Raw genomic sequence first — 72,089 nt, 5'->3', positions numbered from 1 at the left:
GGACTGTTTAGTAAACGTTTGCTTGTTGAAATGAACTGTGTGTCCCCTGATTTATGTGCGATGGCCCATGAAGATGGAGGCCTGCGGCCTACCAATGAGTGTGCTGCACCCCGCACTTGGTAGCACATTGGGACTGGGACACAATTTTCCTGTAAAGTGCCAGGGCGTTATGGAGCTGCAGCTCGTCCACGGCTACCGCCCTCGGTCACTTTACACACTCACTGACAATTCTGCTGAGTATAACGGTTATTAAATGTCCCACTTACTAGTTTAGTAGTCTGAATGCAGAATATCTCAACACATTCACTGACAATCCTGCTGTTGTTGCTGGTATCCATGCAAATGGTCTGGAATGGACAGGGCGATTGGATTAGAATGTATCTGCTACTCCCTATAGAAAACTTTCAGTGTAGCTTGGAAAGTGTCTGTGAAACTTGAGAAAAATAGCCCTACAGCTACAAGTATCTGAGCGGCGCTCCGGCTGGCAGCACCGTAAGAAACTGAAGTTGCTGAGCAAACTGCTCCGTGATTCATGATGTCACCAATCTATGGAAGGTTCAAAGAACAAAACCAGTGATCCTGCGTGTTATGAAGGGATCGTCCTTCTTCTAACATTTATTTAAAGCCTGACATATCAAGAGACAAAAACCTCAGCGTCAATAGCGTTATAAAAAAGCATGTAAAAAAACACTCAAAATGCAATGAAGAAAACGCAAGTAACTTAACTAATTAAATTAATAAGTGCAGAAAATCTGCAACATCAAAAACCCTCCAAACCAGGGTCAGCTCCAGGTTTTCGTGAGCTCCAGGCGAAAGAGTTTCAGTGGCCCCTTTAAGACATACCACAATTCATGATGCACAGATAAGAAATATAGGTATAGTACAAGGCCAAAGATTTCACTTCTTACATTACAAGAGTGATATTTATTGTAAATTCTACAATAGATGAGAATCTGGCGAATCCTCGCAGTGCAGAGGATATAGTCCTCCATACAGTATAATGAGCCTCATATATTGCTCCATACAGAACAATGGGCCTCATATGTTTCCTACAGAATAATGGACTCCATATAATGCTCCATACAGAACAATGGGCCCCATATAATTCTCCATATAGTATAATGAGCCGCATATAGAATAATGGGCCCCATATAATGCTCCATACAGAATAATGGGCCCCATATGATGCTCCATACAGAATAATGGGCCCCATATGATGCTCCATACAGAATAATGGGCCCCATATGATGCTCCATACAGAATAATGGGCCCCATATAATGCTCCATACAGAATAATGGACCCCATATAATGCTCCATACAGAATAATGGACCCCATATAATGCTCCATACAGAATAATGGACCCCATATAATGCTCCATACATAATAGACCCCATATAATGCTCCATATAAAAAAAAAAAATCAAATACTTACCTCTCCTCGTTTCTCGCTGGCTGCAGCTCAGGACTCCTCAGCTTCGCCGTCTTCCCGCTCTCTGCCCTGTGATGCTCATAGCAGAGGGCTTGCTGTAGTGACGTCATCGCACCCTCTGCCCTGAGATGTCACAAGTCAGAAGACGCAGAAGAAGCTGGAGCTGCGGGTAATGGGGAGCGATAAGTATTCCAAGTGCCGGGCTCTGAGCAAGCGGAGGGGGGGCCCACTAGCGGACGCTGGCACCGCGCTCCCCCGACTCACTGGCCCCATAGCGCGACTGTGTCCCTGACGGCGAGTGGGCCCCCCCCACTGGCTTAGGGCCCTGGCACTTGCTCGGGTGCGCTGGGTGTTGACGCCGGCCCTGCTCAAAACACTCATCATGAGATCGTAGCCGAAGACATAAGCTGTCACAAGAGATGTGTAGGAGCGGCTCTCATAGAGAACATAGCAGCCCTCAACAGAGTGAGGACTAGTGTATGGGAGAGCCGGGTAAGATAGCTAGTGACCGAATGTTACATATATAATATGTGCGTAGCCCCTAAGTGTCTACAAACGTTCATCGTTTAGCTGAAAGCTATCTTAAATGGAATTTGTCACCAGGTTTTTGCTATTTGCATTGAGCAAGTGTATAGAGCGAGATCAGGCACGTCTAGTCAGAATGTGGTCGTAAGTATGCAAATCACATACTTACGGTCACACGCCTGCCGCTCCTGGCGCCGACACTGGAGAATGCGCACAGTGAGCAGTACACGTGATATGGCCCCTACAGAGTCCTGATCTCAACATCATTAAGTCTGTCTGGGATTACATGAAGAGACAGAAGGATTTGTTCAAGCCTCATACACAGAAGATCTGTGGTGAGTTATCCAAGATGTTTGGAGCATGCTGCATCTATGCAAATCACATTCTTGCGGTCATACGCCTGCCACTCCTGGCACCAGAAAATGCTCACAGTGAGCAGTTCGCGTGAGGTGTGGGTTCACAAGTCTGTAGTCACATAGAGAGACTGCAGACTTGTACCGTAAGGCCGGAGAGCCCCTTTAACCCTTAAAACAAACCAGTAACTTATTCAAATCAGTACAAAGTTGCAATTTGATGTCAATTTGATGGCAGCTTTTTTGATCAGTAACCACTCCGTCAGCCTTAAAAAAAAACTGATTTTGATGTGGGTCTTCCTGTTTTGTGATGGTGCTGTATGACCAGTGGCCCAAAATCATTTAGCCACATACTGTATAAACGCCAGTTAATTATTCAAATCTGTGAATATTGGCTACTTGCCCACTTTGATGCCAGTTCTGATGCTCAGAACCTGTTTGGACCAGGCTGCAGTGACCTGAGTTTGATGTGGGGCCTTTATTCACTATGGTGTATGGTAAGGTTTTAATACTAGATGTTAGGACCATCCCGAATCTGGGTACATCTTCATGCTGGTGGGATGGCTTTTTCGCTTTTTTGATCAAAAACAGTGTTACTAAGTACCCAATATTATTTATAGGCACTATTGCTTTAAATCGTTTACTTACTGCAGGGTATATGTTCATTGTGTTTCATCACTATGTAATGGTTGTGTGATATGAGTGGCTCAAAGTCATTTAACCCCCAAAAAAAGTCACTTGTTCAAATCTCAAAAAAAAAAGCTATTTGCCCACTTTGATGCCAGTTCTGATGCCCAGAACCTGTTGGGGCCTTTAATGCGGGTTGGGCTTACCTAGGAGGGGGCATAACTAAGTGACTACCGAGTGTTCACTTCAGCCTCTGATAGTGAGGATAGGCTTGGCCACCTGTAGTCGCCAGGTACCACTCCAAGGCAGTCCCGGGTCTGCAGCAGCTGACTGGGAGGTCAGAGGTACAGAGGAGCAAAACAGACATAGTCAGGCAATCTGACTTCGGGGCAGGCAGCACAGGATCAATATATGATGCCGAGGCCAGGAGCAGAGAGGTCCAGTAGGACTGGAAAACTAGTTGGGTCTGTAACGGGAAGCGGAATACTGATGCAAGCATAACCGTAGACTAATAGGGTAGGCGCCAACGTTTGAGCAGGGAGTTTTAGGCGGAGTTGCCTAATAAAGGCCCTGCTAGTATGGGATAAACCAGGGAACATAATCTCTGCAGGTCTAAGCAGCAGAGTTGCCAACTTGACTTTTTATTTTCTCTGGACAACTTATCAAAAATTCACAGACAGAAAATATTTTTGACCGATGCATTGTAAAACCGTAATAAATCATTATGCTTATAAGTAATCCATGTCTACAGCCCATAATTCTGATATGAAGATATCAGCTGCATTCACTGTAAACTGTAAAATGATAATTACAGTCAAAATAATTTGTAGAAGTTTCTTTAGTTTCATAAAAATCATGGACACTTTTTTTTTTTTTTTTTTTTTTTACGAAAAGGGGAAAAAAGCCTTAGTTACTTACCGGTAACGGGATTTTTCGGAGCCCATGACAGCACCACGAGAGAGAGAGGATCCACCCATCAAGGACAGGAAACCTACAGGTTAAAAAGGGCGGCACCTCCCGCCTCAGTTTAGTTAACAGAGCATGAGAGGACCGCCAAGGTTAATTACAACAAACAAATTCATTTTAAGCCAATTACTTTAAGTAACTTCCCCCGAGGGTGCAAAAAAGGAAATTAATTCTACGGGAGTGCGAAAAACACCAGTGTAGGGAGGGAATATAAGGGTGCTGTCATGGGCTCCAAAAAATCCCGTTACCGGTAAGTAACTAAGGCTTTATTCGTACTCCCATGACAGCACCATGAGAGAATTACAGAGACGAAAGGAGACTAGGGAGTGACCACAGCTTGAAGCACCCTTCTCCCAAAGGTGAGATCAGAAGAGTCACCCAAATCCAATCTATAATGCCTATAGAAGGTGGAGGGAGAAGACCAGGTGTCAGCCTTACATATGTCTTCAATGGAAACCCCTGTCTTCTCCGCCCAGGAGGTTGCTGCTGCTCTGGTGGAATGAGCTCTCAACCCTTCTGGTACTTCCTTCTCCTCTGAAGAGTAGGCGAGGACCATGGCCTCTCTAATCCATCTCACAATTGTAGATTTTGAGGCTTTATAACCTTTCCTCGCCCCCTGATGGCATATGAATAGGAAACCATCTTTCCTAAAACCGTGTGAAACCTCCAGGTATTTAAGTACAAACCTCCTAACTAGTGTTGAGCCACCCCCGTAGTGTTCGAGTTCGGTTCGTCGAACACCCGTGTGTTCGCCGAACTGTTCGTCGAACTGTTCGTCGAACACCTTCGAACACCGTTAAAACCAATGGCAGGCAAACAAAAACACATAGAAACACATAGAAAACACCTTCAAAGGTGTCCAAAAGCTGACAAACTGCTCAGAAGACAAAACTAACACATGGAAAAGTGACAAGTACATATAGTCATGCGAAAATAAAAGAGGTGGAGGAGTAAAAGGAGGGGGAGACACAGATATAGGCATGTCATGCCCTTCTAAAATCCAAAAAGTGAGAAGCCGACACGGCCAGTCTGCTCCTGCCCGTGCCACCTCCGTGTCGCCGGGTTTGTGCCAGAGCCGCGGTGAACCCTGACGGCCAGCCCCCCTCTCCCAATACTGGTGCCTGTCCGCTGGTGGGTCGAGCGAGCCCCCCTGTGGTGGAGGCAGCTCTAAGCTTTTTAATTTAAATTGTCTCTCTAATTTGAATGAATACACTTTAAATCCATTTACAAGGATCTATTGGAGGGCAAGTCTCATGCCAGCAGCCGCGGTAATTCCAGCTCCAGTAGCGTCCACTAAAGCTGCTGCAGTTAAAAAGCTTTTATAAGGATCGAGCTCGGCTGTCCACCGCAAGGCATCCTACTGCCAGTCCCAGCCCCTATGCCTTGGGGTGCCTCCTGATGCTCTTCACTAAGTATCCCATGGTCCCGAAGCATTTCCTTTGAAAAAATTAAGTGTCTAAACTACAGGTGGTGCAGCTTGCTTAACAGCCGGGATAATCCGCTGACTAGCAGACACTGCTACTAGGCACAAAGTATTTCCTGGGCTAGATGCAGTTAAAAATTTGTAATTAGATACTCTCGTTGGATGCTGAGAAAGCATTCCATAGAGTCTCCTGGCACGCCATATATGATTCTCTTAAAAAGCTTGGGGTAGGGGTCTAGGGGACCCTTTTATAGCCAAAATCACGGCCCTGTATCGCAATACGTCACCTAGGCTGAAGATAAATGGAACTGTAGCACCCTGAGGGCTCGGTTGCTACAGACGTATTGCACCTCACCCAGAGGTGTGATATCTCACTCTCAGGTAAGGATGGAGTGTGGATCAGGACCCGACACCTGCATGCATTACACCACATTGCCGTGGGGCAGGGCGACCAATATGCCCCTGAGATGGGCACGACAGTCCCTGTCCCTGGCTGGAGTGGGGGGAGGGAACACTGAGGAAGGGGAACCCTGTAGTGCAGGAGCAGGGAGGAAGCAGTTCCTGGGTGCATTGAGAAGGGAGTATAAAAGGTAGGCACCATCTTAGTTCAGTGCAGAGAAGTCTGAGCAGAAGTGGCAGGGAGCAGGGGCTCTGCATGAGCTCTGCTCCGGAGGCGGGCCTAGTAACAGAGGCCCAGGCCTGGAAGAGGGAGAAGGAAGGAAGAGGAGCGGAGAAGGCTCCAGGAACGAGGAATGAAGGGATCCCAGGGGTGCGGACGGGCGAGTCGCCACCGCACGCCCGAATCCACCTGCGTGGAGGGGTCAGGCCAAAGGGGGAGACCGGTCCCCGAACTAGTGGAGGCAGGAAACGACCCTCAGCTAGAAACCGGAGGCTCTGACATTTTATGTGGCGCAGCCCCTCGCTACACCCGCTAGGAAGGCACCACATAGGGTCAGGGAAACTGGCGCCAAGTTTACCAAGAGGAGGCCCGAGGCAGCCGGACAGAAGTGTTGGTAAGAAAGGCCAGACAAAGGACACACAAAGGGGGTCCTGTGAAGTGCTCCAAAGTTATCTGGGAGTTGTCTGAGCCCCTCACCTGGTGAGCACAGTACGACGTGGGCAGCCGTTACCTGCAGACGTGGTCTGGATAATAAGAACTGTGAGTAAAGGCCCTGAACTGCATCACTGACTCCGTGTCGTTACTGCTGCTGCCCTGCACCATCACCCCCATCCTCCGCATACACTGCCCTGAGGCTATACTCCTCCCGTGGGGAGTTATGCTACGCTCTGCTGCACCCACAACACCAGCCTCAGCGGTCTGCCCTGTAGCGGCGGTTCACTCTGACCGCAATCCACGGGTGGCGTAGTCGGACATTTAAACATCAAAACCACATAAATAGTTCCGCCACTGGTTTGACTGCCCTGAGCCACGGAACCGGGTCGCCGCCACGAAGACTACAACCACCAGCATCCACCAAAAAGGGGCCGGCTCCGGGTGTCCCAAGGCCCAGGGGATGCGTCAGAACATTTTCATCACCTTTCACAATCACCAATGGGACAAGGCAGTGATGTCCTCTGTCCCCTCTCTTATACATCCTAGTGACGGAGCACCTGCTCTCATCAATTCGCCATAACCCCAATATTAGGTGGATTGAGGTGGGAGGCACCGAGTACAAGTGCTCTCTATTTGCTGATGATGTCCTAGTATATATCACTCAATCACATATATCCATCCATGCTGTTATGGCTGAAATAGATCACTTTGTTACATGGTAAAATTTTAAAATCAATGCAGCGAAGTCTGAGGCCCTCGATGTCTCCCTCCCCAAATCCATATAGGATTCCATCCAGTCCAACTTTCCCTTTGCCTGGCCCTCACAGGGTATCAAATACTTAGGAATTCCTATTCATAGAGACCTCTCCCATCTATGTTATCTTAATTTTGGGCCCTTTATTGAACAACTCCATACAGACCACGGTTGGCAAGTTAGAACTGTGAGATTCACTACGTGAACCACTGGTGTTTTGTGGAAAAGCACATGTACACTGCGTTCCAAATTATTATGCAAAAAGTGTTTAGGAGTGATAAGGGAAGAATTTGTTTGTTTGTCAGTTAAACTCATTGATGGTGATGTGTGTCAGAGCTCTTTATATCACTGTAAGCAATTGCAGACACCTGTGCTAATTAGTTTGGCAGGTGTGTCCAATGAAAGGCAAGACTACTTAAGAAGGCTCTCTCACATTATTAAGCAGCCTACATTTTCTGCCAAAATGGGAAAGAAAAAGGATGTGTCGGCTGCTGAGAAGCAACAAATTGTGGAGTGTTTAGGTCAAGGCATGACTACAATCAACATTGTGCGATGATCAGGATGAAGTGTCTTGGCAATCAAGAAGTATGTAGCTGATTCACAGTACACACGTGTGCGTGCTGATAAGGGCAAATTGAGGACTCTTTCCTACAGGCAATTACGTCAGGTTGAAAGAGCAGCGGCAAAAAAGCCTTGTCATAGCAGCAGACAAGTTTTTGAAGCTGCTTGTGCCTCCAACGTCCCCCGAACAACAAGATGCAGGGTCCTTCAGAGGTTTGTAGCTGTGCATGCGCCATCCTGTCGACCTCCTCTATCCACTTCACACAAGCAGAAACGGCTCCAGTGGGACAAACATTACATGAAGACTGATTTCAAAACTGTTTTGTTCACGGATGAGTGCCGTGCAGCGCTCGATGGTCCAGATGGATGGAGTGGAGGATGGCTGGTTGATGGACACCCCACGCAAACACGGCTACAGCGCCAACAAGGAGGAGGTGGAGTAATGTTTTGGGCTGGAATCATGGGGAGAGAGATTGTCGGCCCCTTTAGGATCCCTGAAGGCGCTAAAGATGAACTCCATAATGTATGTGGATTTTCTCAAACAGCACTTCCTGCCATGGTTCAAGAAGAAGAACCGTGTATTTCACAGCAAGATCATTTTTCTGCATGATAATGCACCATCTCATGCTGCACATAAAACATCTGCATCTCTGGCTGATATGGGCATAAAAGGGGACAAACTTATGGTGTGACCCCCATGCTCCCCTGACCTCTACCCCATTCAGAACCTTTGGAGCATCATTAAAAGGAGTGTCTATGATGGCGGGAGGCAGTTCACATCTAAGCAACAGCTCTGGGAGGGTATTCTGTCCTCATGCAAAACAATTGAAGCAGAAACCATCCAAAACCTGACAAATTCAATGGACGAGAGAGTTCAGAAGCTCCTTTCGAACAAGGGGTCCTATGTGAAAATGTAACATCACCTAGAATAAAGTTTTGAGTTGAAAACTGTTTGATTTCAGTTTCTAACAACCTGCTAATGCTTATAATTTCAAAAATGACCATTTTTTTGGTCTTTATTAAAATGAAAAGGTTGATCGAAAAGTTTGGGGGATCTAAGAGTGTGGCAACCCAGTAGTCATGATTACTTCGAATTCTGACAATATGAGGGTCATGCTGCAGGTAGTGCAGCAAGAAGGCACTTATGTGCCTTGCGCATCTCGGAGCCCCAAAATTATTTTCCGGGCTAGATGCAGCTAAAAATTATTTTTAATTTTAAATCTGGTGAAGCTTTAGTATAGATGGCCTAATAGGATCAGTGCTGCACACTGCTACAAAGCCCAAATTATTTTCCAGTCAAGATACAGATAAACATGATTAGTAATTTGAAAGCTTAAAACGTTTGGTAGGGTGATTTTAACCAATCATCAAGCTTTTACTTTCCCCAGGATGACACAGGGGTAGAAAAGTCGTTTCGGATCCATGATTTGTTCATCTTTATGAACGTGAGTCTGTCTACATTATCAGTGGAGAGCCGCGTGCGCTTATCTGTCAGCACACCACCAGCAGCGCTGAACACACGTTCAGACAGAACGCTGGCTGCGGGGCATGACAAGATCTCCAAGGCGTAAGTGGCTAGCTCCGGCCATTTATCCAGATTGGAAGCCCAAAAAGAGCAAGGGTCCAGTGACACAGTCGTGGCTTCAATGTTTACTTGGAGATACTCCTGTACCATCGTCTCTAGGCGTTGACTATGTGTCAGACTTCTTGTCTCCTGTGGCCTTGCAAAGGATGGGCTAAAAAAGTGGTGAAATGATTCCGCAAAATTGATGTTGTTACCAGCAGATACTGTGGTTCTGTTACGGTTTGAGTGCTGAACACTTGACGGTCCCACGGTTGGCAAGTTGGAACTGTGAGATTCACTACGTGCACCACTGGTATTTTGTGGAAAAGCACATGTAAGATTCTGCAACAGTCTCTGCTGATACTCCTGCATGCGTGCATCCCTTTCTATGGCAGGAATAATTTCTGCAAATTTACTTTTGTACCGGGGATCTAACAGTGTGGCAACCCAGTAGTCAGGATTATTTCTAATTCTCACAATTCGAGGGTCATGTTGCAGGTAGTGCAGCAAGAAGGCACTCATGTGTGTTGCGCATCCAGGAGCACCAAGTCCCTGTTGTGTTGGTGGCGAGGTAACAATCATGCTTCCTTCCTCTGTCCTCTCCCCCCAACCTCGCACAACAGAAATGTGATCAAGGTCTCCCTCATCTGATGAGTCTTCCATCAGTTCGTCCTCCACTTCTTCCTGGGCTCCTGCACCTTCCTCACTAGTTTGGCTGCTACCATGCGCCCTGGTAAAACCATCTCCCCCACCCTCACATGCCTGCCGCCTTGGTGCTGCCGACCGTCTGGACCTTGCAGATGTTAGCCCTTCCGCATACAACTCCTCCTCCTCTACTTCCTCTACCTCCTCTTGTGCCACCACCTGACTCCGAATTCTGTTTAGCATGTGCTCCAGCATGTAAATCACCGGAATAGTCATGCTGATAATGGCATCGTCAGCACTAAACATCTTCGTCGCCATTTCAAAACTGTGCAGAAGGGTGCATAGGTCCCTGATCTGAGACCACTCCTCCAGCGTGATTTGCCCCACCTCTGAATCTCGTTGGCCCAGGCTATACGTCAGAACGTATTGCACCAGGGCTTGTCGGTGCTGCCACAGTCGCTGCAACATGTGCAGAGTTGAATTCCACCGGGTAGGCACATCGCATTTTAGCCGGTGAAGTGGCAGGCCCAACGACTTCTGTAGAGATGTAAGTCGCTGAGCTGCGGGATGCGAACGGCGGAAGTGAGCACACAGCGACCGTGCCCTCTGCAGAAGGCCATCTAGTCTGGGATAGTGGGCTAAAAATTGCTGGACAACCAGGTTCAACACGTGAGCCATACAAGGCACGTGTGTGACATTGCCCCGGCGAAGGGCCGCACCCAGGTTTGCAGCATTGTCGCACACGGCCTTCCCTGGTTTCAGGTCCAGTGGAGACAACCATTCATGAAATTGGTTCTCCAGAGCTGACCACAACTCCTCAGCTGTGTGACTCACATTTCCCAGACATTTCAATGTAAGAACTGCCTGATGACGTTGAGCCCTACTGCCAGCATAGTAAGGAGGTGTGCAGGATCCCTTCTGCGCAGTTAGAAAGCTTGTGGCATGACCAGACAGGCTTTGGGTGCAGGTGGAAGACCGAGAGGAGGTTGAGGAGGCAGAAGCAGTGGAGGAACTTTGACATAAAGAGGATTGACGCACAACTCGTGGGGACGGCAAGACTTGGACAGCAGCCCCTTGTCCTGCTGTCACCATAGTTACCCAGTGCCCAGTCAGCGACATGTAACGCCCCTGTCCATGCCTACTCGTCCAAGTGTCTGTGGTGAAATGCACCCTGTCACACACAGAGTTTCTCAAAGAAGCAGTGATGTTATGTGCGACATGCTGGTGGAGCGCAGGCACACCTTTCTTTGAGAAGTAGTGCCGACTGGGCATCTGGCACTGGGGCACTGCGACGGACATAAGGTCTCGAAAATCCTCTGTGTCCACCAGACGGAAAGGCAGCATTTCTGTAGCCAAGAGCTTGCAGATGGTGAAATTCAACCTCTTAGCTTTCTCATGGCTAGGAGGAAATGGTCTTTTACTTGTCCACATCTGAGGGACCGAGGGCTGGCTATTGTGCTTAGACGGGGTTGATAAGGGTGTCCCCCGCAAACTGCCGGTCTGTGAGGAAGATGCAGGCGGACATGTTAGGTTGCCTTGATCCAAAGGTGGTGCTATCGATGTCGGACAGCGCTCAACACCAGCTGGTGTTACCACCTCCAAAGAAAATGATGACCTGCCAATCACGCTGGCTGTTGCGGGTAAAGAGGTGGCAGGTCTGCGCCCCAAAACAGGTGTGACTGCTGTCCCCCCAGTCACAGAGGATGAAGAGGCCGCGGATGCACAAGATATGGCAGACGGTGGTTGGCCTGGCCGGCTAGGCCGCATTGTAGCACACTGAGCTTCCCACTGCAACTTATGCTTCATGTCCATGTGCCGGTTCATGCATGAAGTACTCAAACTATGTATTTTTTGGCCTCTACTTAGCTTTTGCTGACAAATGTTACAGATAACACGAGTTGGGTCATCTTTATCGATCTGAAAAAATGCCCAGGCTATGCAAGGCTTAGCACCCATGCGACCTGAAGAGCCACCACGACTTGTGGTGAGAGGCAGAGTTGTGTTTGAGGATGCAGTTGTTGACGTGCTTCCAGTACTACGTCTCTGTCCAGGAAGGCGCAACCTGACCTCGTCGTCACTAGCATCTTCCTCCACCTCCTCTGCTGACCTCATCTCTTGGCTGACTGTGGGTTGACAGTAAGTGGGATCTCCGACCTCATCATCATCACCCTGTGCGTTATCACACCCGTCGTCCTCAGAGCCAACCTGTTCCTGCCCTGACAAAAAACTAAAGTTGTCGCTCCAATCAGGTATTTGAGTCTTATCATCGTCTTCCTCATTGTCTCCACCAACAGGAGTTACAGTTTGGGAATGAGGGTCTACATTATGGTCAGAACCTTCTGCGTCTGGTCCTGGATCCGACTCATAAAGATTCTGGGCATCAGTGCAGATCATTTCCTCATCTGGATTCACAGAAGCGCTGGAGTCGACCTCTGATTCCCAGGCTATAGTATGAGTAAACAGCTCTGCAGATTCAACCATCTGTTCTACCTCATACTCAGACGGGCAGCTGGAGATTTGGGAGCTGTGAGGAAGCAAGTGCGATTTGGGTGACACCTTTGAGGACTGGAGTATTTGTGATGTTGAAGTTGATGTGGAGGAGAGCCCACTTAAAGGAGCACTTGATATCCGTTGAAGCACCTGCTGTTTTTGTGCCTCATCTGGAATTTGTAGCGATTGGCGTGGCCGTAAGAAAGGGATCTTATCACATTGTCCGCTAAAAGAAGTAGACATTTTAGTTTGGCTGGAAGATGGTCTTTCTTCTGCAGATGTTACTGTTGCTTTAACACCTACCCCACGGACACAACCTTTTTTCCCCTTCCCAACACGCCTATTCCCCTTTCCACCAGCAGCAGGCCTTTTTCCACTCATTTTGGTGGTTAACTAATTCACAACTCTGGAGTTGTTTGCACAAAAAAACAATGGATGGTAACCGAGCAGAGCTGAGTGGCCAAACTGTGGTATTAGGCCAAAACTATTGGCTGGGTTAGATGCAGAAAAAAATTATTTTGAATTTGCAACCTGATGGAGGTCAGTATAGATGGATTAATAGAACAAGACCCACACACAGCTAGAAGCCCAATATTTTTTCAGAGGTAGATGCAGGAAAAAAATATATTCAGTTTGCAACCTGATGGAGGTCAGTATAGATGGACTAATACAACAAGTCCCACACACAGCTAGAAGCCCAAATATTTTTTCAGAGGTACTGTAGATGCAGATAAAAATTAGTTTTAATTGGCAACCTGATGGAGGTCAGTATAGATGGACTAATAGAGAAAGTCCGACACACTACTAGAAGGCCAAATATTTTTTCAGAGCTAGATGCAGAAAAAAATTATATTCAGTTTGCAACCTGATGGAGGTCAGTATAGATGGATTAATAGAACAAGACCCACACACAGCTAGAAGCCCAATATTTTTTCAGAGGTAGATGCAGGAAAAAAATATATTCAGTTTGCAACCTGATGGAGGTCAGTATAGATGGACTAATACAACAAGTCCCACACACAGCTAGAAGCCCAAATATTTTTTCAGAGGTACTGTAGATGCAGATAAAAATTAGTTTTAATTTGCAACCTGATGGAGGTCAGTATAGATGGACTAATAGAGAAAGTCCGACACACTACTAGAAGGCCAAATATTTTTTCAGAGCTAGATGCAGAAAAAAATTATATTCAGTTTGCAACCTGATGGAGGTCAGTATAGATGGATTAATAGAACAAGACCCACACACAGCTAGAAGCCCAATATTTTTTCAGAGGTAGATGCAGGAAAAAAATATATTCAGTTTGCAACCTGATGGAGGTCAGTATAGATGGACTAATACAACAAGTCCCACACACAGCTAGAAGCCCAAATATTTTTTCAGAGGTACTGTAGATGCAGATAAAAATTAGTTTTAATTTGCAACCTGATGGAGGTCAGTATAGATGGACTAATAGAGAAAGTCCGACACACTACTAGAAGGCCAAATATTTTTTCAGAGGTAGATGCAGAAAAAAATATATTCAGTTTGCAACCTGATGGAGGTCAGTATAGATGGACTAATAGAGAAAGTCCGACACACTACTAGAAGGCCAAATATTTTTTCAGAGCTAGATGCAGAAAAAAATTATATTCAGTTTGCAACCTGATGGAGGTCAGTATAGATGGATTAATAGAACAAGACCCACACACAGCTAGAAGCCCAATATTTTTTCAGAGGTAGATGCAGGAAAAAAATATATTCAGTTTGCAACCTGATGGAGGTCAGTATAGATGGACTAATACAACAAGTCCCACACACAGGTAGAAGCCCAAATATTTTTTCAGAGGTACTGTAGATGCAGATAAAAATTAGTTTTAATTTGCAACCTGATGGAGGTCAGTATAGATGGACTAATAGAATGATGCTATGCCACAAAGATTTTACTTCACTAGGTGCAGTAAAAAAATTGGTATTCTATACACAGGTGGTATATCTTGCAACACAGATAGGCTACTCCACTGACTAACACACTCTGCAATAGGCCAAAAAGGATTAGCTTTGCTAGATTCAGCCAAATGCTGTGAAAAAAACTTGCACAGCACTGGCACAGACCTGCCTGGCAAAAACTGATAGGAACTGATGTAACCTAGTCCTGAAAAGGACTCCAATTACAATTAGTCTTTACTCCCACAACCTATCTATTTAAGAGCACAGACCTCCCTGATAAAAGTCGTAGGAAATGCTGTAACCTAGTCCTTAAAAGAACTGCAATCACAACTATTCCCTACTCCCAAGCTATCTGTATATTTGTGCGAAAATTGGCTTGAAATTAACAAGGTATAGCGCACACAGCAACAGCGGTGCCGTCTAACACGCAGCTGTAGCAGTGAGAAAATGGTGGCGACGGGGAAAATGGCTTGGTCTTATAGGGCAAGGACATGTGACATACACTGCCAATGACACATGCCCTTGCTTGTGTGAAAAAAAGCACTTCGCTCCGTGTGTGCGCTGCTGATAGGCTGACAGATTGCACCTCCCCACTGCAAATGCGGGAAAGAAAAAAAAAAATGGAGATCTTCATTGTTCCTGCAGAGATCCATCCCCTGCCCCTCCCCCCACCCTGCTGTACACTCAAACTGCGTATTAACATTAATTTTCATCATTACTGAGAAAAAAATCCAGTTATGATTTTGGTGCACGAACAGTTATCGAACATAACCTCGAACAGCCGAATTTTTCTCAAATTGTTCGTGTTCGCCGAACGGCTCGAACACCGCCCAAAACAGCTCGAATTTGAGATTGGCGAACAGTTCGAGTAGAACAACGCTCATCTCTACTCCTAACATCCAAAGTGTGTAGTTTCTTCTCTTTTTGATTTTTAGGGGGAAAACAAAAGGTTGGAAGACTAATCTCCTGAGTCGTATGGAACCGAGTGACTACCTTTGGAAGAAAGGCTGGGTCAGGTTTTAATATAATTCTATCGTCTAGAATTTGAGTAAATGGTGGGGATATAGAGAGAGCCTGTATGTCACTTACTCTCCTCGCTGAAGTCAGGGCAACTAACAGGGCTGTTTTGAGAAGAATAATCTTATAGGAGGCTAAATCCAGGGGCTCGAAGGGAGGGTCAGTCAAAGCATTTAGGACTAGGTTTAAATCCCAGGGAGAGGATTTAGTTTTTATAATAGGTCTACACCTAAAGGAAGCTTTTATAAATCGCGCTACCCAATAATTAGCCGCTATATCGGAAGAAAACAAAGCTCCCATGGCCGAAACTTGTACCTTCAATGTACTCGTGGTAAGGCCCTGTTCTAAACCCCACTGCAGAAACTCTAGTATTTTCCCAATAGGGGGCCCCTCCTCTGGTTTAATATTTGAAAAGGAAACTTTCTCCAGGTCCTAGCATAAATACGGGTAGTAACGGGTTTCCTGCTACATAGGAGAGTATTCACTACATCGGAGGAGAAACCTTTGTTGGTTAATAGCTCCCTTTCAAATTCCATGCTGTTAAATGGAGATTTGAGGCAGGAGGATGGGAAACTGGACCCTGAGTGAGAAGGCCCGGAATCTCCGGAAGAACCCAGGGGTCTGTTATGGACATTCTCCGGAGACAAGGGAACCACAGTCTTTTGGGCCAAAAGGGGCATATGAGAATTATTCTGGCTTTGTCTGCCCTGATCTTCCTTATGACTGAGGGAAGCAGGATCATGGGAGGAAATGCATACGCCAAAGGGAATTCCCAGGGAATCATGAAGGCCTCCACTGCCAGGGGATTTTCCCTGGGGTTTAGGGAACAAAATGTTGTCACCTTCCGATTGGATTTTGTTGCAAATAAGTCCACTGTTGGAAGACCCCACAATGCCACAATCCTGGAGAATATCTGAAGGTTCAAGGACCATTCTCCTTCTTTTAAGGAAGTACGACTGAGAAAGTCTGCTGTAACGTTTTCTTTCCCTCTTAGATGAACAGCAGAAAGGGAGAGACAATGATCCTCTGCATTTTGAAGAAGTCTGTCCGCTATTTTCATTAAGTCTCTTGAACGGGTTCCCCCTTGGTGATTTATATAGGCTACTCAGACTTGATTGTCCGAGAGTATACGGACATCCTGGCTCTGTAAATATACAAGGAACTGGTTGAACGTATAATCCACAGCCAAAAGTTCCTTAACATTTGAGGAAAACTGCACCTCCTTCTCTGACCAGGTCCCCTGAACTAAGTTACCTTCAAAATGAGCTCCCCAACCTGTAGCACTTGCATCCGTAGTCAAGACTGCAATAGGCTTACATTCCCAAGGGACCCCCCTAGAAAGATTAGTGTGTACTAACCACCAACGAAGGGATTGTAAGGAGCGACGGGCCAAGGTAAATTCCCAGTCTAGATGTCCATCTAGGATCGAATCGTTATATAATATGTCCCACTGTAGTGCTCTTGAGTGAAGTTGGGACCAACGCACCGCGGAAAAACTTGAGGTCAAGGTCCCTAATAATGACATGGCCTTACGACGTGTCATAGACGGTTTATCCATACAATATCTTACCAAGCCCTGGATTTTTGCAATCTTTTCTTCTGATAAATAGCATAATTGTCTTTCAGAATCTAAAATGACCCCTAGAAACTGTTGAGCTTTTAATGGAGTCAATCTAGATTTCTCCAGATTTAAAAACCAACCTAGTCCTTCCAGGACAGAAATAGTTACCTGAAGGTGGGCCTCGCATTGAACAAAAGAGTTCCCCACTATCAGGAAATCATCAAGGTAAGGGATTATTAAGATGTCTTTTTCTCTTATATGGGCCATAACCTCTGCCACTAGTTTGGTAAAAATTCGCAGGGCTATGGCTAAACCAAAGGGAAGTGCAGTATACTGAAAGTGTTTAACCACTCCACCTATTTTAATGGCCACCCTTAGATACTTTTGATAGTCCTTATGAATGGGAACATGGTAATAAGCATCTTTAAGATCGAGAACCACCATATAACAGTGGGGAAAAAGCAATTTTATTATCGTTTTTAAGGATTCCATTTTAAAGGGGTCAATTTTAAGGAAGCTATTTAAAGATCTTAAATTTATGATTGTCCTGTAACACCCATCTGGTTTGGGAACCAGGAAGAGCGGAGAGTAGAATCCGTGACCCTCTTCTGAATCCGGAACCTCAATCAGGACATTTTTCCTTATTAGGACTTGAACTTCCGATACGAGGGCAGTCTGCCGTTCTGGGGAGGAATTAGAGGGAACAATCAAGAATCTTCTGTAAGGAAGAGCTTGAAATTGAAATTTAAGACCAAATTTAATTAGGCTCAAAATCCAATTACTATGTGAAATTCGCTCCCAAGCTGGGAGGAATAACGACAATCTCCCTCCCACCTGGGCCGATTGTGATTCCCCTGGTTTCTGTTCGTTTTTGGAAGAAGAACCAAAGAGTAGGCCTCTACCTTTGCGACCCCTTTCTTCGAATTTTTCTTGTTCTTTGAAAAATCTCCTTCGGATAAATTTTTTCCGAAACGATTTCTTAAAAGCAGGTAGAGGTACAGATGGAAAACCCTTCTTAGGATCTCTGGCCTTTTCCAACAGCTCGTCCATGGTCTGGCCGAAAAGATATTCTCCTTCGCAAGGGGATTGTACAAAGTCTAGACTTCGACTGTATATCTCCAGGCCAGCATTTAATCCATAGGGCTCGTCGAGCAGCATTTGACAGAGCTGATGATTTAGCTGCCAATCTAACCGAATCGGCAGACGCATCAGCAAGAAAGGCAGCAGCACCCTGGATTCGGGGAAGGGAAGAAATAATCTCCTTCCTAGAGACACCCTCCTTTAGCTGATTGTCTAACTGGTCTAGCCAAACCATTAGGGCTCTTGATGTGCAGGTGGCTGCTACTGCTGGTTTCAGAGCTCCTGCTGCTGTCTCCCACGCACCTTTCAGGAAGGTATCGGCTCGTCTGTCCAGGGGGGGGGGGGGGGTCTCTCAATGCTCCCATGTCGTCAAATGGGAGAGAAGACTTCTTTGATGCCTTAGCGATGGCGACATCCAACCTTGGTGCCTTTGACCAAGAGGAACATGCGGCATCATCAAATGGATACCTCCTTTTAAAAGAGGGATGAACGCTGCCCTTCCTGTCTGGTTTTTTCCACTCTCTGTCAATGAGATCTTTGACTCTCGTATTCACGGGGAAGCATCTTTTCTTCTTTTGTCCTAATCCCCCAAACATTACATCCTCTACAGATTTTTCTGGCCTCGTGTCCATAATGCCCATGGTAGCCCGGACAGCTTTCACCAAGGCATCAACCTCTTGCAGAGGAAAACACTGTCTATCCGACTCGCCATCAGAGGAAGATAAAGAAGAAGAAGAAACATCTGAAACATCAGAATCTGAGCCCGGCAGAGGGTCCCTAGGAACATGACTGGACTCAGATTTCCCCTGCAGAGCCTTGCCTATTTCTTCTTCTTTAATTAAAGACTTTAGGCCCAAGGAAAACCCTGGAGCCTCTTCTGTTACTACCTTGTCAATACAAGGCTGGCATAAGTTCTTAACATATGCATCAGGGTGCGGGCTGCAGCATAAGGCACATTCCTTATGTTTAGTTTTAAATGAACATTTCTTGCTCTGAAAGAAAGTTATAGACAGAGAAGGAGGAAGAATTAGTAGAATTTTCACGAAGATTCCACTTACCCCATGGAATATTTGGTACCGTAGAAGCAGAAGAATCCATCTTAACCGGCGGAGAATCACGCCGAACAACCGGACCTTCTTTTCTGCTTTTTGCGGTGAACTTCCTAGTCGAACGATTGGACCCAGACCGGGAACGTCGATGCACGTTGTGAGGGCTCCCCAGAGGGCTGCTCCTGCAGAAGTTGTTCTTGCTGAGGTGATAGCTGCTCCTGTGAATCTCCCATGTTTACCAAGGCAAAAAACAATGGGCTGGGAAGCACCTCCGTATGATGCCAGGTATCTTTTATACTGGCCATACCTGGTACCTGTGTGTTTTTTTTTTTGGAGGTTCAAGAAGGAGGTCACACATACTCACCCCCCAGGAAGAAGCTAGTCGCAAAACGCGCGTTGGGGCTAGCGTCATCACCCAGTTGTATTTAGTAACCTATCTTACATGCACCTGTCATGTTTTGCCTTTATGCCTTCTGAAATAATGAATTGATGTACTTACTGATACTTACACCATTTGTCTGTGCACACTATTTAAGTGGTATATTTTTCTTGCACCTTATGATGAAATTGTACTACGGCACTTTATTAACTATTTGTGGTAATCACTCTCTATATAAAGCTCATTGTGTCTGTGCACACTATTCAAGCAGTATTTTTTTCTTGCATAGCACTTCATGATGAATTTGCACTATGGCACTTTATTAACTATTTGTGGAAATCTTTTTCCAAAAAAAAAGTTTGATCCCTGGAAAATGGTTTTGCTCTTCCACTTCAGAGTTTATCGAATATAATATTTATTGATATGGCCAAATATGGTTCCACTCCAATATTTTTTTCCAATGAGCTGGTGCATGTGTGTATATACATTTAGGACTAGGATATTGAATAATATACTTATCTCCAGTGTCGGACTGGGGTGCTAAGGGCCAACCAGTAACCAACTCCAGGGCCCCACTTTTCAGCTGACATTATCCTCAATCACAAATGTATATAATAATGAGCTGGGTAGACTGGTAAATGAATACGATGCTGCCTTTGTCTGTACATAGTGATTCCAGTATATTGTGCCAACTACTGCTCATATAAGAAGGTGATGGCCCACCGGAGGATTCTCCTGTGGGCAAGTCCAAGCCTGCTTATCTCCAAGCACTCTCCTGTTCCAGGTGAGGCCTGTTGAATGGGCTATTGTCTATCATCCTGTGGAGTGCCGATTTCTGTATTTCTTCCCCCATTTTTAAGTATTTTATCCTGTATGTTTTTGTGTATTAATAAAGTATTTTTGAATTTATTTTGATTGGGCTTAAACATCTCTCTTTTTGTTTTTTAGTGTTAAAATCCTGCAGTGACCGGCTATTTCCCCTTAGACTAGATGGAAGCCATATGCAAGTGCAGCAATGCTGAGGAGTGCAGGCGGTAACAAACTCAGTGGCGCAGCCTGCCATGAGGAGAAACCACATGGTGAGCGTGGCGGTGTTTTGATCTGCTACAAGAACTAAGGAAAGATAGGGGCAGTTTTCCTACAATAGGACTAAGCTGATTCCCTACGATGCAGCGGGCAACCTGTTCCTTGTGAACAGACCTGCCTTGGTCCTCAGGTAGTCTGAATGCAGACCTATAGATATAAGGGAGGGGTCCCTAAAAGTACTAAGGACTGGGACAAAATTGGACACCTCCTAGCAGAAGTTGTAGCGGAGCAAAAAGACAAACAGACAAAAATACTTAGAGGTCCAAGGACCAAGCAAACTATAGAGATAGGTACAAAGCACCTTGCTAGATTAAGAGTCAAAGTAACACTGAAGTCCAGCAAAGCCAGAAGGGCGGAGCTGGAATAAATATGCAGCAGGTCACATGACCACAAAATAGAAAAACAAAAACTAACAGGAGGGTTCTAACAGTACCCCCTCTTCTATGAGGATCCTCCGGATCCTCCAGGCCCAGGCCTATCAGGAAACCTCCTGTGAAACGCTCTGATAAGTCTAGGAGCAGAGCCATCATCTGCCCTTACCCAGGAGTTATCCTCAGGACCGAAACCTTTCCAAGCGACGAGATACTGCAATCTCCCTCTATGCCTTCTGGAATTCAGGATACGAGAAATTTCATATTCACCGTCTTCCACCACTGGAGGAACTGTGACAGTGGCATCCCTATCCGACACATCATCTTTTTTCAACAAGGAAACATGAAACACCGGATAAATCTTCCAGGAGAAGGGAACCTCCAACCTAACAGCAGACTGGTTAACCACCTGAAGCACCTTAAATGGTCCCACAAACTTCGGACCCAATTTCTTAGAAGGAATCCTCAACCGCAGATTCTTTGAGGACAACCAAACCATGTCACCAACCGTAAACAAAACCTCTTGACGTTTCCTGTTATAATACTTCTTAGACTTTTTGTTAGCCTCTTGAAGGTTACAACGTACATCAGTCCAAACTCTCTCCAAATCACTGGAAAAATTCTCCTCCTCCGGCACAGCCAACACCAATTTGGAGAACGAACCAAATGACGGATGTCTCCCAGTACAACAAAAAAACGGAGAACACCCAGCAGAAGAGGATGTATGGTTAAGAGCAAATTCAGCAAGTGGCAGAAACTCAGACCACCCCTCTTGATTGTCTGCCACAAAACAACGCAAAAACTGCTCAACATCCTGGTTCTTTCTTTCTGTCTGTCCATTAGACTCAGGATGATACCCAGATGAAAATGACAAATAGACTCCCAACCTGTCACAAAAAGCACGCCAAACACGAGCCACAAACTGAGGTCCCCTATCAGAAACAATGTTGGTGGGAACGCCATGGAGTCTGACAATTTCCTTGACAAAAGCCTTAGCGAGTGTCTTAGCGCAGGGTAGTTTAATGAAAGGAACCAAGTGACACATCTTGCTAAAACGGTCCACGACCACCCAGATGACATAGAAACCCTCGGACACAGGAAGGTCAGTAATAAAATCCATTGCAAGATGCGGCCAAGGTGCACTAGGAACCTCCAGAGGGCAAAGCAACCCCGCAGCAGGAGCATGTGAAGCCTTTGATCTAGCACACACCGTACATTGACGCACCCATTTAATGATTTCCTTCTGCCACCCAGGCCACCAAAAACTGCGACCTACCAGTCTTAGTCTCAGAAATTCCTGGATGACCTTCCCACCGAGACTCATGATACTCCACAAACAACTCTCTCCTAAAGGTTCTAGGTACAAAGAACCTCCCATGGGTAGTGTTAGATGGGGCATCCTCCTGGGCTTTCAGAATCCCATCTTCCAAAACGGAGTCCAATGCTGCTATGATAACTCGTTCCTGTAAAATGCTCTCCTCCTCCTCGGTACCAACCATGAGAGAAAAGCTGTGAGATAAAGCATCAGCTTTAACATTCTTAGTACCCGGGATATAAGTAACAGAAAAATTAAACCGCAAAAAAAAAAAAAAAGAGCCCACCTAGCCTGACGGGCATTCAAGCGCTTGGCAGCATCTAGATAGATCAGATTTTTTATGATCAGTGAAAACCTGAATGGGAAATTTAGCACCTTCCAAGAAATGACGCCAATGTTCAAATGCGAGTTTGATAGCCAACAATTCCCGATTACCAACATCGTAATTAAGTTCGGTTTCAGAAAATTTTTTCGAAAAAAAAAAAGCACAGGGATGAACCCCATCTTTGTTCTCCTGAGACAAAACCGCACCGACCCCCACCGAAGAAGCAACAACCTCGACCAAAAAAGGCTTGGTCTCATCAGGCTGCATAAGGATGGTGGCAGAACTGAACCTCTCCTTGAGATACACAAAAGCTTCAATGGCCTTTCTTTCAGGGATAGTAAGATTAAATAAGCGACTCTTGGGAAGAGTAGCTCCAGGAACAAACTCAATGGTACAATCATAGTCCCTATGAGGAGGTAGAATTTGCGACTCCTCCTCTGAAAAAACCTGAATAGATACAGGCAATTCCCCTCTTTCCACAGCAGCAATGCGACCGTTACAACATTTATCATAACACTTAGGACTGCAAGATTTAATCTCATTAGCAGACCAGTCCAGTAAAGGATTGTGCAGTTTTAACCAAGGCAAACCTAAAACTACTGGAGAAGGTAAATTATTTAATACCACCAAATCCAAATTCTCTTGGTGAATACCATTAATAGTGAGGGGAAATTCAAAAAAACTTGTAATACATTTCAAAGGAGTGTTATCAACAGCAACCACAGAAATAGGAGATGACAAAGGTTTGGGTTCCAATTTAAGTTTTTCCAAACATCCCTTATCAATCACATTCAGTGTAGAACCACAATCCACAAATACCAGAAATTCAATCAACTCCTCCTGCAATGAGGTACTCCCAGAAAGAAATACTCCCTTAGAGTTTAAACAAGCAATACGGGCGTAACTGACCTTTTTTTTTTTTTCTTTAACAGAAGCTCACAGTTCTTAACAAAATGGTCAGATTTACCACAATAAAAATACAATCCCTTGGAAAACCTGCGGTCTTTTTCCTGAGAGCGGAGTGACATCGCCCCAATCTTCATCGGTTCTCCGTCATCCGAGCAGACCCTCTGAAAACTAGGAGTTGCCATAGCAGGAGTTTTCTCCTCATTAACCCTGGCACGCAGTCTCCTGTCCACCCGTATACCTAATTGCATGGCTTCTAGCAAGGTTCCAGGTGCTGGGAAAGCAATCAGCAGATCCTTAACCCTTTCACTTAGACCAGCAAGAAACAAACATTTTAACACTGAATCATTCCATCTCACTTCAGAAGACCACCTTCTGAAGTGTGTACAATAATTTTCAACATCACCTGACCCCTGCTTTAAACGTCTCAGTTGTGTCTCAGCAGAAGAGACTCGATCAGAATCGTTATACAACAACCCCATAGCAGAAAAAAAAAAATCTTCCACTGATCTAAAACACGGATCATTAGGTTGGAGAGAAAAGGCCCATCCCTGTGGTTCCTTGCGCAAAAGTGACATGATAAACCCAATGCGCTGTGATTCATTCCCAGAGGACCAGGGTGTCAAACGAAAATATAATAAACAAGCATTTTTAAAAGGAAAAAAAAATCTTGTAGTTTACCATAAAAAAAATCAGGCAGTCCTACCTTCGGTTCAACAAAATGCGCTCCAGGACAGCTACTCACGTGTTGCTGGAGGTCGGCCACCTCAAGAGACAATCCCTGCAAGCGTTGAGCCAATTCCTGAACAGATACCATGCTGATCTCCGGATCTCTTTCCTTAGTATTTTTTTTTTTTATTGATTTTGGGCTGGACTTACTGTTATGATCTGCTACAAGAACTAAGGAAAGATAGGAAAACTGCCCCTACAATAGAACTAAGCTGATTCCCTCCGATGCAGCGGGCAACCTGTTCCTTGTGAACAGACCCGCCTTCATCCTCAGCTAGTCTGAACGCAGACCTATAGATATAAGAGAGGGGTCCCTAAAAGTACTAAGGACTGGGACAAAATTGGACACCTCCTAGCAGAAGTTGTAGCGGAGCAAAAAGACAAACAGACAAAAATACTTAGAGGTCCATGGACCAAGCAAACTATAGAGATAGGTACAAAGCACCTTGCTAGATTAAGAGTCAAAGTAACACTGAAGTCCAGCAAAGCCAGAAGGGCGGAGCTGGAATAAATAGGCAGCAGGGCACGTGACCACAAAATAGAAAAAAACTAACAGGAGGGTTCTAACAGGCGGCGCTGAGAACATGAAAGTTGCCATCGTGACAGGGCCAGACTGGAGTGACCTGAGTTTGATGTGGGGCATCACTATCTGTGTAAGGGTTATGTGATATCAGTGGCGCAAAGTCATTTAACTCTTTCAATAACGCCCTATGGTGCCCACTTTGATGCCCATTTTTGTGACTGGTTTATATTTTTTGTAGCTGCTTTCAAAGGGTATATCTGGGACTTAAAAAAAAAGCACTAGCACTAACAGGGAGATAGGTTGGTAGCAACTGTCTGTTGTATCGGCAAATGATAGCTGCTACTGCACGTGCCGGCGCCATTTTGCTGGAGTTGTGATTTTTAAAAAAAAAAAAAGTAATATGAACTTCACAAGTGTAGTATTTAAGATAGGAGGCAGGACACTAAAGGATCAGTAACCTGTCATGTAAGCCACAATGATGAAGATAATGCCAGAGCACCAAATAGAGTGCCCCCAACAGGCCGCCCCGAAGCACGAGCATATCATTATCTCCAAACAGCAAGTAAAGATTACACAAGAATCACAGGACAGATTTCATCAACCAAGGTATCATTTTAATCAGTGTTATGTCCCCACCTGACAGTGTATGTAGGTTACCGAGCACAATCCTGCTGACAGGCTCCCATAAGTGTATTCACATCTTGGCTCCTCACCACATTGTACTTTATTATTATGATTTTTTTTAATTTTTTTTTTTTATAAACCTGTAAAAAATAAAATTGCCAAAAAAGACACCAAGTTCAGCATGGTGAGAACACTGTGTAATGTCCAGCAGTGGAGGTGACTGTCACACACTGGTCTGGTGCGGATGTGAGGCAGGAGAGGAGCCACACACTGCAGCACCGGCTCCTCCCGCGGTCACCAGACACCCCAGTCACCGGACACCCCAGTCACTGGACACAACAGTCACCGGACACCACAGACACACCAGTCACCGGACACCCCAGTCACCGGACACCACAGACACACCAGTCACCGGACACCACAGTCACACCAGTCACCAGACACCCCAGTCACCGGACACCCCAGTGACTGGACACAACAGTCACAACAGTCACCGGACACCACATTCACACCAGTCACCGGACACCACAGTCACCAGACACAACAGTCACCGGACACCGGTGTCCAGTGACTGCGCAGTCACAGGACACAACAGTCACAGGACACAACAGTTACACCAGTCACCGGACACCACAGTCACCGGACACCACAGACACACCAGTCACCGGACACCACAGTCACCGGACACCGGACACCACAGACACACCAGTCACCGGACACCACAGACACACCAGTCACCGGACATCACAGTCACCGGACACCACAGTCACCGGACACCACAGACACCACAGTCACCGGACACCACAGACACCACAGTCACCGGACACCACAGACACACCAGTCACCGGACACCACAGACACACCAGTCACCGGACACCACAGACACCGGACACCACAGTCACCGGACACCACAGTCACCGGACACCACAGTCACCGGACACCACAGACACACCAGTCACCGGACACCACAGTCACCGGACACCACAGACACACCAGTCACCGGACACCACAGTCACCGGACACCACAGTCACCGGACACCACAGACACCACAGTCACCGGACACCACAGACACACCAGTCACCGGACACCACAGACACACCAGTCACCGGACACCACAGACACCGGACACCACAGTCACCGGACACCACAGTCACCGGACACCACAGACACCACAGTCACCGGACACCACAGACACCACAGTCACCGGACACCACAGACACCGGACACCACAGTCACCGGACACCACAGTCACCGGACACCACAGTCACAGGACACAACAGTTACACCAATCACCGGACACAACAGTCACAGTCACAGGACACACCAGTCACCGCAGTCACCGGACACCGCAGTCAGCGGACACACCAGCCTCTTATCCTCCAGCCGCCTATTCGCCTCAGTCTCCCCGGAGACTCCTCCTCCTGAAACCATGGAACAAAGTTTTGTCCTATCAGCTTCCTACTACAGGCCACGCCTTTTCCAATCCAGACCCCGCCCACTTTCCAGTCCATAAGAAGACTTGCCGTGACGTCATCATTCACGTGACTTCATCTTTGTCAGTGAACAAAATGGCGTCCTACTGCGTCTTAGCTGGCCGGCTACAGGTGAGCGGACTAATAACTAGGAATAGTGGAGCCGCGCAGCAGCGAGCAGTGATATGTAGTGTATGGTGCTCTGGGGCGTGTGCTCCGTCAGCTGTAGATTCATAATAGTTGTGTTAACGTGGTTGCCATGAGCTGCAGCTGTTCGCTGCCAGTAGGTGACCCTGTGCTGTATCCATGGTAACGGTCGTCTCGCGCTCTTACAGCTGCGGGCTGCGCCTGTGTGCTTGTTAGGGCTCATTCCGGGGGGCGCCGTGCGCCCTCTAACGCTGCCTCAAGGTGACCCCAAGGTGACCGCAGCTACATTGTCGGGGCCGCTGTGTGCAGCCGGAGGCCGGGAGGGGGGGCTGTCCTACAGCTGGCAGAGCTCTCCACACGTCAGTGCTGCCCCCACACTACAGCAGCGTGTGTGACAGCAGTCCTGCCATCACCGTGCACTGGCTCAGGGGCCGTGTATTATGGGGCACAAACGGTTGAGCATCGTCCACAGCAAGTGCTGCAGCATGACCCCCCATAACTGATCTGTGATGGTCTTGGGCTCTGATTTCACCAGGGAGCCCCCCTGCATTAAGTAGCTACACAGCAGCCCCTCACATGAACAGGCAAACACAAGGTCACATCAAGGGCTGTAGAGCCCAAACTACTGCTGCTCCCCCTGGTTGTCTTAGAGGGGGTGCTGGACACTATGGAATAACCCCACTCCCCCTCTTTATTTTATCATATACACACTTGCGGGGAGACATTACCTGTTGTGTAAGGTGTAATCCTACATGACCTGTGCACGGGTGTGTAAATCGTGAGGATGAGTCATCTGCAGAATTGGACATGTTAAAGTTCCTATGATTGTTTCAATGTGCGCTATGTATTTTCACTGCGCAAAAGAAAAAAAAATGCAGCATCTTACAGGAAACGTCACTTTTTTTTTTTTCTGGCTTTTTTCTGTGTAATCACCTGCGGTGCATTTTTTGACACATGCATCAGATCAATTTCTCTCAAGTGCACTTTTTTTTCTTTTGTAAATTTTTCCTTTTAGAATCGCACTAAATAAAATCTGTCACCACATTTGTGCGATCTAAACTATTAATATGAACATACAGGTTATAGTCTGCTGAGGAGAGTGATCCCTGTATGCCTCATATCTGATGCTTTCTTGAGAAATCCTCTTTTATCACTTTATATGAATGGCCTCTTCCCGGCTCTGGGGAGGACGTTACCTGGAAGATAACTCTGCCTCCAGGGAATATTATACATGAAGGGGAGTTACCAGTGTGATGTGTAATGGCCTCTCTGCTCTCCTGATCTCACTGCAGAGCTGTGTGTGATGATACCTGACACATCTGCAGGTTCCTCTCAGACAGGGCTGTAATATTGTTACAGTACAGCAGAGTTCAGAGAGCTGCAGTTGCTAATGTGTTTGTAAGGAGACAAAATTAATTTCTCCTGTTCTGTTAGTCAGGGCTATGGAATCGGTAAGCCAAACCTCCTACTCCTCGATTTCCCTGACTCCGACTCCACAGCTCTGCCTCCCTACTCAGCATGTACATTAAGTGCAGCACAGATTCATCTCCACTAAAAGCCGAGATCCTTAGATCAGGAACAGAACAGACATTTATAGGACATTTCACAACTTTACCAAATTCTAATGAAAACATTTACAGCACATCCTGCATTGTACTACTGAACCCAATTTATTATATAGGGTGGTCCAAAAGTAGGTGGACAGAAAGTGTAATAAGGTTATGAAGGGGGAGATTTATCAAACATGGTGTAAAGTGATTATGTGGAGTGATGAAGCGTCTTTCAAATTATACAGCCATGTTAACAGACATAATTGTATTTACTGGTATAATGAGAACATGCATTTAACATTAGAGCAACAACTAAATGAGCCTGGTGTCAATGTTTGGGGTGGTATTTCAAGTTTTGGTGTTTTAGGACCAATATTTTTTGATGGAACAGTCACAGGAGATAAGCATCTCAAAATTATAATAGTAGTAGTAGTAATAATAATAATAATAGTTTTTATTTTTATAGCGCCAACATATTCTGCAGCACTTTACAAATTTTAGGGGGGACATATACAGACATTACAGAATACGCATATCTCATATCTAAAGGAGTGAGGGCCCTGCTCGCAAGCTTACAGTCTGAGGAAATGGGGGAGACACAAAAGGTAAAAAGTACATATTGTATAATGCAGCCTTGATATACTGAATAGGATAAATAATAATACATGGACTGGTGTCCTGCCAGTATGTGTACCGTCCTGACAGAGGCTATTAAGTGCATGGTTGGTATGAACCTGAAGTTGAAGATGATTTTAATATGGGGGGAAAACTGGGACGGACAGTGTGTTTAGGCAATACGCCAGTCTAAAGAAATGTGTTTTTAGGGTTCGCTTGAAACTGTGGGTATTGGGAATTAATCGAACTATCCTGGGTAGTGCATTCCAAAGAATTGGCGCAGCACGCGAGAATTCTTGGAGACGGGAGTGGGAAGTTCGGATTATGGAGGATTTTAGTTTTAAGTCATTTGCAGAACGGAGGGCACGTGTAGGGTGGTAGACTGAGACAAGTGAGGAGATGTAGGGGGGTACTGAAGCATGGAGCACTTTGGGTAAGCGTGATAAGTTTAAAATAAACTCTATATTGGATGGGCAACCAATGCAATGATTGGCACAGGGAAGAGGCATCGGTGTAGCGGTTGGCGAGGAATATGATCCTGGCTGCTGCGTTGAGGACGCATTGGAGAGGGGAGAGTTTAGTAAGAGGGAGACCGATTAGTAGAGCGTTGCAATAGTCAAGACGAGAATGAATAAGAGCTACAGTAAGAGTTTTTGCTGAGTCAAAGGTGAAAAAAGTCCTGATTCTTGAGATGTTTTTGAGGTGTAAATGACATGAACGAGCGATTTGATGTGAGGAGTGAAAGAAAGATCTGAAACAAAAATGACCCCAAGACAGCGGGCTTGTTGCTGGGGAGTAATGGTTGAGCCACAAACGGAAATGGCAATATCGGGCACAGGTGGGTTAGTGGAGGGAGGAAAGACGAGTAGTTCAGATTTTGACAGATTCAGTTTTAGGTAGAGGGAGGACATAATGTTAGACACAGCAGAAAGACAATCACTGGTCTTTTGTAGTAATGCAGGGGTGATGTCCGGAGCAGAGGTGTATAATTGGGTGTCGTCAGCATAGAGATGGTACTGAAAACCGAATCTACTTATTGTTTGTCCAATAGGAGCAGTGTATAAGGAGAAAAGAAGGGGGCCTAGGACTGATCCTTGAGGAATCCCGACAGTAAGGGGAAGTAGGGAGGAGGAGGAGCCGGCAAAAGACACAGAGAAGGAGCGGTCAGAGAGATGGGAGGAGAACCAGGAGAGAACAGTGTCCTTGAGGCCAATAGTGCGGAGCATAGTGAGGAGGAGCTGGTGATCCACAGTGTCGAATGCTGCAGAGAGATCCAGGAGAATCGGCAGGGAATAGTGACCATTAGATTTAGCTGTTAGTAGATCATTAGAGACTTTAGTGAAGGCAGTTTCAGTAGAATGTAAAGGGTCAAGAAGAGTTGTCTGAGAGATAACGATGAGACTGGAGTGGACCAGGAGTTTAGAGATAAAGGGAAGATTGGAAACAGGTCTGTAGTTGGCCGTGCAGTTCTGGTCAAGGGATGGTTTTTTAAGTAATGGTTGTATGCTGGCGTGGAAATTCTAATGAATCAAGTTGTTCCCCAGTTACAGCAACAGCCTAATTCAAATGACCTTTATTTTCAACAAGTTGAGGCCCCTCCACATTATTCAAGAGTAGTCCGTGAGTATCTTGATGAAACATTTCCTAATAAATGGATTGGCCGAAGAGGCCCACTTGATTGGCCGGCACGTTCACCAGACTTGACCCCAATGCATTTTTTCTTTTAGGGAGTACTCAAGGGCAAAGTTTATAGTTGAAAACCAAAAAGTGTCAGTGATTTGAAAAAAATTACATAAGAGATGCATTTCAAGAAATTAATACCCAAAGAGACTTGTGCAAAAAAGTTTCTGTCCACCTACTTTTGGACTACCCTGTATATTTTAGGAGTCTGTCTATTTTATTCTGACTCCACTAAAATGGACTCAGACTCCAACTCCACGCCCTGGTTTTAGTTACTTGTCTCAGATTGGTAACTCCCCCTTCATGTACAATAAGCTATGGAGGCTGAGTTATCTTCCAGGTAACATCCTCCCCATAGTCCTTAACAGCTCATTTATATGAGACCATGATTAAGACTTAAACGTCGAAATGCGCAGGTCCTGATCCTTGTAGTGCACCATATGGACAATTGGTGTGGAGCAATGTTTTAATGGGCACAAAAAAAGCTGTTTTATTTTAAGAAACTAGCCTGATGCGCTGGATCATCCTTTCCTTTTTTTCTGTCACCAGAAATAACGCTATTAACCTGCAGATATGCAGTTAATAGTGTTATTATGCTGGCCGGTGCCTGCACGCAGCCGAATGCAGTGGGGAGAAAGTGATCTTTATTCTCCCCGCCAGCATTTGGCTTCAGTCATGGGGGTACCGTGGGTTCAACCACTGAGTATACAGAGTGGTGGGTGTAACTGCGCCCCGGCCCTGACTTACAGCCTGCCGTAATGCAGAGCCAGTGTCTGCCACAGCCGGGGGCACGGTTACATTGGCCACTCTGTATACACAGAGCAGTGACTGAACCGGTGACGCCCCTGTGACTGAAATCAAATGTTGGCTTGGAAAATAAAGTTCATGTTCTCCCTTGTTGCATTTGGCTACGTGCAGGTGCCGGGCAGCATAACACTGTTAACCTGCAGATTAACCTCATATCTGCAGCTTATCAACATTATTTCTGGTGACAGGTTCCCTTTAATATGGATTGTGACATGAAACGTTCACCCCACCTAGTAGTTACTTCTTGACCATATAATCTTTTTTACTATCATAACAGTAAAATAAGCAATTCCTATTTTTGTCTAGGGCCATTCCTCGGATAGACCATCAATGTGATGTTGAGGCTTTGACTCCCGGCAGTCGTGCTGATTGTTTAGATTCACTTAGGCTAAGTGCCCACGATGCAGAAATGCTGCATATTTTTTACGCTTCTCCCTGGCAGGAAAAACGCATGCGGATTTTAAATGTGGTTTTCCCGCCAGGTAGAAGCGTTTGTCAAGCGTTTTTGCATGCATTTCTGCATGCGGGTTATCAAGCGCTTTTCCAAGCGATTTTAGCATCACTTGGAAAAGTGCTTGACAACTTGTTCACACTAGATAAATCCATGCAACCAGCATGGATTTATAGTAGTGTGACCAAGTTAGTTAAAAAAAAGAATAAGAATGGTGGTAAAAAAAAAAAAAAATAAAGTTTATACTCGCCTTCTGATGTCTTCCCGGTGTTTTGTCTGCTCCGTCCGGTCTCTTGCACTGCTTGTGGGGGTGTGAAGGACCTGCGGTGACGTCATTGAGCCATGTGATGGGTCACATGACTCAGTGACGTCATGGCAGGTCCTTCACAGCAACGCGAACATTGCAAGACACCGTACCGGAGCAGACAAAACACCGGGAAGACATCAGAAGGTGAGTATAAACTTTATTTTTTATTTTAAATTCTTTTTTTAACAGTTTCTATGGTACCCAGGTCTGGATGAGAGTCTTCTCTCCTCCAGACTTGGGTACCATCCGCACATTGAACCGTGTGATATCCGCATGTGCTCATGTAGTGATGCGGATGTCACGCGGTCCAATGCAAGTCAATGGCGGCGATTACGCTGCATGTCCGCAAAATTGATGGACATGCTGTGGATTTTTGAGTGCAGCATAAAAGCTGCGGAAAAATCAGCAACATGGGCATTGAAAGTGTGGCTTGTCATTGGGGACAATGGGGGGCGGATTACCAAGCGCTTCCCAAGTGTTTATGCTGCAGAAATTCCGCAGCATAAACGCTTGTAAAACGCTATGTGGGCACCCAGCCTTAGAGTTGAAGTCTCACCTTTATTATTACATCATTAATGTGCACCACTCCAGCATTTTTGTTTCATTTCAGTACTGGAGTGGTGCTACTAATGTCTGTTCCCTGGCCCTAGTAATACACTTACCAGCTGCCTTCAGCTCCTCCCAGTTCTGCTTAGGTCCTGATCCACCATCTTGTGACTGCAGCTCCTGACTGACCAGAAGTCGGGTGACTGTCACAAGCTCCCAATGTAAGTCAGAGAGCCTCGTCCTGGTTCTCGTAGAGCTACACGGAGTAGTGATCGCCCAGCAAACACTGGAGTAATCATTTAGGTCACAGAAGATGACCGGAGCTGCTCCAATAAAATATGAAGATGGTGGCTGGCAGCAGTGCATGTGATGACATATGGTTGGACGCACTGCTGTGGATCACTGAATTATATTGCCAGGATACTGTGTGGTGTTTTTTTTTCATATATAAAAAAGAACACACTTGTGTAATTTCGTTGTTTCCCTCCTCCCCTTTAATCAACTGTTTAAAGGGAAGGTGACACTGCTCTTCTAATGTGAGACCACATGTGCAATACTCACGTGTCTGAAACTCCAGCCACCAGTGGGCACACGAATCTGTATCAAAACCTTACAGCCACTGGTGGGCAGACTTTTGGCCATGTGGGCAGCCCCACGTGGTCTTTCCTTTAGTAACCGCTGTCTTGTATTACAGGTCTATCCATTTACTTGAATGGGATAACACTCTAGTGAACTGCAGTACTGGCGTCAGCCATTGCTAAAAGTACATTGCTATAATGCCTGTTAATAAAATGGCTGATCCACAGGGGTGGTGGGAGTCGCTAACATTGGGCAATCAGTTTTATTATCCTGAAGAGCTGCTTAAAAATACTTTAGCAAGTTTCTGAAATATAGTAAATTATTAGCGCAAGGTCATATTTTAATGAATTGTAACATTCTCACCTGTTTTCACCTACAGCAAGCCTTGGGCCATGGAGCACTCAAGTATCACATTTCTGCTGTCCTGTGCCAGAGGGCCAAAGTGGCAATGAGCCACTTTGAGAACAATGAATACATCAACTATGAAAAAGTTCGAAAAAATATTGATATTGTTCGCAAACGGTAAGTGTATAACATATATTTTTTTGTGTGATAATTTGCCGTTTTTGACTTGGTTTTATCTTATTATGAAATAAAGTATTAAATGTCTGTTCCTATTATATTTTAAGTTTGGACCGACCCCTTACCCTATCGGAGAAGATTGTATATGGCCATCTTGATGACCCAGTTAAACAGGATATAGTGCGTGGAAAGACTTACCTTCGGTTACGACCAGACAGGGTGGCCATGCAGGATGCCACAGCTCAGATGGCGATGCTTCAGTTTATTAGCAGTGGGTTGCCCCGTGTGGCTGTGCCTTCAACCATCCACTGTGATCACTTAATTGAAGCCCAGCTTGGTGGAGACGAGGATCTCAAAAGGGCAAAGGTATGGGCGCTGATGTGTAAATTAGTCTGTAGATCTTATTTCCATACTATGCACTTGTCTGTATGTGGATTAACGCAATTTTTTTTTTTGTCACTTTTTTAGGATATCAACCAAGAAGTATATAACTTTTTAGCCACTGCTGCAGCAAAATATGGTGTTGGTTTTTGGAAACCAGGGTCAGGCATCATCCATCAGGTAGGTTTCCAACCTATAACATTTATCCACATGTTTTAAAGTAGTAAAAATGACAAATGGAAATTAATTATAATAGTAGAGATGATTGTAGGGTCAAGAAAGCTGGAATCGCTTGATGTAATTTGAACTACAGAGAAAACTAAGTGTTTAAGAAATCTTGTCTCTGTGGGTCATAATGGGACATATTTCATTGCAACAAGCTCAGGTGCAAGGTTGGTAGAAACAATAAATGGATCTGAAAGATTTCTCTTCCGTGATGAGGAAAGGCAAAGTACACACTACTTCCATGCACTTACCCTAAAGTATACATGGGGAGCTGTCGTCCCCCCCCCCCCCCCATGACGCACCATGGAGAGAGGGGATCCGCCCTTTTAAGGTCAGGAAACCTACAGATAAAAAGGGTGGCACCTCTCTCCCGCATCAGTTGGTTTCCTGTGCATACCTGGGCTTCCGGGGGCCATTGCGGAAGCGCGCGCCGAACGCCTTCCCGGTGTCTGGGGAGTCGGCGTGTCTGGGAACCGGGATGCCCAGCAAAAGAAAGCTTTAGGAGGAGGGATGGACTTCCCTGTGGGGGGGGGGGGCGTCCCCCATGCTGGAAGGTGCACAGGTGGACAAGCCAGGTGAGGGGGGCGGAGCCCTATAGGGGTTAAATTGCCGGGAATGCACAAAGGAAGTGCTTCCTTGCACTCTGGCACCTTTTTGGCTATGAGCGAGCAGAAGCTACAGGAGGTGCAGTCCCTGCACCCCCACTCACCACCACCTCCGCAACATGGGAAGCGTGCGAAAGGACCCCCCCCCCCCCCAGTGACCGCCAACACAGCCAAGGTGACGGTGGAAGCGGGCGGTCTGGCAGGTCTTCGCAACGCGACAAGGACTCCAGCGTGGCGTCAACCTCGAGGAAAGACCCTCTTCGTACTCGTCATCTTCTGAGGGTGGGGGTCGTAGCTGTTTCCCTATAGAGGGTACGGATAATTTAATTAAGGCAGTTAGGTCCACTATGGGGTTGGTAGATCCTCTCCTTAAGAAATCAGTCCAGGATATGATGTTTAGTGGCCTGGAACAAAAGAAAAGGAGATCTTTCCCTCTTAATGATAAAGTCCACTCCCTTATTAAGAGGGAATGGAAAAAGCCGGAAAGGAAAGGGCTTGTTGTCACCTAAGAGAAAATACCCCTTCGAAGACCGGTATGCTCCTTCTGGGGGAAGGCGCCAAAGTTAGACGTAGCAATAGCTAAAGCCTCTAAAAAATTTTCCCTGCCATTTGAAGACATGGGGGTGCTAAAAGACCCAATGGACAAAAAAGCGGACTCCTTCCTGAAAGGAGCTTGGGAGGTGGCAGGAGGAGGGTTAAAACCCGCACTGGCCGCCACATGCACAGCCAGATCGTCACCGGCAGGGAAAATCCAGAATATGATAGCTCGGATATCTCATGTGAAAGACCATCCCTCTATGACTCTGCGGGGAGCAATGTCCCTTCTAGGTTCCATGACTGCCTGCATCCCGGGGGTCCGCTGGGCTGAGTTGCACACCAGGGACTTGCAATGGGAAATTTTGGGGGCAGAAAAGTCACTAAAAGGGCGCTTAGAAGGTAGGCTAATTTTGTCATAAAAAACCTTGCTTTCCCTAACACTGTGGACGGAGGTGGACAATTTAACCAGAGGCGTTCCATGGACAATCTGTCGCAGGTCCTAACTACAGATTCCAAGCCCCAGGGGGTGGGCGGGGCTCGCCTAAATGACCAAATAGCTCAGGGGGTCTGGTCAGGATTTAGAAGGGGTATCTTCCAACATGAAGGAACTTCTGGCAGTAAAATTTGCTCTCAAAATTCCTAAACACCCTACGGGGACACCATGTAAGATTTTTTTCAGACAACAGCGCGAAACGGCCGTCGTCCGGAGGTTTCCTTCCATTCTCCCCCTGTACCATTTTTAATGGAATAATAAATTTATGGCTTTTTAACAAGACCGGTGAGTGACACTGGGACTGACCCAGCATACCTTCCTAAGGTGGGATCACACTTCCACAGATCGCAGGAGGTCACCTTCCCTTCCTTTTGCGCAAATCCTAAAAACAGGGGGGAAGAAGACCTACACACCTTAGACGTCAGAAGGTGCATTATCCAGTACTTGGAGGCCACACAGGAGTACAGGAAGGACAGGTCTCTTTGTGTGCTTCCAGGGACCTCGGAAGGGACAGAGCTTCCAAAGGCACACTGGCAAGGTGGATAAGGGACGCCATCTCCCTGGCATACTCATCAAGCGGGGAGACCGCCCTGGAGGATTTAAAGGCTCATTCGACTAGGGCAGTGGCAGCTTCCTGGGCGGAGAAAGCCGGTGCTTCAATTGAACTGATATGTAGAGCTACAACCTGGTCTTCCCCCTTCTACATTCTTTAAGCACTACCGGCTGGATCTAACCTCTTCTTCGGAACTTATCTTTGGTAGAAGGGTTCTGGAAGCGGTGGTCCCTCCCTAAACGACACTTCTCTGCAATTCTCTCTGTGGTGCCGTCATGGGGGAAGGAGAAAGACGTAGTTACTTACCGGTAACAGGATTTCTCGGAGCCCATGACGGCACCCGTACATTCCCTCCCTTCACGTATAGGTGTGCACATTTATTTATTACCTATGTTTAGTCACAGGGTGTGTCTGGTAAGCTCCTTTAAAAATGTTAAAATTTGTGTTCCTAACCTGGGGGTCCTCTGTGCTCTGTAAACAACTGATGAGGGAGAGAGGTGCCGCCCTTTTTATCTGTAGGTTTCCTGTCCTTGAAGGGCGGATTCCCGCTCTCCGTGGTGCCGTCATGGGCTCTGAGAAATCCCGTTACCGGTAAGTAACTGTCTTTTAACATTCAGGGGTTTTTTTTGTGTTCTTCACCGTTTAGCAAACTTTGCTTTACTACACAGAAAGCCACCAAAGTATAACCCACAGTATACCTTTTTTTTTTTTTTTGTTGATTGATAATTATGTCCACTTAACATCTTACAAAACATATTATGGTCTAATTTAGTGACAGATGTGCACTATAGTTTTTTTTGGATGATTATTCTTTAATTCATCTAATTTTATATCTTAGATTATCCTGGAAAACTACGCATATCCCGGTGTGCTCCTTATTGGCACTGATTCTCACACTCCTAATGGTGGTGGGCTAGGAGGGATCTGCATTGGTGTAGGTGGTGCTGATGCTGTAGATGTTATGGCTGGGATTCCCTGGGAACTCAAATGCCCGAAGGTGAGTCTGTTGCTTTTCATTGTATTTGTATGTGCACATTGTGTCATCTACATGCCGGTGCAGCTGCTTCTGTAAACGGTCGGCGGTTGTTTTTCTGACTACCTTGCCGTCCTTCTTGTGATGGCTCTGCTTCTCACTTCTTTCACTCTGTACTACTAAGTATAGAGCGCGTGGGTGGTTTCTACTAATAAGCCGCCCGAAGAATGAGCATGTCCCTTTTGTTAACTGCTTCAGGGTTTCCAAACACTGAAGCGATTTTAAAAGAAGGAACATAAGGTGGAATATGTGCACAACCATGTCATTTTGACTTTGCTGTGCACTATGATCGTTTTATGGTGCTTTTCACCTGAAAGACACAATGTTCTCACAGCCTTTAGGGGTTTTCTGATGAAGCATGATTTCACACCCTTGAAACGTTGACCAAATTTAAATCTGAAGACTCCAGCGGTCAGGCTTCCATCAGCGCTTGGTTCATGTTTCAAGGATGTGTGAGACCAGTCAAAACTATATTGCTTATCCACAGAGCAAATACAAGAGTGAGTTTAAGAACTTTAGCTGGCCTAATAGTGTGATTGGGGATACAACAACCCCGAGTTGTAAGTCTAATAAAGCCAGAAAATCAGATTTGCTGCTAAATGTTTACCTAACACTATGCTGTATAGCAAATGAGACTTGGCGCTCTGTGGTGCACCAGTTTCTCTGGTCGGTTGATTATTGGGGTCAAACGCCTGACTCCAGGCCATCAATTCTGTTGTCCCAGGAAAAAAAAAAAAGCTTTAGTTTAGAGCAGCAATTGTCATCTCATATCTCAGTAATGTGAAAATCTGAATTCACAGAGGATAGATTTTACCGATAAACTGAGTAAAGGTTTAGTCCTGGAAAAGGAAGACCTTTTCTTTTACATACATAATTTCTGTTCATATGTAATATTGATTTATGAAAAAATCTTTTAACTAATCTTTGTAATTCTAGGTTATTGGTGTAAAACTGACCGGAAAGCTGTCTGGCTGGACTTCCCCAAAAGATGTAATTCTTAAAGTAGCTGGTATCTTGACTGTGAAGGGAGGCACTGGGGCCATTGTAGAATATCATGGGCCAGGGGTAGACTCCATTTCTTGTACTGGAATGGCTACAATCTGCAATATGGGAGCTGAAATTGGAGCCACAACATCTGTATTTCCCTACAATCATCGTATGAAAAAATACTTGGAAAAAACTGGGCGCTCAGGTGTGTTTTATTTCTTCAAAGCTGTAGCATTGTATCACTGCACATTGTACCATAATGGTAGTAATTTAAATGTGGAAATGAACGCAAGTCTGTCGCCCCCTAAAGGGAAATTAATTATTTAGGCATTCATATCGGGGACGTGGCAGATATAAAAATCATTCTTTCACTGTAGATGTTAGTATTTTCATTTCATATAAATAATCTTAGATGTGTAAATGAGGGAGCAGTGGTGCACTCTTGATGTGGCCAACTACTGCTCACCGTTTGATGCTCTCAATTACAGTCCTCCACCCCCTTTGAAGCGCTGCCTGATGTAAATCCCCAGCCCTGCAGGAGCCAAGAGCATGTGTCAGTGTTAGGGTGGGTTCTCATCACTGGGGGAGGTGGGCAATGTTATGGCTGCTGAAATGTAGAGAGGCAAAGACCAAGAAGATTGGCAGTTTATGAATTCCCTTTCAGGACCGGTCACTCCTGGGGTCTGTTGTCACCTGTCTTAGACCAGCAGTTTTTATTGCAATTTGAATTTATTGGAGACTTGATGAGGCTGGTGTTTTATTTTGAAAATCCACATCAGAATGGCTGTATAATGCTTACATTTATGTGGCTCTTAACATCTGGACTTATGATCAAGATTATACAACCAGTCTGACACTGACTGCCAAGTAAGTACTCCTGCCTCAGCAGGTGTGCGAGCTCTGTTTAATAATGCATGCAGTTTGTAATGTGAAATGGGGTCAGAGATCTGCTTTAAAGTGGAAATCGTACCAGTGAAGGGACCATAACTCATTAGATCCTTCTGTAATAAAACCAGTGCCATGCTGCAGGAGGCTAATAATAATTCTAGAGGCATCAAAACTCTAGGTGTGGGTGAGAGTAGGGGGAGAAAAAGATGGACATGAAGCTAACAAAATGAAGTGCAAATGACTACCCACAGGAGCTTTAAGCCGATCATCTGCCATATAGATGAAGTCTTGCTATAAATCCAATTATTTTATAAGCTAGGGCTGCAGGACATGGAGCTGTCAGTTTCTAGCAAATCACTAGTATCGAGCACATCACTAGTATCGAGCACCAGCTTGTACACCAAGGACTGTTACTACTTCCTGCTTGATCAACTCTACTTTTTACAGCCTTAGGCTGTGTGCACACGTTGCGTTTTTCTCATGTATGGGTTTCCAAATGTCAGCAAAGTGAATGAAAATCATGAATTCTCATGCACATGTTGCTTATTTTTGACTTGCTGATTTAGATCTGCAACATACCAATTCTGTCAGCGTTGTTGCTACAGATTTCAGTGAGGAAAAATCTGCAACAAAAACGCTGCAAAATAAAGTGTTTTACGCTGCGTTTGTTGTGCCAAAAGATGCCGAAATTTCTGCACCAAATACTTAACATGTGCACATACCCTTCAATGGTAAGCGAAGGTAGAAGCTGTACTACAATACTTAAGTATTTTAAGCCATTCCGCCTTGGCCTTTTTGAGTAGTTTCAGCAATATGAGGGGTAGGGCTGTTTGTAAGAGTGTGTAAAGCGAGGTTAAATGTGCTCTAGTTTACATGAAGGCTCAGTACAGTACTGCTTTATTCTTAAGGTATTAAATATCCAATATTCCACTTACCATCTTTGTACTCCTACACTGCCCATCTATTAGCAATGTGTGCTTAATATCTTTTTATGATGATGCTCCATATGTATGGTGAGGGGGAAAATAATGCTGCAAATGTCAGGATGGCTCCAGTCCTCTACATGTTAATAGCCTTTTGCTATTCTGTGGGAAGATGGTGTGTAAATGCAGCTAAAGGTGTACTACTCACACAAGGCTATAGTTATAGTACATTGGTAGTTTAGCAATATATATGTCCATTGAAATTGGATGAGTTGTTAATTGAAGTCTGATGAGCAAGGCTACTTCTTGCAGGGGTTTACTTTGCCAACTTTTTAATATTTGCCTTTCAGAAATTGCATCTCTGACAGAGGAGTTCAAGAACGATTTGGTACCTGATCAGGGAGCTGAATATGATCAATTGATTGAACTAAATCTAGATGAGGTGGGCATTTTTTTTTTTTTTAATACACTGGTGATTATAGAAAGGTTAGGTTCCAAATATTACTTGGCCTAGTCCAAAAGGCATGCACTCGTCGCTTTACAGGCAAGCTCATCTTACCATTCACACCCACAAATGTAATTTATGCCCAAACAAGGCCCCCTCTGCCTATCTGTTTTATGGGCATAAAAAGTAAGCTTGAAAATTTAGCTTAATTTTCATCAAATTTCAGATATTTTCATAAATAAACGCAAATATTTACATGAATTTGCCACTAAAGCACAATTGGATCCTGCGACCCCCATATCTGTCTGACTGTTCAGCAACTCTCAAACTATGGGTATAGCTGCACTCATTGTACTATCATCTAGACTGTGCTAAATTGGGGAGCAGAGGACCCTCTTGGTCTAGCATAGTAGAAGGTCCAGAAATGTTACCCCCACTTATTAGATCATGGCATATATTGTCAGTATATACGTCTGATCAAAATACCCCTTCAAATGTTATGCTGCCCTTGAGACTGGTACAATCACAAAAATTTAGCATTCGGAAAAATAAAAAGATTATGCACCTCTGCTTTACAGTGCAAACCAGACAGACTTAAAGGAGTATTCCCAAGTTTTTGTCTTAAGAAGCTTGCAGCTTTGCAGTCTCCTTACTTCCTGATTATTGGAAAGGCAGACACTGCTTCTTGGATGACAGTTCTTGTCACTTTCCTTCTGCTACTGTCATTGTAGTGAAGTCTACACGGTTATCACTTTTTGCATATAGAGAAAGCAGGGCAATTGAACAAGCACACAGCTCAGGAAAGTGAGAGATGTGATTAGGAGAACTGCTCTGGAAACATTGGGGTAGGGGCACAGTTATGAGACTCATGGGGCAGGAAGTCTCAGTTGAGGAAATTTATTTTCATTCTAAGATCTCGTAATTAAAATGTACTTTGTTCGTGGGACAACCCCTTTACATTTCCCCTCCCAACTCTGTCATCACTGATTGCAAACTGCATACACCGCTGCCTGTCAGGCACTGTGAGGAGTTTGGGAGAGTTGTTTTCTGCTCCTATGGTAATTTATTTTCTTGGGCACATTTAAAGAAATGTACTTTATCTTCCATAGCTAAAACCTCACATCAATGGACCTTTCACCCCTGACCTGGCAAACCCTGTTTCTGAGGTAGGAGCTGTTGCAGAACAGAAAGGATGGCCTTTGGATATCAGAGTTGGTAGGTTGTGCTCTAAGACTACAATATTTTTCAATTAATCTCTAATTGTTGCATAACCTCAGTTCTCTGCTTCTGCCAGGTCTTATTGGCAGCTGTACAAACTCCAGCTATGAAGATATGGGCCGTGCAGCGGCTGTAGCAAAGCAAGCCTTAGCACACGGACTGAAATGCAAATCTCAGTTTACGATCACTCCAGGTTCTGAACAAATCCGAGCCACCATTGAACGAGACGGCTATGTAAGTATTGACTCCTCTATTTCTAACTGCAGAATGCTGCAATTTGTTAAATCATTTTTACATCAATACTATCCATCTTCTAGTTTTCGTCTTGGGTAAATGGCATTGTATTAGTAAAAGCAACTAATGTTATGGATAATTAAAAATGTTATAACATCAAATCTAAATTTAATTTCTTATTCATGCAAGATTTGTTGCTGTTACTCTTTATTTCTAGGCTGCTGTTCTTCGTGATGTGGGTGGTGTGGTACTTGCAAATGCCTGTGGACCCTGTATTGGTCAGTGGGACAGGTATGTTGACTTCAGACCATTTCATGGCAATTGTCCATATAAAGAGCAGTAATTGATTTGGTAAACTTTTTATGCAGAAAGGATATTAAAAAGGGAGAAAAGAACACAATTGTCACATCATACAACAGAAACTTCACTGGAAGGAATGATGCAAATCCTGAGACTCATGCATTTGTCACATCCCCAGAGGTATTTATTTTGCATGAAACATTCATGTGAGGGATTGCAGACTGGTTTGCTCTACAGAATTTGATGCTAGTTAGTGTTTATCTGCTCTCTATACAAATGGGGTTGGCAGAAAGTGTACCATCGCTGTGCTCCAACCACTGGGTCATCCATCAGTTAACAGAATGGTGGTCTTAAATTCCCCAGTGGGAATCCAGTGACACATTGTGACGTTGCATTTAATGATTGTATATAGCGTTGTGACCTTGAATTAGTGATACCAAAAATCTTGCAAAGTCTCAAGCCGCTTTGCCCCCATAGTTTAATGACTGACTTTTGTATGCACTAGGGTGCTTAGTCGTTCGATTTGAGGCTTGCAGTTGCTCGTCCTGTGTCTGCATGTTGCCTGAATGTTGATGCACATAAGTATTGAAGTGTACAGCATTTCTTGTTGGAATTAAGCTAGTACATATACATACTCATCTGTTCCTCTTTCTATTGAGTTTTCTTTTTAACCCCTTCCAGAGATTGGACTTACTGGTGCATCCAATGTCTGCTTTCTATGTGTGAATCAGACTTAGGTGTTGTGTTTGGGAGTCATCTAAGCAACTAGTCTCTGCCCACTATCTCCTAAACGGCTGTTATAGCCTGTAGTGTGGAAAATCATTGTGGAATACACCTATATCTGACTTGTATGCTGCACTTGCACCAGTTTATTCTGAGAAGTTAATTGAAAATATAGTTGAACTTTAAATGTCAAGGAGTGTAAGTTTTTGTACAATTTTTATTTCTTGTAGATAGTCACAGCTTTGTCCATTGCGGGGACCCTAAAGTTTGACCCAGAAAAAGATTTTCTCACTGGTGCTGATGGAAAGAAATTCAAGCTGGAAGCACCAGATGCAGATGAGCTGCCAAAATCTGTGAGTATTTCACTTGGTTTCACTGAAGTGAGTGCCATTATATTGTCTATAGTGAAACTTTGCGCTTATAGATATTTAACCCCTTAATGACCGCCAATACAACTTAAAACTGACCTACAATATGAGAGACTAACATCCTCTGACTAGTGACAATCCAGCAGCTGTCACCTGTACACTATAGCTGACAACTTGCAGCATCAGCCATGATCAGTGTTGGCACTGACCATGGCTGTTTAACCCCTTAAATACTGCTGGCAATAATGACTACAGCATCTAGATAGATAACAGTGTGGGGACTCCCTCTTTAACCCTATCGACAACTTGAGATCGTGATCGTGTGGTCCTGATGTTTGCCATGGCAATTCATAGCCAAATAACGGCCTTAGTCTTCCAGCTATAGTGGCCTGTTCAGCAGTTATATACATTTAAATGGTAAAAATAAATTTTTTTCATTCCTGTCATGTCTCTTTGCATTAATTCCTGAAAAGCCCCTGAATGCTTAATAAACTACTTGAAAGCCATTTTTAATATGTTGACAGGTGTGGTTTTTAAAATGTCACTTTGGGGGATTTCCAATATATAGGAACCCCAAAGTAATTTCAAAACTGAATAGGTCCCTAAAAAAAAGTTTTGTAAATTTTCTCAAAAAAAAAAGAGAAATTACTGCTACATTTTTAAACCTTCTAAAATGTTAACAAAATAAAACATTTTAGAAATGGTACTGATGTAAGGCTGACATGAGGGAAATGTTGTTTATTAATGTTTTTGCCTGGTATGACTAGCTGGATTAACCCCTTTACCCCTGAGGGTAGTTTGCACGATAATGACAGGGCCAAATTTTTATAGTTCTGACCACTGTCACTTTGAGGTAATAACTCTGGAACGCTTCAACAGATCCCAGTTTCTGAGTGTTTTTCGTGACATATTGTACTTCATGATACAAGTAAAACTTCGATATCACTTGCGTTTATTTGTGAAAAAAAAACGGAAGTTTTTCAAATTTTGAAAGTTTCGCAACTTTCAAAATTTTACTTTTTATGCCCAAAAATCAGAGATGTTACACAAAATAGTTAGTAAATAACATTTCCCACATCTCTACTTTACATCAGCGCAATTTTGGAACCAAAACTTTTTTTTAAGAAGTTAAGGGTTAAAAGTTGACCAGTGATTTATCATTTTTCCAACAAAATTTACAAAACCATATTTTTAGGGACCACATCACATTTGAAGCGACTCTGATGGCTTTATGACAGAAAATACCCAAAAGTGACACCATTCTAAAAACTGCACCCTCAAGGTGCTCAAAACCACCTGAATCGTAGGAGGCTCAGGATGTGCCCTATTTTAGGTGGGGGGGTTGTCCTGGTAAACGCTGCCCATACTCGTGCTTGTGGTATAGCAGCTATGACAGAACAGGACAGCCAGCAGCAGCTGACCCCTCCACCTCAGCGACGCCAGCGAAAGAAGTAGTCGGACACCTCACACAGACAGCCGCTCCAGTAACTGTAGCGGCAGAAGGAGAAGTAAGGTGTCGGACGCTTCAGGGCCATCCAGAAGGGATTCATCTTGTGTCCCACCACAGCCTCCAAATCCGGTACCCTTTTGTGACTTCAGGGGTGAGTGATCTTCGTGAATGTCACTTAATAGTAATGGAAAGTTATTATGTGCTTCATTCCTTAGGAAACTAAGAGTAGTGCCAAACAGAAACACAGGGTTTGTGCCTTATGCCAAGTCCTCCTTTCCATAGATTGGCAGAAACAGCTTTGTGCTATCTGTATTAACCAAGCCATAGCGGAGAGCACCCCCGATTTTGCTTCTAATTTGAGATCATAATCCATACAGAGGTTCAAGATTCCCTAAAAGGCTTACTTAAGGGGAAAAAAAGATCCCATAAGGAGATCTCCTCCAACTATGATTCATCATCCCAGTTGGGAGGATCCATGCCTCAGTGAATCATCAACCTCCTCTTCATCAGTCAGTGGTAGGCACTGTTTCCCTATTGAGGGTACGGACAAGTTGGTCAGAGCTGTCGATCAGTCATGGGGTTGAGGGAGGAGAAGGCAGCCAGGTCCCTGGAAGACATTATGTTCTCAGGCCTCGAGGAAAAAGACGCTCCTTTTTAGTGAATCCTAAAATTCAGACCCTTATAGACCAGGAATGGAGGAAGCCTGAGAAATCGGGAGTGTTGCCACATCATCTTCTAAAAGGAGGTACCCCTTTGAGGATAGTGTCTCTGGGTCCTGGGATAAAATTTCTAAAGTTGACGGGTCCAATCATCCAAAAAATCGTCCCTACCCCTGGAGCATTCAGGCAGTCTAAAATATGCTCTAGATAAGAAGGCAGACTCCTTCCTGAGTCACACCTGGGAGGCGGCAGCAGGGGGCCTGAAACCAGTGGTAGCAGGCACTTGTGTTGCTAGGTCACTCATGTTGTGGCTTCAACAATTTAGAAGACCAGCTCAAGGATAAAAAGATATCCAGAGATAAAATCCTCTCCAATCTACCTTTTACTACAGGCAGCGTCCGCTTTCCTTGCTGACTCCTTAGCGGATTCGGTTAAACTCTCTACCAGGTCTGCAAACTTATCTAACACTGCCAGACGAGCCCTGTGGCTCAAGGGTTGCCCAGGAGACCTGCAGTCTAAACAAACTATGTTCCCTTCCTTATAATGGTAAACTCTTGTTTGGCCAAAAAACTGGATGAGCTTTTGGAGAAGGCTAGCGACAGGAAGAGAGGTTTCCCAGGGTTCATGGGGGACACAAAAAGGTTCTACTTTTGGAGGAAAAGATTTAACCGGGGTCGCCCTCCTGGAGAAAGGGAAAAGATGGGAGCCCAGATCTAAAAAAGACTCTGGTTACATGTTTGGGGGGGCCATCTTCCAGTACCAAAAAATCTTCCCAATGATGCCAGACTAGAGGTCGGTGGAAGGCTTTCCCATTTTTAGCCTAGCTTGGGAAGCCATTACTTCAAATCCCTGGGTGTTGAGTATCATAAAGAATGGCCTAAATGTACGCTTCAGTCAAATCATTCACCGAACCTTCATGATCACCCCCAGGAGGAAGTCCAGGGAGGAGCAGATAGCCCTAGAGTCGGAGGTGCTAGATTTAGTCAACAAGCAGGTCCTTCACGACGTTCCGGATTCACAAAGGGGAAGGGGATTTTATCCCCCCCCCCCCCCTATATGCGATAAAAAAAACAAAACAAATGGGTCCTTAAGGACCATTATCAACCTCAAAAGTCTAAATCAGCTAATAGAAAACCAGACTTTCAAGATGGAATCGGTGAACTCGGCAGTAAAACTCCTACACCACAATTGTTTCATGAGTTATCGACCTAAAAGATGCCTATTATCACGTCCCAATCCATCCAGACTACCAGAAGTACCTAAGGGTAGCCCTATTCATCCAAGGGAAATTGAGGCATTTCCAATTTACTGCCCTACCTTTTGGACTCTCGATAGCACCGAGAGTGTTTACCAAGGTTATAGCGGAGGTGACAGCTTTTCTCCGAATTAAAAACGTGGTGATTGTTCCCTACTTAGACGACTTTCTGGTAATGGGGAAATCTGAGGACCACTGTTCCTCAACTTGCAGAGGTCAGGACAGCCTTACATCAGCTAGGATGGTTGATGAATGTTCAAAAATCAAAACTATCCCCCTCAAGGACTCAGATCTTTCTGGGCTTGACCCTAAATTCCGAACTCCAAGCCTGTTTCCTCCCGGAGGACAATGTTTGCAAAATAATCAGCGTGGTCTCAAGGACCATAGTCTCCAGTGATGTCCCTGAGAGGAGTAATGTCCCTACTGGGCTCCATGACGTCTTTTCTCCCAGCAGTCAAATGGGCCCAAGGTCGTATGAGGCTTCTTCAGTGGGAGATCCTGTCAGCGCAAAAATCCTTCAACAGACATTTAGAAAGAAGACTATCTTTCCCTAGAGACGGTAGACTCCCTCTCATGGTGGACAAACAGGGAGAATCTGACCTCAGACTTGCAGTGGTCCAGACCAGTCGACCATACAATTACAACAGATGCAAGTGGCTCCGGCTGGGGGGGGTCATCTAGCAGATCTCTTGGTTCAGGGGCTCTGGTTACATCACGAAATAGGGACCTCATCGAACCTAAAAGCTTTTGGCAGTAGAGAAATCCCTGATAGGCTTCTTTCCCCACATACTGGGTCGCCATGTCCAGATCAGGTCTGACAATCGGATGACAGTGGTTATATAAATCACCAGGGAGGAACAAGATCACGCTCCCTGATGGTAGTTGCAAACAGAAACCTGCAACTAGCAGGACAGCATCTCCCATCCCTCAGTGCTCTTTACATCCGGGGGGTAGAAAATTCAAAGGCAGATTTTCTCAGTTGCCACACTTTATCGGGTTTAGAGCCCACTCTCCCTGTCTTAGTCTTCCAGCAGATTATCCAACTATGGGGGTCACCGGACATAGATTTGTTCACCACCAGGGAAAACAGGAAGGTGGAGAGATTCTGTTCACTAGATCCGACAGAGAATCCCTATGCTGTAAATGCTCTCCAGATACCCTGGAAGTTCAGGAGGGCCTATGCTTTTCCACTGATGGTAATGATCCTGGCAGTTGTGAGGAAAATTTGGGAGGAGGGGGCAAGGGTAATTCTGAGAGCCCCCTTTTGGCCAAAAAGACCCTAGTTCTCCATGCTTCGTCTGTCAGTCTCGGATCCCTGGGTTCTGCCGAACAGGCCGGACCTTCTTATCCAGGGGCCAATGTTCCATGCTCAAGCCAAAGGTTTCCATCTGGCAGCTTGGAATTTGAGAGGATGTTACTGAGTAATGGGGGGTTTTCACCAGACCTAGTTTCCATCCTATTGGGTAGTAAGAAGCCCATAACTAAGATTTATTCTAGAATCTGGGGAAAATTCCTGGATTTTATAGACTCCCTGTTGTCGGATAAACCTCCAATTAGGCTGCGTGCCCACTATGCGTTTTTGCTGCGGAATTTCCGCAGCGTAAACGCTTGCAAAATGCTTGGTAATCTGTGCCCCATGCTCCCCAATGAAAATCTACATGTTCTGTGCCCATGCTGAAAAATCCGCAGCATGTCCATTATTTGTGCATTTCTGCATGTGGATTTGAGGTCCTAACGCATTTGAAAAACGCAAGTCAAATCCGCATGCAAAAACGTGTCAAACACATGTAAAATCTGCAAGTGTTTTATTGCCAAGAACATTCAGAAACACTGCAGAAATTTTCTGCTTCAATTCTGCATCGTGGGCACATACCCTTAAAGATGTCCTAGAGTTTTTACAGAAGGGATGTGACCCCGGGTTCGCTACGGGAACACTTAAAGTTCAGGTTTACACCCTAGGGGCACTCTATAATTTCAACCTGGCGGGGAACAGGTGGGTCTCTAGATTCATTAAATCCTGTTCCAGAGCTAAGCCAGTTCAGGCTATCAGAGTTCCTCCCTGGGACCTGAATTTGGTTTTAAACCCACTCTGGCGACCCATTTGAACCCCTGCAGGTTATCTCTCCAAAGTTCCTCACCCTCAAAACCATTCTCCTGGTGGCCCTAACATCGGCCTGTAGAGTGAGTGACCTGCAGGCCCTTTCTGTTGATCCCCCCTCATACACCCAAATTCATGAAGACCGAGTCGTCCTACGTACAGATCCAGCATACCTTCCGAAAGTAGTTTCCAGATTCCACTGTAATCAAGAGATTGTGCTTCCCTCATTCTGCAGTAACACAAAAACCCCGGGGGGGGGGTTATATTCCACAATCTGGATGTTAGAAGGGCTTTACTACAGTACATAGAGAAAGGAGCACTCCTTATTTCTGGCCTTTCAGGAGAGCAGGAAAGGTCACGGGGTGTCAAAGGGAACGATTTCTAGGTGGCTTAGGGAGGCTATTTGTCTAGCTTGCATATCTACAGGAGTTCCGGCGCTGGACTTTATTAAAGCTCATTCCACCAGAGCTGTAGCGACCTCCTTGGCAGAGAGAGCAGATGTCTCAGTTAGCCAGATATGTAAAGCTGCTACTTGGTCTGCACATCCATCTTCTACAAGCACTATAGGTTGGATCTATACTCCTCTGACTTCACCTTTGGGAGAAGGGTACTTCAGGCGGTGGTCCCTCCGTAGGGTGCTCATATTCTCAAATTCTCTCAAGGTGTGCGGTCATGGGTGAGGGGAAAACACCAAGGTTACTTACCGGTAGCCGGTTGTTTCTGAACCCATGACAGCACCCGTAGTTCTCCACCCCCCCCCCCCCCCTGTGTTTTTCTCACACCCTGGTGAGCACTTTGTTTGGGGTGATTATACATATATTGTAGTTGTTGGTTATGTCTAACCTTTTCTGGAGGTCCTCTCAATGCTCTGTAATCAACTGAAGTGAGGGAGAGGTACCGCCCTTTTATTTCAGACAGTTTCCTGTCCTTGGTGGGGCAGATCTCTCTCTCTCAAGGTGTGCTGTCATGGTTTCAGGAAAAAAACGCTACCGGTAAGTAACCTTGGTGTTTTCTTTCCGGTCATGCTACTTTGCATAAATTCCTGAAAAGCACCTGAAAGGTAGATTAACCCATCAGCAGCTTGGAATATGGTGAGGGGCCCTGTTTAGAAAATGGCTATCAGTTTTGTTTTTTCCAATACATAGGCTCCCCAAAGTCACTTCAAAACTGGTATAGTTTTGGTATAGGTCCCTTTAAAAAATTAAGTTTTGTAATTTTCCTGGAAATAAAATTAAAAATTTCTGCTACAGTGTTAAAGCTTCTAATATCCTTGCAAAATAACATTTACTCTGTCGCCTCATTGGGGAACACAGGACCATGGGTTATGCTGCTGTCCACTAGGAGGTGACACTATGCTTAATCTGAAAAAGATTAACATTGGCGCCTCCCATGCAGTATACACCCCTGGACGGCGTCAGCCATCTTCAGTTTTAGCTTAGTGTCAGTAGGAGGCACACCATTTCATCTTCACTCATTCCTCGCTTCAAGCACAGGATCACAGATGAAGAAAAGAGGGTCTCTTTTCAAAGACCCCTGGTATGGCTCCTTCCTTTGCCCCCGTCTGTGGGGCACGGTTGAAGTGGAGATGGCGCTGCCACCATACTGCTCCCTCGCCGGCCCGTAGGGTCTTTTACGAGGTTGAGAACACCCTCCTTCTCCATTTCTCCACAACTTGGTCAGAAGCTGAGGGTGGATAAAGCCCCTGAAGGTGACAGCGGCACCCTCCCTAATCCCCCTTCGGGGGGTATTAGGTTGAGACACGTCAGGTAGGCTTCGGTGAGCTGCAGCTGCAGACCCCTCCAGCAGCACATAGCAGCCGTCATCCAGCAGCACATACAGGAGTCAGTTTTCACTGGAGGCTCCTGTACAAGCCGGGGAAGGTGCAGGCATCCATGGCTCAAGTGGTGCAGGCCCTCAGTCTCTGCCCCAGCGACAACTTTATGTAAAAAGGGGGTCCTCCTCAGAGTCGTCGTGTCCCCCCCCCCTTATCGATCTCCCCACCGCCATGTTGCCTATGGAACCGGGGGGTCCGGTGCTTATCCGACCTCCCCCCGGTCCACCGCGCTATCCTGGAGCCCTTTTCGGGCACTATCTTAAATTTAGGCCGCTGCTTCGGCCTAGCCGAAGCCGCCGCCCACTCTCTGCAGCCCCCGGAGATGCTTTTGACGCTATCAGGCGTCATACAGAGGGCGGAGCCGAACTGCAGGGCTCGCATCCCTATGGATACACGCGCCCTTTCAGCGCCCTGGATACACGCGCCCTTTCAGCGCCCTGCCCCCTTTCTCCTTCACACTGTCGGCGGCCATCTTAGCTGCACGCAGAACGAGACCAGCCAGCTCTCCGGGGAGGCACAGGGCCAGGTTTAATCAGCGCTCACAGGGGCACACTAAGGGTGGGGTAAGTGCACAGCCTGTGTTTACCTCAGCTGTGAAACTCTGCATATACTGCATCCTCCTCTGCACAGACAGCCCCTCTGCATAGCCACTCCAGGTGCACTATGCCGGGCTCAAAGCCTACGAAACCAGGCAGGACAGCTTCTACTCTTTCCTACAGCCTGTAGCATTGCTCTCCCCTGCGGTAGCACGTATCTGCATTGTAAGGATTGCATACAGGCTACTGTGCCAGAGTCCCAAGCAGCCCCTACTATATCATGTTGCCACGCCAGAATCTGTCACTCAACTGTCACAATCTATGTCACAGTGTATAAAATCCAACTGCTTCAAACAGAAGGTCTCTCCCATCCACACTCTGGCCCAGGCACGTCCAGGTCAGACTCAGGATGCAAGTTGTACCCCATCACGCTGTTCTGCGTCTTCACACAGTACACGGTCATCCATGTCCAGAGACAGAGACCGTAGTCCCAGATCTTCTAGACAGTCCCCTAATAGGAACAGGGACTATATTTCTCCTCTCCACTCACTGGCCAGAGAAATATCCTGACTCGCCTAGCAGACACATCAGTGACACACAGGAGTCACAAGGCATTTGTGACTCCGACTCAGATAAGGAGACTGACGAATCTCTAACGCCATCTCCAACTAGCAATGCAGCGCTACCGGAGGACATATTCTCGTCCATACATCGGGTACTGAACATTTCTGATCCGACACACTCGAGAAACAATTTCATTTCAGGGACCTCCAAAACCGCCTAAGTTCAATTTCTACAGCCTAACAAGAAGCTCGCCACTCGCAAGCTTGTGGGAATCAGATACCCCTTTCCTCAGGAAACTTTCAAGGAATGGACAAACCCCCAGCAGTGGACCCCCCCAGTCTCCAGGCTGGCAGCACAGACACTTCTTTCTCCGCCAGATAGCTCAACCCTCAGGGATGCAGCAGATCGGCAGGTAGAAAGTTTGGCAAGCTCCCGAGTTCGCTTCGCTTTGGGCTGACAATTTACAAACTAGCCTTCAAGCTTCTGCCCCTGAACTGTCTCAACAAGCAGTTCAAATAGCAATTGTGGCAGATTTCCTAATCCATGCGGCTCTTGATTTAGCAAGATGCGCAGCGGTAGCATTCACATGCTGTCACTACTAGACGCATTCTCTGGTTACGTGAATGGAAAGCGGATGCAACCTCAAATAAGTCTCTCACATATCTTCCATATTTCAGAGGTCGACTTTTGGTGAAAGGTTGGACACAATGATATCCAACGCCCCAGGGGGTAAGAGTACCTCTCTTGCCCAACTGAAGTCAAAACGCAATTTTAATAAACGTAACCAAACTAGGTTCCGGTCCTTTCGGAACTCTTCCGGCTGGTCCGTCTCTCGTCCAGCACAGACTAACAGCCGCTTCACCCGCAAGCAAGTCTCCAGGTCGACCCAAAAGTCGGACAAGACATGGCGGTCAAAGACAGGCCAATCAAATGCTCACGGTCTCTAAAGGAGTCCCCACCAGTAGGCGGCCGACTTTCGCTATTTTGCCAAGTCTGGCTGCCTGTTACAAAAGACAGGTGGGTCAGGGAGCTAGTATCTTCAGGATACAAAATAGAATTCCCTCCAAACAGATTCATCATTTCTGTGCCCCCAAAGCCGCTAGAAAAAGCCCAGGCTTCTCACCAGAAGGTCTTCTCGCTACTTCAAGCGCAAGTCCTAATGCCTGTCCCAACAGCCGAGCGCTTTCACGGGTCCTACTCCAATCTTTTTGTAGTCCCCAAGAAAGGAGGCGGAGCAAGGCCCATTCTTGATCTCAAACATCCACAAGTATGTAAGAGTACGTCATTTTCGAATGGAATCGCCTCGCTCTATCATAGCATCCATGGAAAAAGGAGAATATCTCGCATCCCTAGACATTCAGGATGCGTACTTACACATACAATTGCACCTGCTCATCAAGAGGTTCGCAATCACATACAATTGCACCTGCCCATCAAGACATTCCTCAGGTTCGCAATCAATCAAAACCACTACCAGTTCGTGGCTCTCCCGTTCGGGCTCGCCACAGCTCCCGGAGTGTTCATCAAAGTCATGGCAACCACCATGCAGGTCTTACACTCCAGAGATATAGTAGTCATCCCATACCTAGACGATCTCCTCGTCAAGGCTCCCACTTTCAGGGACTGCGAGTTCAGCGTCTCAAACACGATCGTCACTCTGAACCGCCTAGGTTGGTTAGTCAACTTGCCAAGCTGTCACCAACACCAACCCAATCCTTGACATTCCAGGAATGCTATTCAATCCTCCCGATCTCTCCGATTCGCCATGAGAGTCCTTGGCAGGATGGTGGCGTCAATAGAAGCCGTTCCATTTGTTCAGCTTCACCTCAGACCTCTCCAATTAGACATTCTCAGGTCTTGCGACAGGAATCCTTCTTCCCTCGACAGGAGATTACAACGGAAGTCGTCAGCCGAGAAGTCCCTTCATTGGTGGTTCAACTGGTCCTCTGACAAAAGAAAAATCCTTTCTCCCAGGTCAATGGAAGATCCTGACCACCGACGCAAGCCTGACGGGTTGTGGTGCAGTATATCTACACCACAGAGCACAGGGCAAATGGTCTCCAGCGGAAGCAACCTTGCCCACCAACATTCTGGAAATTCGGGCCATCCTCCTGCCGCTGAGAGCATTCCAGCACTTACTGGCAGCTTCCCACATCAGAGTCCAGTCGGACAATGCCACGGCCGTGGCATACGTCAGTCACCAAGGGGGGACCCGCAGCGCTCAAGCAATGTGAGAAGTGACACACATTATCCACTGGGCAGAGACAACTGACTCTGTTATCTCTGCAGTCCACATTCCGGGTGTAGACAAATGGGAAGCCTACTTCCTCAGCCGACAAATACACTCGGGAGAATGGGCTCTCCACCCCGAAGTCCTCCAGCAGATCTGCCATCGTTGGGGCACTCCGGATGTGGACCTAATGGCATCTCGCCTCAATGACAAAGTCGCCAACTTCATGGCTAGTTCACACGATCAGCAAACTCTGGCTGCGGACGCCCTGCTTCAGGATTGGGCCAACTTCTGTATTTTTTTTCCGCCTCTCCCTCTGATTTCCAGAGTGGTGAGAAAGATCAAACAGGAAGAAGTTCCAACCATCCTAATCGCTCCGGACTGACCCAGGCGTACATGGTACGCCGACATAGTACGGCTCATTGCAGACGCTCCCTGGCGTCTTCGCGACCGCCCGGATCTTCTGTCATAAGGTCCGTTCTACCATCAGAACTTTGAAGCCCTCAGTTTGACGGCGCGGCCATTGAAACCTGGGTGTTAACACAAGCAGGTTTTTCGCCTGACGTCATTACAACCACGTTCAGAGCAAGAAAACCAAACTCTGCCAAGATTTACTACCGTACCTGGAAAACCTTCTTTACCTGGTGCGAATCTTGTAACCAAGCCCCACTACCCTATTCCTTTCCTAGGGTACTCGGCTTTTTTTTTTTTTTTTTTTTCAATCCGGCCTGGAAGCCAAACTATCTCTGGCCTCCCCTAAAAGCCAAGTATCAGCTCGGTCTGTACTTTTTCAGAAAAGCATTGCACACAGACCGCAAGTCAGAGCTTTTTCTTCAGGGGGTTTCATGTTTTATTCCACCCTACAATCAACCACTAGAAACATGGGACCTTAACCTGGTACTCACAATACTACAGTAAGCACCCTTTGAACCATTTAAGGAAACTCCATCTTCTATCTCAGAAGGTGGTTTTTCCCTGTGGCGATCACATCACTACGAAGAGTGTCTGAGCTCACGACACTCTCCTGCAGACAACCGTTCCTAAATTTTCTCCAGGATAAGGTAGTCCTTCGTACGGTTCCATCCTTTCTCCCAAAGGTTGTCTCAGGCTTCCATCTCAATAAAGAGATTTCCTTACCATCCCTCTGTCCGGCTCCGGTTCATAGAGTGGAAAAGGTTCTGCATATGCTTGACCTCGTTAGGGCACTGTGTATCTATGTGTCTAGGACTGCGCCCTTCAGAAAATCGGACTCTTTTCCTCCTTTTGGAAGGTGGTCGCAAGGGTCTTCCAGCCTCTAAGGCTACCCTCGCCAGGTGGTTTAAGTCCACCATACAAGAGGCTTACCGCCTCAAAAATTCTCCCCTTCCAGCAGGTATTAAGGCCCATTCTACACGTACGGTAGGGGCCTCCTGGGCCACTCGCCACCAGGCCTTGGCACAACAAGTGTGTAAGGCAGCCACCTGGACCAGCCTACACATATTTACCAAGCTCTACAGCATTCATACCCAGTCCTCAGCAGACGCGAGCCTGGGCAGACGCGTGCTACAAGCGGCGGTATGCCAATCCTAGGGAACCGCCCACATGATATTCGTCCATTGCTTCCCACCCAGGGACTGCTTTGGGACGTCCCATGGTCCTGTGTCCCCCAATGAGGTGACAGAGTAAAGGAGATTTTTGTGTACTCACCGTAAAATCTTTCTCTTAGCCTCTAATTGGGGGACACAGCACCCACCCTGTTGCCCTTCAGGGCCGTTAAAGTTGAGTTCTCATATTGGTTTTCCTCTGAGTTCTTATAGTTACCTTTTTTATAGGCATAACTATATTATTTATCTATAGTTGCCTTTTTATAGGTATGACTATATCTGTTACTTTTCTCCCACTGCTTTTGCACAAAACTGAAGATGGCTGACGCCGTCCGGGGGTGTATACTGCATGGGAGGAGCCAATGTTAATCTTTTTCAGATTAAGCATAGTGTCTCCTCCTAGTGGACAGCAGCATAACCCATGGTCCTGTGTCCCCCAATTAGAGGCTAAGAGATTTTACGGTGAGTACACAAAAATCTCCTTTTACTAATGGTGCTGATGTAAAGCAGACATGAGCGAAATATTTACCTGTTTTGTTTGGTGTGACTGGATTAAAGAGATTATCTTTCAAAGTTTAAAAATTGCAATTTTTTGTTTAAAAAAAAATAAATAAATTGTCAGATTTTTATAAATTAAAAGCAAAACATGTTAACCTAAATTTACCACTAATATAAAGTACAATGTGTCATAAAAAAACAATCTCAATCATTAGGATATGTTGACACATTCCAGAGTTATTTCCACATGATGAGGCATGTCAGATTTGAAAAATTTGTCCTGGTCAGTAAGGGGTTAAACATGCGACCCTTTGATCTCCTAGATAATAGAATGCAGTAGAGATGACATTTTACACTATATGTGCTCTTTTGTGTTAGAGTTTTGATCCAGGTCAGGACACCTACCAGTACCCACCTAAAGATGGAAGTGGTGAGCGTGTGGATGTGAGCGTCACAAGCCAGCGCCTGCAGCTCCTGGAGCCTTTTGATAAGTGGGATAGAAAAGATTTAGAAAACATGCAGATTCTTATAAAGGTAACATGTCAGCCTTTATGCAAACTTTTGTTACTGGGCAATTCGTATCTAATCATGAAGCATGTGTGAGAGAGTGATTCTTACTTTGTGCTTTCATGGCAGGTAAAAGGCAAGTGTACAACAGATCACATTTCTGCAGCTGGACCCTGGTTGAAATTTAGAGGTCACTTGGATAACATTTCTAATAACTTACTGATTGGTGCCATTAACATAGAGAACAACAAAGCCAATAGTGTGAAAAATACTTTAACTCAGGAATATGGACCAATTCCTGACACTGCTCGCTATTACAAGGTAATGTTTTTGAAGTTTCATATAAGATGTGTGAGAAACTAGGCTACTTCTACATGCACCAATTCCCTCCCATCCCTCTCAGACATTCAGTCTGAAGCTGCCATCTATTGTATATGTAATAAACAATATGGACCATCCTTTTTTAGATGCTTTCAAACGCCTAATGAATGTAAATGCAGATCTGCAGACTAAAGAAATGATTGTCCGTGCCCTTACGGCTCAGATGGCAACCTAATCTACATGGCAAAAGTTTTGTACAGTGGCACAATAACCACTCCTTTCCACTGCCAATGTTGCATTTTGTTTGGATGTGGCTGTTAAACCCTTTAGTAGGGGATGCTGACCTCAGACTTCCTAGTTCCTCTTATCAGGATCTCTTGATAATTGTATGCAAAAAAAAAAGTTGCAGGACCTAATTCTTGTTTCTCATACTTTCACTTAATTCTCATGAAGAGATATTTAACATGTTCTCAAGTAAATTTTTGCCAACCTATATATATTTTTTTTTTTTTTAACCAAACATGAATATGAAAATCAATAATTTAGGACTATGACATTCTATGGTATCCGAAGGTCAAAAATCCTGCTTAATTGAAACGAGAGCAGCGACGGCGTTACGTGATTACAAATGCATGGATGCATTATTTCAACTATGCTGGGCATTCACCTTTACCTATTTGTTTTAACAACTTAACTGGAAAGCACAAAGGACACCGGTGTTGATTCATGAAGACTGGCATTTTGTATGCCTGTCTTAATGAGTGTTGTGTAGGAATCGGATGCTCCTTGCCAGGATTGTTACTGCAGTGATTGATGTGGAGTAACACTTCTGATATAAGAAACGCCTCCACTTTTGTAGTTTGGCAGGGATGTGTAGTCATGCCCTGCCCCGACTCGGCCCATTTTGGTGTAGCTGTCCAAAACTGATGTAAAGACTACAAATGATTTGGCTTAAAAGCTTTGATTTGGGGCCTTTGTCTTCCTGCAGACCCTGTTGTCAAAATTGTAGAACTATATTAGTCTAGAGGTAACACTTAATTATATACTTTTGTCTAGAGATATTTAACTTCTTCTTACAGCCCCCTAAAGCAGGACTTGTAGGTGCTGTATGGAATATCTCAGGGCAGGTGCATGTTTCTGATGTAGCCTATATTTTAATGGTTTCTTACCTTTTGCAGGCACAGGGAATTAAATGGGTTGTAATCGGCGATGAGAACTATGGAGAAGGATCTAGTAGAGAGCATGCAGCCCTAGAACCAAGGCATTTGGGAGGAAGAGCCATAATTACCAAGAGCTTTGCAAGAATTCATGGTAAATAGAGTGCAGATAGTGTGTGTTTTTTTTTTTTTTGTTTTTTTTTTAACATTATGCTAATACTAGAACTATATTTCAGAAACCAACCTTAAGAAGCAAGGACTTCTGCCTCTAACTTTTTCTGACCCAGCTGATTATGATAAAATTCATCCTGAAGACAAAATCACACTGGCAGGGCTTAAGGACTTGGCACCTGGAAAGGTTATTAATTCTAGCAATAATTGACTCCTTCATGTTATAACCCATTCCTGTCACTGATTTGCTTTTTTTTTTTCCCCTCCTCTTCCAACAATTTTATTTTTTTTTTTTAAAGATAGAGGGAATATTTATATTCTACCCCACTCCCATCCACCCTTCCTATCCCATTTGTGTTTTGAAATGCGATCTCTTGTGAAATCTACTGCTGTGCATTGTCACTTGCCCAGTGGAGCTTGGCTTGATACAGACATGTAATATTTACATCACATGTTGGGAAGGGGTTAATAAACGCTTCAGTTTCAGTCACCATGTTAATACTCTTAATTTCTTTTAGAATCCCTTATTGTCTGCTTCTCTCATTGCAGCCCGTAAAATGTATCATCACTCATCAGAACGGTAGCCAGGAGACTATTTTGCTGAACCAAACCTTCAATGAGACACAGATTGAATGGTTCCAGGCCGGCAGCGCGCTCAACCGCATGAAAGAACTCCAGAAGTAGAAGCACGTTCAACCCAAATTTTTCTTTGCATACAGACTGTTCGTTCCCAGAATGATTAACCATAACAATGTGTCATACACTCAAATGAATAGCACTTAAACTGTTTCCTTATCCAGTCCATTTAAAAAAACATATATGTAAAATCTGTTTGATTTTCTTTATTGCTGGATGTGTAATGCTGTTACAGCTCTTACGTGGTATCATCATAAAACTTCTTATATTTATTGACCATTTTGTTGCCTGTTAAACTAATCTTGCTGCTGTAACGCTCTCCAGTCTGAGGTTAAATTGACTCATACTGCATTAATAGAAGTATTTCATTTAAGAGCAGGGTTGAAAAATGTGATTGGTCATATTCTTTTGTGGCACCGATTAATTGATGCCACATACAATTCAATTAAACAGCTTTTTTTTTATGATATCAGAGTGAACTTGTGGTCTTGACACAAGCCCAGCAGGTAATGCTACTTTTCCTTACTCTTTAATTTAAGCATGTTTGTAAGATTCTTTACATGCAGTGGTTCAATGTGACTTATCTGTCCTAATGCTTGGATATCTGACGTGGTAATTAGTACAGGTGATCTGTGCCTGCTTTACCATAGCTATTATTCTAATTTTGAAAAATGGACAAAGTTAATCTTTAAACTTACAATTCATTAATTTATATCTTTGTGAAAAAAAAAAAAAAAGCACAATCAAATTCTGGGGTACAAACCAAAGATTTTTTCCATTAATGATTCATCCTAAATATTTTAGATTAATCATTTACCATATGTCTACTTTATGTTGGCATAATTAAAAAAAAAATGTACAGTCCTTGGTTTTCTTTTTACATTAGAAATAACATTGCTCTTAGAAAAAAATTACATTTTTGAAAATTTATTTTTTAGAGACTGGGTCAGCTTAAAGAGGTCTCTTTATGAACAAGATCCCATAAATCACCAATTTCTCAAGCCACCCTCCACGACAGCACAGGAGAAAACCACAGGAGGTTGCCTCTCTGCCCTAATTGGGACAGGAAATACAAAGGTCAAATAGCCCTACCCTACTTCCTGTCTCCAATATTTTTCCTGTCCCTCTGCGGCATGAGGAAATCATTCTGCGCTGCACTGTGGCCAGCAACAGACTGCTAAAAATACCTCTTTGCAGGCCTGGCAACTGAGACCAAATCGCCGATTCCTTCCTCTTGCTTATGCTGTTCCTGTGTCCTGGAGGAGACAGGAAATCTCTTCCTCCTGTGCCTCCAGGTAAAGTGGAATGGTTTCAGACTTGGGGACTCCTAGAGTTCCCCAGCCTTGCTCCTCCCTTCTCCATGTTCTGATGAGTACCGGAAGTGATGGCAAACAGTTTCACTTCTGGTTGCGTTCCGGTGTGGATATTTCTTGTCTGAGAACATGGAAAAGCTCTTTACAGCATGGAAGCAGTGAAGATCACCCAGATAAGATGTTTGGTGGGGGTCCTAAAAGATGGTGTTCCCTATACATGAAAATGTTCATTCTAATTTTGGATGAATGAGAATTTGCAGAGAGAGTATTGAGTACTCAGGGTGAACTAAAGGACATATTTTCATTGGAGGAAGAGATATCCAAGTGTTGGTCTGAGATACTGAAGAGCTAAAGACTACCTTTCCATTTGAAGATTATTCACAGCTTAAAAGACCTAGTTGATTGGAAGATGAACAGCCGATTAAGAAATCCTGGGAGACCTCTACATATTTACTATAACAAATGTTTCTACATGTGTGGCGAGAACCATGTTCTGGTGGCTGAATGCACTACAAGATCATCTTAGTATGGGCACTCCTAGAGAAGATCTGTTTGCTTCCCTGCCTCTTCATAAGGTCATGGGATTCCTGGCCGATGCCTCAGCAGAGTCAGAGTAGCTACTAGATCATCATTTTTGTCAAGCTCAATGAGACTGGTGCTTTGGTTAAAGTTGTGGAATGTTGATGTAGTTTCCAAGATGAAGCTTTGCTCTATTTCTTTCTGAGGTGAATATACAACCCCTGGCAAAAATTATGGAATCACCGGGCTCTGAGGATGTTCATTCAGTTGTTTAATGTTGAAAGAAAGCAGATCGCAGACATGGCACAAAAGTAAAGTCATTTCAAATGGCAACTTTAGGGCTTTAAGGAACACTAAAAGAAATCAAGATTAAAAATGTAGTACTCAGTAAGGGTAAATTGTTTTTTCAGACCAAGCCGAGGGAAAAAATGATGTAATCATGAAAAACAAACACACAAAAGAACACTCCAATACATCACTAGTATTTTGTTGCACCACCTCTGGCTTTAATAACAGCTTGCAGTCTCTCAGGCATGGACTTAATGAGTGACAAACAGTACTCTTCATCAATCTGGCTCCAACTTTCTCTGATTGCTGTTGCCAGATCAGCTTTGCAGGTTGGAGCCTTGTCATGGACCATTTTCTTCAACTTCCACCAAAGATTTTCAATTGGATTGAGATCCGGACTATTTGTAGGCCATGACATTGACCTTGTGTCTTCTTTGAAGGAATGTTTTCACTGTTTTTGCTCTGTCAGGATGCATTATCATCTTGAAAAAATGATGTCATCATCCCCAAACATCCTTTCAATTGATGGGATAAGAAAACTGTCCAAAATATCAATGTAAACTTGGGCATTTATTGAAGATGTAATGACAGCCATCTCCCCAGTGCCTTTACCTGACATGCAGCCCCATATCATCAATGACTGTGGAAATTTGCATGTTCTCTTCATGCAGTCATCTTTATAAATCTCATTGGAACGGCACCAAACAAAAGTTCCAGCATCATCACCTTGCCCAATGCCGATTTGCGATTCATCACTGAATATGACTTTCATCCAGTCATCCACAGTCCACGAATGCTTTTTCTTCGCTCATTGTAACCTTGTTTTTTCTGTTTAGGTGTTAATGATGGCTTATGTTTAGCTTTTCTGTATGTAAATCCCATTTCCTTTAGGCTGTTTCTTACAGTTCGGTCACAGACATTGACTCCAGTTTCCTCCCATTATTTCCTTGTTTTGATGTGCATTTCCTGTTTTGGAGACATATTGCTTTAAGCTTCCGGTCTTGATGCTTTGTCTTCCTTGGTCTACCAGTATGTTTGCCTTTAACAACCTTCCCATGTTTGTATTTGGTCCAGATTTTAGACACAGCTGACTGTGAACAACCAACATCTTTTGCAACATTGCGTGATGATTTACCTTCTTTTAAGAGTTTGATAATCCTCTCCTTTGTTTCAATTGACCTCTCTTGTGTTGGAGCCATGATTCAGGTCAGTCCACTTGGTGCAACAGCTCTCCAAGGTGTGATCACTCATTTTTAGATGCAGATCTAATTTGATGCAGGTGTCCGTTTTGGAAATGAAAATTTACAGGTTGATTCCATATTTTTTCCCCTCTGCTTGGTCTGAAAAAAACTACCCTTACGGAGTACCACACTTTTAATCTTTTTCTTTTAGTGTTTCTTAAAGCCCTAAAGTTGCCATTTGAAATAACTTTAATGTTGTTGAAAAAAAAGCAGATCACAGACATGGCACAAAACTAAACAACTTAATGAACATCCTCCGAGCCCGGTGATTCCATAATTTTTGCCAGGGGTTGTATGTTTGGTCCGGCATTAGATGAGTTGAAAAAGCATCAGACGAGAGAGAATCTTTGCCTGAAGAGCCTGTCAACTCCCTCAGTACAGGTGGAAAGTTAGGATGTTGGGGCTACCCCACAGGTGGACACGGCGGAAACTTCTTGCTTGCTCAGAACCAACGCCAGGTTAAACTGATGCCAGGATGATAGGCTGAATTTCAATTTTTATTCCAATAGCAGACCATTTTTGCAAATCAGTGAGTTGTGGAATCCATCAGAAGAGATGAAGATCAAGTTTTTCCCCTCACCCATGACAGCACACCTGGAGAGAGTGGGATCCGCCCCACCAAGGACAGGAAACAGTCTGAAATAAAAGGGCGGTACCTCTCCCTCGCTTCAGTTGGTTTCCTGTCCTTGATGGGGAACCTGTCTGGAAGAAAGAAGACTTACCTGGGGCTGTCCCGGTGTGGAAGAGCGGGCACTGGCCTGTGCACCGGGTTCAGTATCCCAGAAGCGCCGTCCGCAGCTTCCCCTGGGGTTTCTGCGCCGAGCGGGCGCACGCGGTGAGGGAGGCTCTGTCCTCCCGTAGACCGCTGCACCGCCCTCCCCCTGCCGCTTCTGCCGGCCGCACAGTGACTTCCGGGTAGGACGCGTCTGACGTCACGGCGCGGGGCACTCTGGGAGAGACGTGCCAGATGACGTCAGGAGGTGGCGCCTGATCCAAGATGGCGGCGCCCTGTGAAGCGTTGCAGGCCGTTTTTTTTTCGATGGAGCTCCGGCCTGGGAAGGGGGGAGGGCCCCATGAACCGGAGGAGGTGCTGGATGGCCCTATTTTAGGAGGAGGGGGTTATCCTGAAAGCGTGGTACGCTTCTGAAGCATGGCTGACTAGGATAGCCAAGAGCAGCAGCTAACCCCCCCCCTCCCCTCAGCAACGGAAGAAGCAGAGGGATGCCGCTCAAACAATCACAGTGGCAGCCGCAGGAGCAAGGTGTCAAGCGCCTCTGGTCCATCCAGAAAGGAATCATCGGTTCCGCTACAGCCTCCGAATCCGGTACCCGTTTGACTTCCAGGGGTGAGTGATCTTCGTGAATGTCACCTTTTAGTAATGGGAAGTCTCTTATGTGCTTCCTTTTATAGGAGCCTAAGAAGAGTAGCACCAAGCAAAAGCACAGAATGTGTGCCCTATGCTAAACTTCCCTCCCCATAGATTGGCAAAAGCCGCTTTTGCCCGAACTGCTTTGCTAAAACTATAGCGGAAAATTCCCTGGATTTCGCATCTAATTTAAAGTCTATAGTCCACGCAGAGGTTAAGGGGTCCCTGAAGGGGTTGCTTAGAGGGAAGAAAAGATCCCATAGAGATGTCTCCTCCAACTCTGATTCCTCCCAGTCCGAGGATCTGTGGCTGAGTGATTCATCATCCTCTTCCTCATCGGATAACGGTAGACCCTGTTTTCCCATTGAGAGTACGGACAGACTGGTTAGAGCAGTCAGATGAACCATGGGTCTGGGGGAGGAGAAAGCATCCAAATCCTGGGAAGACCGTCAGCATCGGCCTTCCTGGCGGACTCTTCAGCAGACTGTCAGGCTTTCGGCTAGAGCAGCAGGTCTATCTAATGCTGCCAGACGGGCTTTGTCGCTCAAAGGTTGCCCAGGCGACCTACAGTCGAAACATAAATTGTGTTCCCTCCCGTGTGATGGTAGACTCCTGTTTGGCCAAAAGTTGGAAGACCTTTTAGCAAAGGCGGGCGATAAAAACAAAGGGTTCCCAGGATTTTCAGGGGACTCCAAAAGGTTTGGTTTTCGGAGGAGGAAATTTAATTGGGGAAACCCCTGGATTTTGAACATTGTAAGTGGTGGCCTGAAGATACAGTTCAGCCAGATCCCTTGTCGGACCTTTGTGGTTACCCCCAAAAGGAAGATCCAGGAAGAACAGATAACACTGGAAGCAGAGATATTAGAGCTAGTAGAGAAACGAGGCCTTCTCGAAGGGCCGATACCACAAAGAGGGAAGGGATTCTATTCCCCTCTGTTCATGCTAAAAAAAAAAAAAAAAAAAAAAAAAACTGGTCCCTAAGGACCATCATCAACCTCAGGAGTCTGAACCAGTTAATAGAAAATCAGACCTTCAAGATGGAATCAGTGGGCTCTTACACCACAATTTGCTTTATGGCAGTAATAGGCTTGAAGGACGCATATTATCACGTCCCAATTCATCCAGAATACCAGAAGTATCTGAGAGTAGCCCTGTTCATTCAGGAAGAGCTGAGGCATTTTCAGTTTGCTGCCCTACCCCATCGGCCTCTCCATAGCCCCAAGAATATTTACAAAATTAATAGCGGAAGTAACAGCCTTTCTACGAATCAAGAACGTAGTAATCGTGCCCTATTTAGACTATTTCTTAATAGTAGGGAAATCAGAAGCCCACTGCTCCAGTCAACTTCTAGAAGTCGCGACAGTGTTGCATCAGCTAGGGTGGTTGGTAAATTCCCAAAAGTCTAAACTAACCCCCTCAAGGACTCGGACCTTCCTAGGTCTAATCCTAGACTCTCATCTCCAAGCCTGCTTCCTCCCAGAAGACTAGGTCCGCAATTTGTTCGTTTTAGTCTTGAAAGCCATGCGATCTCCAGTGATGTCTCTAAGAGAGGCAATGCCCCTCCTGGGCTCTATGACGGCCTGTCTCCCAGCAGTCAAATGGGCTCAGGGGCATATGAGACTTCTTCAGTGGGAGGTCCTGTCAGCGCAGAGGTCCTTCAACGGGCATTTAGAAAGCAAGTTCTCTCTCTCCCCAGAAGCTGTAGATTCCCTTTCGTGGTGGACAGACAGGGGAAATCTGACCTCAGGCGTACAGTGATCCAGGCCAGTCGATAGGGTGATAACGACCGATGCGAGCAGTTCCGGATGGGGGGGGGGTCATCTGGCAGAGCTCTCAATACAGGGTCACTGGACATACCACGAGATGGGAGCATCCTCAAACATAAAGGAGCTTTGGGCAGTAGAGAGATCCCTCATAGGCTTCCTTCCTCACATTCAGGGTCACCACGTCCAGGTCAGGTCCGACAACCGAACATCAGTAGCCTATGTGAATCATCAGGCAAGATCACGCTCTCTGATGGCTGCGGCAGACAGAATCCTTCATCTGGCAGAGCGACACCTCCCATCCCCCAGTGCCCTTCACATAAAGGGGATAGAAAACGTAAAAGCAGACTTTCAGGGGGAATGGAGCTTGAACCCGGAGGTCTTCCAACAGATTGTCCAGTTATGGGGGCAGCCAGACATAGACCGGTTCGCCACAGGAGCAAACAGGAAGGTAGACAGATTCTGTTCCTTAAATCCAGCAGAAAGTCCCCATGCCGTGGATGCCCTACAGATCCCTTGGAAGTTCAGGAAGGCCTATGCCTTTCCCCCGTTAGTAATGGTTCCAGTAGTGGTGAGGAAGATTCGGGAGGAAGGCGCAAGGGTAATTCTTATAGCCCCTTTTTGGCCCAAGAGGCCTTGGTTCTCCCTGCTCTGACTAATGTCTGTTTCAGATCCCTGGGTTCTACCAGAGAGGCCGGACCTTCTCATTCAGGGACCAGTATTCCACGCCCAAGCCTGAGGTTTCCATCTTGCGGCGTGGAATTTGAGAGGTCACTACTAAGTAGCTAGGGGTTTTCACCAGGGTTAGTCTCTACCTTGCTGGGTAGTAGCAAACCAATAACGACAAAAATTTATAACAGAGTCTGGAGTAAATTCCTAGAATTTATAGATACCCCATTATCAGACAAGCCTCCAATCAGGGGAATCCTGGAGTTTCTGCAAAAGGGGCGCGACCTAGGTCTAGCCACAGGGACTCTTAACGTTCAGGTGTCTGCATTGGGGGCGCTCTATAATTGTAACTTGGCGGGGAACAGATGGGTCTCGAGGTTTATCAACTCCTGTGCCAGAGCCAGACCGGTTCGGTCCCTAACAGTTCCTTCCTGGGACCTGAATTTGGTCTTGAATGCACTTACCAGTGATCCGTTTGAACCCCCACAGGATGTCTCTCCTAAGATCCTCACCCTTAAAACCATCCTCTTAGTGGCCTTAGCGTCTGCTCATAGGGTGGGTGATCTGCAGGCCCTTTCAGTTAATCCTCCCTACACACCAATTTATGATGATAGTCACCTTGCGTCCAGATCCAGCATACCTTCCCAAAGTGGTATCTAGATTTCACTGTAACCAGGAGATTGTGCTTCCCTCGTTTTGCAGCAATCCTAAAAACCCAGGGGAAGTTAGATTCCATAACCTAGATGTTAGAAGATCACTACTACAGTACATTAACATGACTAGTGTATGGGGGAAGGACCATTCCTTGTCCCTGGCCTTTCAGGGGAGTAGGAAAGGTCACTGGGTGTCCAAGGGTACCATTTCTAGGTGGCTTAGGGAGGCCATTTGTCTAGCATATACGTCCACAGGAGTTCCGGCCCCAGACAATGTCAGGGCTCATTCCACCAGAGCCGTCGCAACCTCCTGGGCGGAAAGGGCAGACGTCTCAATCGATCAGATATGTAGAGCTGCTGCTTGGTCTACACCATCCACCTTCTTTAAACACTATCGGTTGGATCTGTCCTCCTCTGACCTTACCTTTGGGAGAAGGGTACTTCAGGCGGTGGTCCCTCCCTAGGGTGCTCATAATTCTCCAAAATTCTCTCCAGGTGTGCTGTCATTGGTGAGGGGAAAACACCACGGTTACTTACTGGTAGCCGGTTTTTCCTGAGCCCATGACAGCACCCGTAGTTTTCCCTCCCTATTTTTTCTGTTTCTCACACCCTGGTGTGCACGGTTTTGGGTGTTATATATACAGTTATATGAAAAAGTTTGGGCACCCCTATTAATCTTAAGCTTAATGTTTTATAAAAATTGGTGTTTTTGCAACAGCTATTTCAGTTTGATATATGTAATAACTGTTGGACACAGTAATGTTTCTGCCTTGAAATGAGGTTTATTGTACTAACAGAAAATGTGCAATCTGCATTCAAACAAAATTTGACAGGTGCATAAGTATGGGCACCTCACCAGAAAAGTGACATTAATATTTAGTAGATCCTCCTTTTGCAAAAATAACAGCCTCTAGTCGCTTCCTGTAGCTTTTAATGATTTCCTGGATGAAGGTATTTTTGACCATTCCTCTTTACAAAACAATTCCAGTTCAGTTAAGTTTGATGGTCGCCGAGCATGGACAGCCCTCTTCAAATGATCCCACAGATGTTCAATGATATTCAGGTCTGGGGACTGGGATGGCCATTCCAAAACATTGTAATTGTTCCTCTGCATGAATGCCTGAGTAGATTTGGAGCGGTGTTTTGGATCATTGTCTTGCTGAAAGATCCATCCCCTGCGTAACTTCAACTTTATCACTGATTCTTGAATATTGTCAAGAATCTGCTGATACTGAGTGGTATCCATGCGTCCCTCAACTTTAACAAGATTCCCGGTGCCGGCATTGGCCACACAGCCCCAAAGCATGATGGAACCTCCACCAAATTTTACTGTGGGTAGCAAGTGTTTTTCTTGGAATGCCGTGTTTTTTTGCCGCCATGCATAACGCCTTTTTGTATGACCAAACAACTCAATCTTGGTTTCATCAGTCCACAGGACTTTCTTCCAAAAAGAAATTGGCTTCTCCAAATGTGCTTTTGCATACCTCAGCCAACTCTGTTTGTGGCGTGCTTGCAGAAACTGCTTCTTTCGCATCACTCTCCCATACAGCTTCTCCTTGTGCAAAGTGCGTTATATAGTTGACCGATGCACAGTGACACCATCTGCAGCAAGTTGATGCTGCAGCTCTCTGGAGGTGGTCTGAGGATTGTCCTTGACTGGTCTCACCATTCGTCTTCTCTGCCTGATGTTTTTCTTGGCCTGCCCCTTCTGGCCTTACCAAGAACTGTCCCTGTGTTCTTCCATTTCCTTACTATGTTCCTCACAGTGGAAACTGACAGGTTAAATCTCTGAGACAGCTTTTTGTATCCTTTCCCTGAACAACTATGTTGAATAATCTTTGTTTTCAGATCATTTGACAGTTGTTTTGAGGAGCCCATGATGGCACTCTTCAGAGGAGATTCAAACAGGAGAACAACTTGCAAGTGGCCACTTTAAGTAGCTTTTCTCATGATTGCATACACCTGGCTATGAAGTTCAAATCTCAATGAGGTTACATAACCAAAAAAAGTGCTTTAGTATGCCAGTAAAAAGTAGGTAGGAGTATTTAAAACAAGAAAATTATAAGGGTGCCCATATTTATGCACCTGTCAAATTTTGTTTGAATGCAGATTGCACATTTTCTGTTAGTATAATAAACCTCATTTCAAGGCAGAAACATTACTGTGTTCAACAGTTATTACATATATCAAACTGAAATAGCTGTTGCAAAAACACCAATTTTTATAAAACATTAAGCTTAAGATTAATAGGGGTGCCCAAACTTTTTCATATAACTGTATGTATATATATTGTAGGTGTTGTTTATATGCCTAACCTCTTTGGGAGGTCCTCTCAGTGCTCTGTAAACAACTGAAGCGAGGGAGAGGTACCGCCCTTTTATTTCAGACGGTTTCCTGTCCTTGGTGGGGCGGATCCCTCTCTCCAGGTGTGCTGTCATGGGCTCAGGAAAAACCTGCTACCGGTAAGTAACCGTGGTGTTTTCTCCCAACCCTACCACCTGCAGAGCCTGAGAATAACTTCGCTTTTGTCCCAGAGGTTACAGAATGCTCTGATGTCCGGGCTTCAGGATTTACAAACTTCGGGAGTGATCTCCCTAGCTTCAGAAAGGCTGCGACAGGGGTCATTATGCTTGTCTTTTTTGTAAGGAAATCAAACGGGACTTAGAGAATGATTATAAACTTGAAACCTCTAAACTGGCACACAACCTACAAAAGGTTTAAAATGGAATCCATAAACTCTACTACCCCCCTGATAGGGGAAGACTTGGTTATGGCAACCATCGACTTACAAGACCCTTAGTATTGTGTTCCCATCCATACAGTGTACAGAAAACTTGAGATTTGCAGTTACCCAGAGATGTCAAATGCTTAATTTCTAGTTCAGTGTCCTACAGCTCTGAATTTCATCATCACCTCGGGGACTTACAAAAGTCATTGTGGAATTGTCATTTGTCAGGAGGCAGAACATCTGCATCATTCCTTATCTCAACGATTTCCTAGTCCTGGCTCCTTCTGTACCATTGCTCAGCAAAACCTTCAAATTGACATCTCTAGAGTGGCTGGTGAATCCCCAAAAATCAGACTTTGTCCCTTATATCAGGAAAATCTTCCTAGGTATTCTTCTTGATTCTTGAGAACAGACATCCTTCTTACCAAAGGCCAAGCAGATTCAGATGAGTTCCAGAACGGTTATACGGAATCAGAAGAAGGTGTCCTTAAAAGGAACCTGTCGTCTGGGAAAAAAAAAAAAATGCTGGTAATCTGCAGGTTATTCAGTCTTTTAGGCCACATTTACACTTTAAGTATATGGTCAGTGTTTTACCTCAGTATTTGTAAGACAAAACCAGGAGTGGAACAATCAAAGTATAATAGAAACCCGTCACCACTTCTGCATTTTTTTACCACCTCCTGGTTTTGGCTTACAAATACTGATCGAATACTAAACATGTGAATGTGGTCTTAAGCTTCTTTTAACTGAGTCAGGGTTTCCAAAGACTGGAAGTTTCTAAGAGAATGGACATGATGATTTTTCAGGTGGCTTCCGCTGAAAGCTGTTCACTAGTTAATTGAATGCAATTTAAATAAAAAAAGAAAAAAAAAAGTGGTCAAAAGTTGGCTGAAAAGACGTAGAAAAAAAGTTCAGGACAAAAGACACTCATATGTCCTGAAGTAGCTTTTTGAAAAATTTGTTGGATTTACAGGTGTCTAAAAGGCATTGTGTACCCATGCTGTACAAATGCCCATACCCTTTGATAGTACAGGCACCCATATACATTAGTTGGCCAAACTCGCCAATATCGTCAGGCTTGGCTGAGGTCTAATGTGTATGGGTGCCGCTGACTGATGATTGTCAAGGGAAATAAGGATCTGCCAAATCCTTTTGTTCTTTAAGTGATAAATTGCCGCCGGAGACTTCATTTCTCGGCTCTCTCATAGACCACACAGGAGCGCTCTGCAGAGTGAGCACGCCTGTGTATGAGAGACTTGGGTGAAATAGCAGCAGGCCAAATGATCGGACAACGGTCTATCGTGTATGAGGTGGTTTAGTCAAATACAGGTGTATCTCACTAAATTAGAATATCATCAAAAAGTTAATTTATTTCAGTTCTTCAATACAACAAGTGAAACTCATATGATAGTCATTACAAACAGATCTATTTCAAGTGTTTATTTCTGTTAATGTTGATGATTATGGCTTTCAGCCAATGAAAACACACAAGTCATTATCTCAGTAAATTAGAATACTTTATAACAGCTTGAAAAATGTTTTTTAAAATCTGAAATGTATGTTCAGTAAATGCACTAAATACTTGGTCGGGGCTCCTTTTGCATAAATTACTGCATCAATGCGGTGCGGAGGCGATCAGCCTGTGGCACTACTGAGGTGTTATGGAAGCCCAGGTTGCTTTGATAGCAGCCTTCAGCTCGTCTGCATTGTTGGGTCTGGTGTCTCATCTTCCTCTTGACAATACCTATGGGGTTAAGGTCAGGCGAGTTTGCTGGCCAATCAAGCACAGTGATACTGTTGTTTATAAACCAGGTATTGGTACTTTTGGCAGTGTGGACAGGTGCCAAGTCCTGCAGGAGAATGAAATTTCCATCTCCAAAAGCTTGTCGGCAGAGGGAAGCATGAAGTGCACTAAAATTTCCTGGTAGATATCTTCGCTGACTTTGGTCTTGATAAAACACAGTGGACCTACACCCGCAGATGACATGGTTCCCCAAACCATCACTGATTGGGGAAACTTCACACTAGACCTCCAGCAGCGTGGATTGTGGCCTCTCCACTCTTCCTCCAGACTCTGGGACCTTGATTTCCAAATGAAATGCGGAAAATATATATTCTTGTACAGTGTTATCCAGTAGATAGAAAAATATTTAGATTTGAGAGTCCTCAGTGGTT

The 72,089-nt window shown here is 45.2% G+C and overlaps 1 protein-coding gene across 1 annotated transcript; it reads left to right on the top strand.

Moving 5' to 3' along the window:
- Positions 1-26,743: 26,743 nt before the first annotated feature.
- On the top strand, positions 26,744-59,836 carry ACO2 (aconitase 2). The gene is made up of 17 exons (XM_073644227.1): positions 26,744-26,890; positions 33,820-33,962; positions 34,070-34,328; positions 34,431-34,523; positions 37,595-37,753; positions 38,726-38,981; positions 40,938-41,029; positions 42,142-42,247; positions 42,327-42,484; positions 42,702-42,775; positions 42,853-42,964; positions 43,738-43,860; positions 56,961-57,116; positions 57,219-57,410; positions 58,589-58,721; positions 58,804-58,925; positions 59,288-59,836. The coding sequence occupies exons 1-17, from the start codon at positions 26,855-26,857 to the stop codon at positions 59,420-59,422; spliced, it is 2,349 nt and encodes a 782-aa protein (XP_073500328.1). The 5' UTR covers positions 26,744-26,854; the 3' UTR covers positions 59,423-59,836.
- Positions 59,837-72,089: the final 12,253 nt, after the last annotated feature.

The sequence above is a fragment of the Phyllobates terribilis genome, unplaced genomic scaffold, assembly GCF_046119375.1.
Source record: "Phyllobates terribilis strain yellow unplaced genomic scaffold, ASM4611937v1 Scaffold_8__6_contigs__length_399053987, whole genome shotgun sequence".
NCBI lineage: Eukaryota > Metazoa > Chordata > Amphibia > Anura > Dendrobatidae > Phyllobates > Phyllobates terribilis.
The sequence above is the reverse complement of the archived record's forward strand: the minus strand, read 5'-3'. Positions and strand labels throughout refer to the sequence as shown.

Coding starts and splice junctions, on each gene's coding strand:
- ACO2 (XM_073644227.1), top strand. CDS start 26,855: ATGGCGTCCTACTGCGTCTTAGCTGGCCGGCTACAG. Junction 33,963..34,069: donor ATTGATATTGTTCGCAAACG/GTAAGTGTATAA, acceptor TTATATTTTAAG/TTTGGACCGACCCCTTACCC. Junction 41,030..42,141: donor TTGAACTAAATCTAGATGAG/GTGGGCATTTTT, acceptor TATCTTCCATAG/CTAAAACCTCACATCAATGG.